Source organism: Erigeron canadensis, chromosome 4 (genome assembly GCF_010389155.1).
Source record: "Erigeron canadensis isolate Cc75 chromosome 4, C_canadensis_v1, whole genome shotgun sequence".
NCBI classification, from domain to species: Eukaryota; Viridiplantae; Streptophyta; class Magnoliopsida; order Asterales; family Asteraceae; genus Erigeron; species Erigeron canadensis.
The window spans coordinates 19,998,846-20,052,013 of record NC_057764.1 but is presented as its reverse complement, the minus strand read 5'-3'; the positions used below and the strand labels follow the sequence as shown (position 1 = coordinate 20,052,013).

The following is a 53,168-nucleotide window of genomic DNA, read 5'->3' as shown; positions in this document are numbered from 1 at the left end:
CCAATAGTAACAAGGTAATTAACTAATTAAGGATTATAAGAAACTTAGTGGTGACTTAACACTTATAATTTTAGTGGATAGCAAACCCTAGAGGCTAATAGTTATATTAAGATTCTAGTTTCTACTAAAATGTCTAAATTTGTACAACAATGACTAGTTTTCAGATTAAAAAAACCCTATGACTCACAGATTTTTCATCAAGAATGAAATAAATGGATTCTACTTTTATATCCCGTTATAATAAAATCGAAAGGTAGACCTAACTTGAGCTTGTTGTTACCAATGTAACAAACTTTAGATATTGAGGCAGTTTTTTTACCCCGGTTAAAATGGTTCATATCTCATTTTTAATATATCCTTTTCATTATGGGATTTAATATCATTATTTTAAATTTCTTGTCCAAAACTATAGGAAGTAATTAACTTAAGGTGTTGGCATCACCACCACCCACCACTCACTTACTAATCACTTTCAACCAATCACATTTTGTCGCCTCAAATCTACTACTTACTCACCACTCACCCAAATTTTGTTGGCATTGCCATCACTCATCCACCACTCCCTACAATTTTAATTTTAATTTTTAAAACTAAAAATTCCATTAAACATAAAACCATTACAGAATACTAAAAAAATATAAAAAAACATTACACAATACTAAAAAAACATAATAAAACATCACATTATACTAGATAAGACATAATAAAACATTACATAATAAAATACGTAAACCTAACACTCTAAATAGTCTGAGTCCACAGTACAATCACTGTTGTTGCGGTGAATGTAGCGGTAGACCTCAGGAGCCCGGGCAGCGTCACCAGATTTCAGAGATACGTACTCCTCCCCCGGGTCAGAGTAGTAAGCTACATCCTGACTACTATCGACACTGCCTTGCTAGAACAGCCCGTGGTCTAGCGTGGATGTCAAAATCCTAGAGGTGGCAGTAAGCTGGAAAAAAACTTGATCCAGCCAATCCATCTTCTGACGAAGATGCACGACATACTCACTTTCATTGAGGTTACGAACCCGATTTGGACCTTCAAGTCGGTCGATCTCGGCTTGGTAAGCGGCCTTGTTGTCAGGCACGCTCTGAATGACGTTGTTGACAACAGATCGATGTCTATCGTCGTTATTCATGTGGGTTTGCATCGCCATTTTAACATCCCGCGGAGTCATATTTTGATTGTTGTTTGCCATGTTTGAAGTTAAAAGTTTGGATGAATGAATGGGTAAATGTGGGTAAATATGAATGTGTGAATATGAATGTGTATGTATGAATAAATGGGTAAAATAGTGTTTAAATAGAAAAACCAGGATAAAGAAAGAAAGAAAGTAAGTAAGTTTGAAACGGTCAAAGAGGGCTCCAACGGTCAAAAAGGACTCAAGCACCACGCGAGTGGAAGTTCCACCCATTTTGCACCACCTACGCGTGGACACTACCCATCGGTGGCAGTGTTCTACGCATGGTAACCACCAACCACGCACCTTTAATCCATACGATGCCAATGGCCTAATGTTCATGAGAAACCAAGATTACAGAGCTGAACATATAAATCAGCAACAACAGACTTGTGGCCCAAACCAGGAAATAACAGATGTCCCTAAAACTTGTATAGTTGTATGCATGCTGCGAATTAAAGAGAAGTCCATTCATCATGTGACTACGAAAGTACGAATATCTTTTACCTGTACGCTTTCAACAAATTTTTCCATTTTGGTGTTGTGTTAGACTTTGGCATCGGATGTTTTGCAAGAAAAAAGAAAGAACTGGTCACCTCAGTCCTCAACCCATGCTCATGTTAACCTTCATTAAGACATCACTATCCCGTTGGTCATCACCTCTACTCCATTATTACCTACCATTCCGAAATTGAATTAGTATTTCAATTTTACTATTTAAAGAAGTTAGAAGACCCTTAAGTTAAAATTAAAAGTCATGGTTCAAAATCAAAAGTCATGGTTCAAATATTAAGGCCCTTACTTTAAGCTAATGGTCTACAACTTTGTTAGTAATGTCAAGTTGTTAACTTCAACTTCAAAAGATCTCAATGCCTCAAAATTAATCAACCATCTTATCAATGTACGAATATTCCTATTTTAACAAAATGTGAGTAACTATTAACCACTCATGCAATTAAACCGAAAAGGGTGAAAAAATAATTTGATGTACTCCTTTAAACATGCAATTTGTTTCCAGAAGGGTAAACATAGTTTGTTTACCCATTTTCTGAATTATACATATATAATATCTTTTAAATTTTGTATGAATTATATTCTTGAATCAGCCAAATCGTTTATGTAACTTTGGTTTTGCATCATGGCATCATGCTAAAATTTAATTGTTGTTTCGATTATTCAACTTTGGTTTTGCTTTTGCATCATGCTTAAATTTAATTTTTGTTTTGCTAAGTTGCTAAACTAACAACGCAAAAAGCCGTTTCAAAACCATCAATCATCAAACAGAAATGATGCAAATGCATCAAATACTATAAAAGAAAATGCAAAACGAGTTAATTTAAATTGAATTTCTATTCATCAACTATAAGTCTATAACAAACTAAATCAATACCTGAACAGGTTAAAAAAAAACTCACATTACAAACCCGTATCAATATCCTGATATAGTCAGAGTGAAAAGATAAAGAACACATATAAACAATAAAAGAAATTGTCACAAATCGTTCATGTGGTTTGCTCGATTCGCATTTTGATCCCATGCTTTTTTTTTTTTATCATTAGGTGTCCATGTACTTTTCATTTTCATTGCTAGTCGTCTCTGCCACTAACAACTGTTAGTTTTCATCCGTTAAACTCCTCATGTGTAATGCACATGAGGACATTTTCGTCTAGTTTGTAACCATATGAACTATTGTGATAAAACATCTTTGAGAGACTATTTGTAATAAAAGACAAAAACTCATCATCTTCATCCCTCTCTCACTCCCACCACCAGCCAAACATCCGGTCACCCTCACAGCCTCCTGGCCCCACTCTTTTTCACCATAAAAAACTCCAGCCATCATCCCGAACAAGATAGGGTTTCATCTTTAACCCTAAGACTTAATTTCTTAATCAGAACCATAGGACCATCGCCGTTGCTGCTGCTCCGCCACTCTACCATCGCTGTTGTTGCTGTTTGTAGTCCGGCGAACTTTTCCAGTGGTGGCGGTTCTCGACTTCCGGGGAACTTCTCCAGCGGTGGCGGGTGGTGGTTCTTGGCTTCCGGGGAACTTCTCCGGCGGTGGCGGGTGGTGGTTCTCGGTTTCCGGCGAACTTCTCCGGCGTTGGCGGGCGGTGGTTCTCTGTTTTCGGTGAACTTTTCTGACGGTGGCAGGTGGTGGGAGGGCGGTCAACAATGGTGGTCAGAGTTGTGTGAGAAAGGGGATACAAATTTTTTCTTAATTCAATGTTTTTATTACAGATAGTCCTTGTGGTTATGAACTTGACGATTATACCCTTATGTGCATTGCACACGAAGGGTTTAACGGGGCAAAACTAATGGCTGTTAGTGTTAACGACGGTTGGCAATGAAAATGAAAAGTACAGGAACACCTAATGATAAAAAAAAACAGCGGATGAAAATACGAATTGAGCAAACCACAAGGACGATTTGTGATAATTTCTCAAACAATAATGTTCATAACAATCTACGCGATCAAATTATGTTTCACATTGGCTTGGATTTTCTTTTCTTGTAGTAAAGAATGTCAAATATAAACATACATTATATAGTATATTACTGAAAACCAAAGTGGATTTATGAGAGAAAAAGACCGTATCTAAGACTACTACAGTTTGTGCCTAATGTATAACTTTTGAAGCAGGGTTTTTAAACAGAACAATAACTGATATAAAAAATCTGAATTGCATTGTCATTGTGTTCATCTAATACTTTTATAAAAATAAAGGGAAGAAAGATAAAAGAAGATTTGGAAGGTGTCATATTAGCATATTATAAGTGTCATGTCATACGTATCTTCCTAAAACTAACAGAATCATCGTAACAACATCACAAAAAAAAGAAAAAAAAAACAACCTTACTAAGGCCGCTCCTTATAGGACGTCAGCCACGCTTTTGGCGTGCGTCCGACGCAGGTTTCGGCCCAGACGCTAGTAGCACCGGCGGCGTCAGGGAGTTTACTTCCGATTTCAGACGCGAGAAAGAGGCTCCAGGTGGGGTCCGAAATTAAAAAAAACATTAATTTATTCTAATTTAAAATTAACGGCTACCTTTTTTTTTCAAACCTCTATTTATTCTCAACTTCACATAACATTTCAAATCACAACTTATTTTATCTACTTCTTTTCATCTTTCATAAACCATTTCATATACCATTTTTCATAAACCATTCTATTCACAATGTCTAGAAGTGTGTGGATTCAATCAGAAGATCTTTGTTTGTCGAGGTGTTGGGTGATGAGGAGCCCGGACCCTGTTACGAGTAGGTGTGAAATGAATAATCCCGGCATATTCTTTTGGGACGACGTTACTGAAATGTTCAACACGGAGACCACTGGAGGACCACGATTCGGAAGGAATGCAAACAGTTTGAGGCAATTTGCTCGCAGTTGAATGCACAGGAGATGGCCGACAATGATGACGAGCAATATTATGTAACGGCGCATCAGATATATGGGGAGAAGCATGGCAGGGGCTTCAGATACGAGCACTGCTTCAGCCTTCAGGCAGCTTATCTTTGTTTCTTTTTAGTTGTTCTGGATTTTGAAGTAGACTTTCTACTTTGATTAAGTGTGCTTTAGTTTTTTTTAAGTGTGTTTTAGCAGTTTGAATTGTGTGTTTTCTTTTATAATTGTAATGTTTTTAAGTATTTTAATAAAATAAGTCTACTTTAAGAACATAAGTTTATTCATAATTTTAAAAACATCACAGACTTACGGTAGAAAAACATACACCATAATATTAAAAGAGGCTACTTATTTCTTTTGGGCATAAACTGCTTTGGCAGTGTTGATGAACTCATTCAAGGTGATGACCGCACAAGCAATTTCTTCCACAGTTTCTTGAATCTTGTCAAATTTTCCCTGCAAATAAGTAAAGTATTGACACTCAAGCTCAGTACAATGCTCCGTTTATATATAATTGATTTGATCTTGACACCATTTCTTTTTCGCTTGAAGTTTTAGACCAATTTCAACAAGTTGGTCTTTGAACATTTGGTGGTTGAGGATATCAGCCATGATATTGTCATTCACTTGATCGACAGTCATTGGTCGTTTTCGGTAAGGGGCATTTGATGAAGAAGCCATTGCAGATGTATAAAAGTTTGAGTTTTGAAATGAAATATCTGGTAAGGAGGCAGTATTTATAGCTGAAGTCAAAGATGCTCATCCAATGTTCAGAATTCAAAATATTTACAATTACAGTCCCTCCAACGTTCACTTCAAAATATTTACAATTACAGTCCTTCAAACGGCCAAAAACTCAAAAAAATTTACATTTACAGTCCCTTAACGGCTAGCTACATTATCAATCTATAAATACCAACCCAAAGCATTTACCAGTTTCATCACCATTCCACTTGTGTTTAATCTTCAAACTTGTTTCATCTGCTGACTCACTCACTATTCCAAATGGCTGCATCATCATCAAAGAAGAACGTTCATCGCCCTCGTCTCATCGAAGATGAGATGAAAACACGAATCATGGCCGATGTCAAAGAGGACACCCTCCTTCAAAATGAACTCTCCGGGGTTCTAGGTTTCCTACGAAAGAAGAGACACCAATGAGACCAACACGTTCAGGAAATAGAAGCACCAGGTCGCAGGGTCTAGAAACACGAAGAGACATATTCTTATTTTCTGCAGGATGAGAGAAAAAAGGTCAAGAGGGTGATTGATAATGTTTTTAAGGCCGGTCACACGTTGACCAACTAATGCACTTGGGCCTAATCGTACCACGATAACTGCGGAGAAGACAAATCAACATGGGAAGTCAAATGCCCACAACACGACAAGTGGTGAGCCAATGAAACGGCTTACCGTGGATTAGGAAAAATGTCAATCAAAGACAATGACGATGAAGAGTAATCGTATCATTATTATGTATTTCATGTTTTTTCCGAGTACTGTCTTTTTTATTATTGTAGTATCTTTTATTTTTAAGTAATGTTATGTGTTTTACTTATAATAAAATGTGTTTGTTTAGTTTTGTGAAAAATAAAAATGAAATAATATAATAATGGATGAAGAGTGTTAGAATTGGGTTAGAAGTGGGGTTATAAGGAGGGGTGTCTTGGTGTGTCTAGAAGTGATGAATAGTGTTAGAAGTGGGTAGAAGTAGTTCCTTATAAGGAGAGACCTAAAACACAAAGTCAGTTTGTGGGGGGCTTTTACTGTAACCAAAAGTACCATCTCGCTATCATGGTGTACAATACCGATTTCTTTTCTTACCGAAGACGGATATATACAAAGCTACCAACTAAGAGACTTCCGAACAACACCGTTGGTTACCAATCGCTAGTCATCCACTACTAGAGCTTCACCACCACTACTCCACCACTGCAGCCGATAGCCACCAATCGCCGGTCATCCTACATCATAGCTCCACCAACGCTACCACTCCATCATCACAACTCTTATGATTTTGATTGTAATATATATATATATATATAAAATATATTATTGTACTAAAATAGGAGTATTTGTTTGTTGTGATTTGATGAGTTATTGAAATCGTGTTTTATTTTGTATGTGAAATAAGATGGAAATTTTAAAGATTAAGAGAAGAACTATGTGGACATAAAAATAGGTTTTGTCTGCACGCTAGGTAAACCCACCAACCGTTTCTTTCATAAAGCCATATAGAATACATACAATGTACTTTTTTAACATATATCAGCAGCATGATTGGATCAATGATGAACACTCTAACTTTTGAAAATAGAGGTTATGGGTCGATCTTCATCCAGTTTCGTAGCGTGACATACTTAGTGGTGGATCCTCGTTTAGCATCTTGCATTTTGCAACATGTTCTCTTATTGTCTGAATGTCCGATGGACTAAAATAGAAAAAGGATGTATCTTTCATTTGCATATCGAAAAAAGCAAGGTAACAGTTTTGTTGAAAGACTGTTGTTTTTTGCTGTATAAATTGTGTGAGATTATTCTTCTTTTTTTTTTTGAAAAAGTGCAAAAACGGTGATTTGTACATTTTTTGTTTGTTTGTAGTTTTGGATGGACAATGATGGCTTGCAAAAACTCGGCTACTACTATGAACATGTGGACTGATTGTAAGCAATGCATTTGCTTTTTTCTTTCGGTATCTATACCTTCCTTATTGGAGTGTGTTCATGTTAAATAATAAACACATGTTCGGAAATAATTTAAACTTACGGGGTCACACGAAATGACACGGTAACTCTATACTATTGATTATTGTATTAATGTAATATAATAATTAATTAATCACGAAATAATTAATTTAAATAGATTAAAGAGTTAATTTTATTTAATTAATTAAAAAAAAGTTAAATGTGAAATAAGAAAATTAGAGTTGGGCTCTAATTCGTTATGGAGGGGGCCGAAATTTTTCAAGGTTTTAAGCCTTGAGATGACTTGATCACTAAGTCTAAAACCTTAAGAATTAACCCTAATCAAGGGTTTTATTCGTTCTTTGACACAAGAAATTCTCCACTTTTCTCCTCCCTTGTATATTGACGGAAACCCTCTAAGGGTTGTTCGGTTTTGAGCTATTCGTAAACATCATAAGGATTCTTTCATATAATTAATGCATGGCATTGGCATTAATTATAGATATGGCTTTGGTTGTCGACATCAAAGGGTTTACGGCTCATGGGGTTTTCGATTTAATAGAGTTACACAACGAGTTTGTGAGATCGTGATTCGGGTACTAGAATACGGTATAGGGATGTCTAGTGTGCGATCGTAGAGGGGTTTTACTTTAAACCCTAAATAATATTAATAATATTATTGGAAGCTTTGCGCAAAGGTACACGTTTCAATTCTCTTTTTGTTAATTAATAGTATTGTATATGCATTTCTTTCCACTGCGTACTCGTGAATTGTTATATGTTTATGTGCTCATATTCTAACAGTGGTATCACGAGCCACATATGTGATCTATTAGTTACAAAGATCAAAACTTATTTTTTTTTAATTAAAAATTGATTTAAATAAATAAAAATTAGGGTTTTTTATTTAATTAATTTAACTTAATTCAATGGAAGATTTAAACCCTCATGGAAAGTTTTGAGTTATGTGAATTGACATAATTTATGTGTTATAAATTGCATGTTTCAGTATTTTTTTATTTAAGGTTGTTAAATAAAAGGTAAAATTCCAAGTGATTCATGCAAGATTAATTGTGATTTTTACCATTAAATAGAGATATAAATTGCAAAGCATAATAGTCCAATAATTAGGGTTTATTGTGTGACTATGTGAATTTTTCATGTGATTTTCCTGGTTAGCAACAGTTCACTAAAAAATTCATATCTTTTAATCTGTAATGAGTTAGAGGCTAATTTTCGGACTGTAGATAGGCAACTCATAGGGCTACAACTTTATAGTTTTGGTTGAAAGCTGAATCGGACCAGAAAAATGGGTAAACAGGTCGTGAAGCTGCTGGAAATTTCCAATCAACATGTTTATGTTTTTATGTGTTTTACTTGGTAGTTAAGTTGTTTAAAGGCTTACACAATCAAGGTAACTTGATGTATGTGGTCCTTTTCTTCGGAAGGGGGAGCCGGCTTTAAACATATGCATGAACCATAATGACCATGTTGAGGTGGCTCATCTTAACTTGTTACATGATTAAGTAGTTCGGTAATTAGTAAGTTTATTAATTTTTGTTTGTTTGTAAGTTGTATAAAGATGATGCAAAAATTGTTTTCTTGGAAAAATATAAACTTGACTAAGAACTATCAAAATAGAGATTTCATTAATAAAATTGGAGTCTTACAACCTTGAGATACACCGACTCACCCATTTGAACAAACTCTAAGAGAGGTATAAGTCGGAGTGCGTTAGCCTTCTAAAAGGGCGGGTTTTTAACTGCGTCCATCGCAAACCTTTGCCGTTGCGCTTCTTTGTGTGTTCAAATGGAGCTACTGAGCTCTTTTATGTTGTTAAGACTATACAAAAGATTTTATTAAAATATATTATGTTATGAAGATTATGCATGAGTCTTCGTACATAAGCTTTTGATTCATATCAAATGCATTACCCATTTAAAGTTAAGTCAATGCCACCCACTTTGCTTAGAACACTTGCCAGTGCTTTTCTCTCCTATGTGAGACTGATGTGACCAATTTATACCTATCGCCCACATCATTATTGGCCATTTTATTATGTGTTTTGAGTCGATTTTATGTGCATTTGGCGCGTTTTTGGTGTTTGTTAGTGTTTTCAGGCTTTTGGCAGGTAACGCGTTTATTTGACACATTTTCAGATGATTTTTGGTCAAGATGTTGATTTACAAGATTGAGAGTTGTTTAAAGTAGAGAAAATAGAAGGTCATGGCAAGTTACTATTTGAAAAGAGATTGGCGCAGGTCAGAAAAATGAGACTGCGCCGTAGTGGGAGCATTACCAACCCACTGCGCCGCAGTCAGGCTGGTGAAAAAAAAAAGAAGAATTTGATCGTGGATATTGACTGCGCCGCAGTCAGATGAATGGTGCTTCACTGCGCCGCAGTCACCTGAAGAACAAGTTAGGACGTGGATCCTCACTGCGCCGCAGTGAGGGTATGCATGGCTCACTGTGCCGCCGTGGGTGCACGGGGCTGAAGGGTTTTGGGTGCGTTTTGCATCAGATTTTAGAAGAGGTATAAATATAAACAAAAACCTAATTTTTCGAGGGATCAAAGTTTCTCTCTAGGAGCTGTTCTACAAGGGATTATTTCGAGGATCAAAAGCAAGAAAATTCTTCCATTGATTCATTGAAGATTCACGAGCACTCATCTAGATCGTATCTAATTTTATTGTCTTGCAATTTCAATTTTTCTCAAACAATTGGTACATCATGTTCTTCTTTTATTTTAATTATTATTATTTCGAATTGATCATGAGTGGCTAAACGTTTAATCATCTTAATGAAAGGAATATTTTGTCAACGTGTTTCATAACGGTTGGTAGTACCGCATTATCTTCACATAGGCGCAATTGTTAATTCGATAGTCCAACAAACTAATAGTTGGTAAGGTTGTCTAGGCATTGGTGGTACCATGTGAGCACCTTAATCCTTTTATGATTATCTTTTCAACTCAAATGAATTTGGTCTTAATTAAATGCAATCATATTTGAAGTCTAGTGAACTCAAGGTGGATGATCTTTATTAATATTGTCTAAAGTTTTTCTCTACTTTTATGCGAATTGTCTTTTAAATTTCTTTTAATTTATTTGTCAAGAGAGAATTGAAGCAACACCCCTTTTTCCAAACCATTTTACCAAACAACTAGTTTAAACCAATCCCCGAGAACGAACACGGTCTTACCTTTTAACTATATTGCAAACGGTCGGGTCCACTGCCCGATAGTGTGTAGTAGAGAGTTTTTAGGTGATTCTAATTAATAAAATTTGAACTCAATTTAGCACATCAAGTTTTTGGCGCCGCTGCCGGGGATTGTGTGCCAATTTAGTTGTTAATTTAGTGGTTTGATCCTTCCTCACGCGTGAGGAAGTTATTTGCTTTATTAGCTTAGTTTTTCTTTGTTTATCACATGTGCATTTGACGTGTGGTGTTAGTTGTGTTTGCAGGTTTATTTCTTAGTTGATGAACTTGCGTTCCTCGGGTCGACCTCTGAATAGTCCTTTGAAGACTCCGACAAGACGTAAGATCAACTTCACAGCACCAACACCATTCTCACCTGTAGCTAAGCCTACTCCTGATTCAGACGAAGAAGGGTTTTACTTAGAGGAATTCTTCAATTTAGTAGTTGAGAAAGAGGAGATGGGTGACGAACAACCAAGGGATCCAAATGACATTCACTATGGCGATAGGGTCCGAACTATTCCTGCGACCTGTGGCTCAGCCATTAGACCTCCGGGTATTGATCATACTTTCAATTTAAAAGGGGGTCATCTCAAGAGCATCGAAGAGGAGAAATTTGATGGAAAACGGAAATGGGACCCTTATCAACACTTGGATAGGTTTGAAAAATTGGCTCGGCTTTATCAATATGGTCAAAATCAAATGAATGCCGTGAAGCTTGAGACATTTCCCATTTCGATCATTGGAGATGCACTTGATTGGTTTAATGATCTTCCAGAGAATTCAATCACTACTTGGGACCAACCAAAGGAAGCTTTAATAGGTGAGTTTTACTCGATTAGAACTCAAATAAGGTTGGAAAACTTGATTAGGTCCTTTGAGCAAGATCATGGAGAGGATGTTGTGGATGCATGGATCTGTTTCAAGGAAATGTTAAGGAATTGCCCGGGCCATAATTTGACCAAAGAGCAATATGTTGAGTTGTTCTTTGATGGTTTGGATAAGAAGTCTAAAAGAGAGTTGAGTTATGCCTTCGGTGGAAGTTTCAATAAAATTACACCCAATGAAGGTTTTGAAATTTTGGAAGCCATGGCAAAGGACAATGCAACTATGGATGATGAAAGGTTCTTGAAGAATGAGAAGAGGATGAATAGAGGAATTAAGGAAGGTAGAGTTGCAAGAGCTGAGACTAGAGATGATTATGGGGTTATTGGAGAGATTCAGGCGCTATCTTCTCGCATTGATAAAGGGTTATTGGAGAGATTCTGTGTGTGTGTGTGTGTGTGTAAATATACATATATATGGTTATATGTAGACATATATCAAAACTCGGTCCGGTTCGGTTAACCGCGGTAATGAATATTGCAAACCGTAACCGAACCGTTATACATCGGTTTTTTTTGTTTTCGGTTTTTTCGGGTTTCGGTTTTTTCGGTTTCGGATCACACGGTTCAGATTGGTTTTCCAGTTCATTTCTTACACTCCTAAACATGTGGACACGACATGGAAGTTTTTTTTTTATTCTATATGGAACTATTTTTTTTTTTTAAGCATCAGTGTATCGTGCAATGATCGATATTCACTCCACGCAATATCAGGCTGTAACAGACATAAGGGGAAAAAAAACCAATTTGGGTAATTTGACCGGTTACACCATCAAAACGATGATAATGGCAGCTAATGTACTGATAACTCTGACCATGCTGACCTTTTAAAGCTTGATATCCAAAACCTGGCTATTGTTGTAAGATTAATTAAGTTAAGTTTGTCGAGATTTGAGCTCGCAAACAAAGTATGTATTTGTAGATCGTTACCTACTTATCTTTGTATGCAATAACTCCTCACAAGAATAATTATGATATTTTCATAACAATCTAAAGTAATCTTTAGAATAAAAAAGATTTGAGAGGCAATGCTTTGAAAACCGGATCGGACACTGAACCGGTCATATATTATTTTATTGGTCGGATCGGTTGGACTGGAGTTGGACCGGGTTTTTGACGAAATATACATTTTCAAATTAATAACTTATAAAGAGTTCTAATTTAAACATAACATAGGTTCAATAATCTTAAGTTCTTAACATCAAATATCCAAAATAAAACTAAATTACTGCACAAAAGCCACAATCTAAACAAGTTGTAACACCACCGATTCAAAAAATTTAAACACATTCAAATATTACGCAAAATGGTGTGATATATTAACGTCATATTAACATCACGCAAAAAACCATATCATATAGATAGCCATATCATCACAAGAGATATAAACAAAACTTTCATTTTACGAGATATATATTAATATATTTTCTGTTAATGTAATTTAAAGACCTTATTTTAAAGTAAATACTTTTCTAGAGCAAGCATTATAATATCTTCAAAAATAAAACAAAGAAACTTGTATGTTGTACTGTTGGGTTATATAACTATTATCAAATCAAATCACAAAGCACGCAGCGAAATATAAAATCCATGTAGTTAATTAATTAACCAAGATAGAAAACGTGTACCTTAAATTGGAGAGATTAAAGCAAAAAACCTTTATAAGAAGGTTTAAATTAAACCTCTCTACGATTGCACACACAACGCTGGAATGTATGTTTGCTAGTACTTGATCACGAACCGAACAACCCTTTGTTACTACCTCCTTAATTCGAACCAAACAAAAACCCCGAAACCCTTTTGTTTTGTTGAAGTCGATCGAACCAAGAGAGAGAGAAGAAGAAGAGATTTTTAGGGTTTTAGAAAACCTAATGAATTGTGTGTAGAAAACAATTAGATTAGGTCTCTATTTATAGTGTTTAGAAAACTTGATGACCAAGTTTAGGTTTTGGAACCCCATGATTGACCGGGCCCCCTAGAACATTCTAGAGGGCCTCCTAATTGTTTCCTAATTGCAACTCTCCTTCGTTAAGTCCGTAGTTAAGTACCGTTAACTATTAACTCTTTTAACGGACCATCATTAGTTTTTCGTGATCAAATTAATCAATAAATTACATTTAATATATTAATGAATTATAGTTACATTCACGTTGAGGTGTGACTCCGTAGGCATAAATACTTTCCGGACATACGTTCATTTTTTTTATTAGAACGGCAGAATAGTTATATTAATAAAGGGATCTACTAGCAAGGTACTAGAGATCAAACCAAACATAGTCATGATATATAGGAATACAAAAGATACAGACCAACTGCGCTACGATCATAACTCGCAAAATAATAATAATAATAAATAACTTAGACTAGAAGTGATGTCCTCACATAATAGGATTCACCAACCAGTTTGACCAGTCCAAAGTCAAGTTCCTGCTCCGACTATGAAACCAGAGGAATGAGGTCGACACCAGCGAGTTGAAAACGTCAACACTATCTTCACGAATATTGTTATGAACACAGTTGTTTCTAGCCTTCCAAAGGAGCCACCACCAAACGAAAAATATACCTTCCACAATGTCGCGTGACTTTGAACTCAGCTGCAATCCATCCAACCATACAATAAGCTCCTTGGGAGATCTGCTTGGAATGTTCATGCTGATCCATTTACTCACCATACGCCTTGTTTCGGTTACCATACGACAATTTTTGAATATATGACTAGAAGTTTCAATACCACTTTGACATTGAAGACATCTAAATGTATGTACATCGACACCTCTATACCACAAATTCGGAAAAACGGGGATACCATCACGCATCATCCTCCAAACGAACAAGTTTACCTTCTTAGGAACCAAGGAACTCCATCTCGTTTTTTCATACACACGAACCATAGATGAACTGTGATCGATGAGCAATCGAAGTTGAGCAACTATAAAATTTGATTTGCTATTTAATTTCCATGACCAAGTGTCATTGGTGTCATCCAAAGAGTAAGGGAGCAGCTTGCACATGTTATCAAATTGATCTTGTTCACACCCCGATCTTATTTCCCTTCTCCATACCCATTTACAGTTCCCATTTTCCAATCTATCACTCACTTTGCAATTTTTATCCATCTCTAAAGCAAAAAATCTAGGACATACGTTCATTTTACGTGATCATATTCTAACAGCTCTCACTTGAGCTCGTAATGAATGAAGGTAATAACATTGGTTAGTGTCTAGCAACACGCCAATGCTCCCAAAAAAATTTAAGTTTCTTAAAGTATGTTTAAATGGTTAAGGCATTTATTATCCCTTTGTTCAGATACCTTGTTAAATATGAATATGGATCAAGGTCATTTCATAATTTAACGATTATGTTTCTCATTCAATAACTAATTAATGATTACCAAATATAATCGAGAACCATCTGGATTTATTTGGGCACGGCCATGCAAACATCTTAATTAGTCAAATGAGGGCGCCAATGGTATCATGCTTCAACTTTTAAATTGAAGGAACAAATCCTATATTCACTACACGTATCAGTCATCATACTTCACGACACTTTCTGAAAATAGCTCTTTATGTACCCCCTTATTCAGGTGAGTTAGAACTACATCTAGTAAGTGCGATTCATACATGCTGACCTACTTGCATCTCAAGTCAAAGGATCAATAAAAGTAACCATTTAAGAATTTCACTTAATGACGTCGATCCATAAAGTGATAATTTGTTAGTGGGGTGGTCTGATATGCATCAACTATGGATATCATGTGAGTTTGGTAGGAACCATCCATTATATATTCTAAGAATATAACCAATCACTCAGATTTGTCTTAGTTTAATTATATTCCCATATAATTAATCGACAATGGACAATTTAGAATATTTAGTAAAATATTTAATATTTAATAAAATATTCAAGGATTAAACATGCAAATATAGGACACAATTTAATATTAAATGAAATCAAACATATCAAGTACTCTATTTCATTATGGAAATATAAATTGTTTAACATCCCTTATCCAAATACCGAAACAACAGATTTATATGAAATAACTAGCTAATTTAAGTCCTATGCTCTCGGCATGCCTTTCAAGCTTGGGCCTAGACAAAGCTTTTGTGAAAGGATCAGCTAAGTTAAAATCTGTGTGAACTTTGAATAAATTGATCTCCCCTAGTTCGATCTGCTCACGAACATAGTGATATCATCTAGCATAATGTTTGGCACCTTTCTGAACTCCGGGTTCGTTGGCAATGATTAATGCACCAATATTGTCACAGTACAAATCAGTGGGTAAATCATTTGAGGGGATCACGTATAGTCCGCTAATGAACTTCCTTATCCAGACTGCTTCCATCGCGGCTTCTGAGGCGGCAATGTACTCAGACTCTGTTGTAGACACGACAACTGTGGTTTTTAGCTCATAGCATTCCACCGTACCTTCATTTAAATAAAGAAGACGTATCCTGACTGATATTTTGAATCATATTTATCAGTCTGAAATCCAACATCAAAAATTCTATTACCATTGGAATTTTTGATCTGGATTTCAACCATACACCAAGAATAATTCTTTAGTAGCACACATGTACTTAAGAATATTCTTTACAGCAATTCAATGATCCACTACAAGATTTTGCTGATAGTGGCTAGCTATATTTTGCGCGAACGCAATATCAGGTCTAGTGCATCTGACCGCATACATAATAGATCCCATAGCCAAAGCATAAGGGATTTTTCGCATACGCTTCACCTCATTAGGTGTAGAAGCACTGTTCTTGCTAGATGAGTTAAGTCTTTCTTGCATGAGAATGAAACCACGCTCAGAATTCTCAATCTTGAAATGCTTCAAGATCTTATCAATATAAGCACTTTGACTTAAAATAAACAACCGCTTTGATCTATCTCGGTAGATCTTGATTCCACGAATAAACGTCGCTTCTCCTAAATCTTTCATGGCAAAACACTTTCTAAGATGGGATTTAACATCTTGCAACATAGGAATGTGTTTTCCTATGATCAATATGTTATCAACATACAAGACAAGGAAAGTAACATTACTCCCACTAGCTTTGCGATATACACATGGCTCATCGGGATTTTGAATGAAACCAAACTTTTTGATTTCTTCATTAAATCGCTTGTTCCAACTTTTTGTCGGACAATTCGAACGGTTCGTTGATGATTGTGGTGGAACCAATACGTTTTTCCTTTTTTTTAGTGTGTATATGTATGAGTTATAGTGTGTTTTTTGAAAGAAAAAGTGAATATGCTGTGAGTTGTAGTGTGTGTGTTTTGTAGTTGTATGCATATATAAGTAAATGAAGTATTAAAAGAAAAAAAAAAGGAAAATGTTGTTAACTAGTCAAAGTAGCCGTTGTGACCACTCGTTTTCATACCACGACGCGTGATGGAGCATTGGCGGCGGTGTTAAGTGGTGGTGCTACATCCACCACGCATCCATATTCCATCCGTTGCCAACCCCGTATAGCTTAAAAACTAAAACAGCAAAATGCAAATAAAATGTTTATTTGTGCTAAGGATTACTGTATTAGAAACCTAGTTGTGACTCAACAGTTATCATATTTGTGAATATCAAACCAATTACAATCTAATAGTTATATTAATGATGGATAGTAAGATTCCGGTTTCCACTAAAATGTCTAAATTCTATAACAATAACTAGTTTTAAGAAATTAAAAAAAAAAAAAAAAAAAAAAGAGAGATATCCTTTAACTCACATATATTTCATCAGTAATGATATAAAATGGATTCGATTCTTACATTCTGAAAAAAAGAAAAAGAAAAAAAAAAAAAACACTGAAAGGCAATGTAAGAAACGTTAGAATATCAAATTGTTGAAACACTTATCAAAAATCAAAAATAGAGTAAAACTGTCCATATCTCATTTTTCACATCCCGAGCTCGTTTACTCTTTAGTATTTTCATCTTTGTAATTTGAATACTCTTGCTGTACTGTTATTTGTTTTGCTAGCTACTTGCTAGTGCTTTTGAGGTTAATGAAATTGGAATGTTCAAAATAAAAATTAAGCTTTTGCTGACCAATCTTCTGGAAATAACTTGTGTTCACGAGATATCCAAGATCAAATAACATCAAAACTTGTATGGCTGAATATATCTAGAGTGCTCCTGCATGATCAACCGATCAATTAAGTGGCATTTAGAGATCAGCTGTTATGATAGATTACAGTCATTTTACATCTCACGTAGGGGACGGCGTCACTTTAGGGGAAGGGGTCAGGTTAGCAGTCCTCACTTCAATTTTGGTATAACGTAACCTTTAAAAATTTAAATGATATATTTGTAATATTTTTAAAAAAATAAGAATAAATAAATAAGAAATACATAAAAATGTTACCTTTGTTATCATATGCTTATTCTTTTAAAAACATTGGTTACCGAAGCATTAATTTTGAGATAGATCTCTCCATTGAAACATTAAAAACCTTTTGTTAGTTTTGATTTTTAATAGAAAGAATGAAAAAAGGGTTGCAGGAAAAAGTTTTTCTTTTGTTTGGGTATATATTTCTAGTACATAAATAATGTAGTTTGCGGAAAAACAATTTTCGTTAAAACTATTATATATTTTTATCACAAACAACAATTTATAATAATCATAATCGTTATGTAGGAAGTATATAATACAAGCTAATTATTTCATAAATATATATATATATATATATATATATTGTTTATTGCATTATAATTGGATACGTTTCATTTAATAAGACTTAGGCGTCATGTGATTTTTATTTATTAAAAAAACTGATACTTTTAATTATGAACGTTACACTTGGTATGGGGTACAAAATTCTTTTGAAGGTCCATTCTCTATTTTCGAGTTAGGGTCCATTTTTTTAAAAATTATCGAATACGACTCTTATAAGTATGACAAACGACTTTTAAAATTGCTCCCTCTTAGAAAAATTTATGGCTCCGTATCTGATCTCACGTACTCTTTCTATAAACATCTAGTCTAAAGATGTATATTGTTATAATTATAAAAATATATAATTACGCAAATTATTGTAGTAAAAAGATAGGATTTTTTACTATTTTATGTAACATATAGTGGTAGAACTAGATATTAGACTCGTATCAAATACACGAGTTTACAACATTATCATTATAAAAAATAGTATTTATCTATTTACTCGATTTAAGTTAGCATTGCTCATAACAAAAATAGTATTTATCTATTCATGACAAATGAACTTAAAACTATTACAACTATTAATAAAAAGATTATTTTCCTTCCAAAGATAATCCTAATATAATAACTATTATAATTAAATAGAAAGTTTACACACATTTTGATTGCATACATACATGCGTATGAAACTATTTCCATTGTACTATGGTATGATGGCAGAATAGGGAAGCAAAGGAAACAGGTTTTAACTTGAATTGTCATTTGTATTTTTTGTGAGCCTGTTGTATGTGAAAACGATTCCCCATGTAATAGTAAAAAATCGTTTTTTAAGAAAAAAAGATCTTCAAAGATAAGTTTACATGTTGGGCTATCTCGAATCACTTAAATTTGAAAGCTATATTTACTAAATAATGTTAGCGTGGAAAAATTTGGTGTTACAAAATAATTATGAAAGTTCACACTAAAAAGTGTGAACTTTTAATTCTACACACTTTTTAGTGTGAATAAATTTCTACACACTTTTCTATATATTTTTACACATATAAAAATGTGACAATATTTTTAGTTTGTCCACGTTAATTAAAAGTGTGAATAAATGCAACATTATTTGTAGTGTTTATATTAAAAAAAATTGAAAACTTTGAAATTATAGATAATAAGATAACTCAGCATAATACCCTATAAACTCAATATAGATTTTATTATATATTGGCATTAGTTAAAAAAGAAAATATAACATATGTTTCCCAACTACTAAATCAGTATATGTATATAAGGATTATTTATTTATATGTATAAATGCAAAACATAAATTCGATCAAGATACACAAAAGTTATAATCTATTTAATAGTTGTATTTATCTATTGAGTTTTTTTTGTTGATCGACATTTCTATTTTATGTAACATATAGTGTTAGAATTGAATTTGGTAACTTCTAGTCAAGGATGGAGTCGACTGATTTAGAATCGGTTATTTTGGTTTGTGGTATTTACTAATGTAATTACATGTATAATATGTCATACATAAGGTGCAAACTTTGTTTCTTTTTCTTCTTTCTTTTTTTTTTTTTTCCTTTTTCTCACATAATACAAATTATATATAAAAGTGGAAATAAGTAGGTCGAGAGCTAGCTAGTGATGAATTAATTAAAGATGTACGTAGTATATGAGATTATAGTGGTAAATTCATAGTGAAAGATTTTTCTGATACTGATGATGAAGACATGTAGTGGTGTGTGCTTGACCGCCATTTATGAGGAAGTGAGTGAAAAATGAAAATTGAAAAATCCCCAATCCTATTGCTTGTTAACTTGTAGAAAATTAAAACCGACTCTTTCTTGGTTAAACACCAAAATTGAAGTATGGTTCACATTGAATTTGAAGAAGGTGAGTTGAGGGATAATAGCAATAAACATTGATTTAAAACAGCAATAAAGAGAAGCCCAATATTCATCATGTGACTACAAATATCTTTTACCTGTACGCTTTCAATTACTTTTTTTTCCATTTTGGTGTTGTGTTAAACTTTGGCATCGGATGTTGTGAAAGAAAATTGGTCACACCTCAACGGCTCAACCCATGCTCGATCATGTTAACCTTTATTGAGACATTACTATTCCCTTACTCATCACCTCTACTCCATTATTACCCACCACATCCCAAATTTAACCATCTTTCTATCTATACTACCGATGTAATTATTATTTTTGAAAAGAAAATGAATTGAATTTGGGACTTTAGGAGCCGAAATCATGATTCTACTAAAGACTATCCGCATCAGTTCAAGATATCCTTCTAACAAACATCCTAATCAACATGATACGTCAGCTTTTTATCTATCCTTCCCACAAACACTTTTTACCAACAACAATAATATATTCATCATTCTTACAAACAACCATATAAATTTCAAAATAACTTTTGTCTTTTACCTTTATCTCTCTTCATCCTTCACAATCCTTCTCTACAAACAACCATGGATGGACATCCTCCATGTCACCACCCACATCAATAGTCTTCCTACAAATACCCTTCATGTCACCACAAATTTCTTATGGACATTCTTGTTGTGGATGGTCTAAGGCATTTGTGCTGCAACGGATTTTTATTACTGATGTTATTATACTTTACTAATTTGACTTGTTTAAAACAATCTGACACCTTAAAACAATGATACTTTTTAACGTATACTATATATCTATCTAATCTAATTCATTACTACATACTAGATGGGTATTCGCTCCTTACGACAATATCTCTAAAAAGCCAACCGTAGCCGTGAGATACCTTGATGTTTAGGGTTGTAACAGGGATAGTCTTGGTATATCCAGATTGAGATTCTCTAAAGTTATGGGTAAAGTTATTTATAACTTTAGAGTAAAGTTGTTAATCTCAACCCTTGAATTAAAATCAAGGGTCAAGATTCAAAGATAATCTTTGAATCTTAACTTTTGATTTCAATCCAAAGGCCAAGATTTCTTTCAACTTTACCCCTAAAGTTATAACTTTAGGGAATCTCCATCCGGTATATCCATAAGAAAACAACATATATACAGTAGAGGTTTTTTTTTTTGGACGGCCAATATTAGAGGTGTTTTTTATGGATAGAGATTCCCTAAAGTTGATAAATAACTTTAAGTAAAGTTTAATCAATCTTGACCTTTGGATCAAAATCAAAAGTCAAGATTCAAAGATGATCTTTGAATCTTGACAATTGATTTAAATTCAAAAGTCAAGATTAACAACTTTACCCCTAAAGTGTTTAGGAAATAACAACTTTACCCCTAAAGTGTTTAGGAAATCCTCATCCGTTTTTGATGCATTGGATAATCTGAAAAATGACTAAATGAGGACTCCTCCATTTAGTGAACATTTTAATTAACTTAAATATTTACAAATATTTCGTATTGTCGAACCTACTATATATACACCATTAGATGTATTTCGAAATATTTATCTTAAATTTCAGCAAATTTGACTAATACAAACTACAATACCATCCCTCGTAACAATAACATGACCATCTTCATTCTTAAGTTCTAAAAACAGAATCCAAAGGACACACTTCATTACAATTGGTCCATAAAACCAAATAGCTAGGAATATAAATTTTATAAACTAAAAATCATAAAAGTCCAAACACAACCCCTCAACTAACCCCCAATATTCAAATCACACCCCCATACTTTTATTTAATGGGCACATGGGGTTTTGGAAGAAGGTTCAAATGCAAACGGACCCACATTGAAGACCTCATAAGGAAGTGGTTTAGCATCAGGGGTAGACAATGGTGGGTTCTTTCCAGGGACCAACAATGAACCCTTGACTCCAGCATGAAGATTAGTTGGTGCATTGCATGTAGCCATGGGTGAGGTTAACAGGCTAACCCTGCATGTATGGGACCCATATGTGGTCAAAGTCTTGACTGGCTTGATGAAGAAGTACCCATTTTTGTCAGTTGTACCTTTTACCCTCAGTGGGTACTTTGTATTGTTGCATGTTAGCATCACCTCAGCTCCTGTTTCAAATTTCAAACAAAAAAAAAAACTCAATTGCATTAGTGACTTGTACCTTGGTTATGCTAATTACTAAAGTTTGTATTTGGAGTTACCAATAAAGAGCCTGGTTTGTTAGTTGTGCATTAATCACTTGTACTATATGTAAGTGTATGGGGTTTTTTTGGTCTTTTTGGTTTTTGGACACAAGTTTGTATGGTATTTAAATTTTAAAATGTGCACTAATTTATACATTAAAATTGTACCATCATATACTATGCTGTGCTTTGTTAAATTGTACCAAGGACAAGTTTGTCTATACTTGCAAGTTGCAACCCAACAATCCATAGGTAGTGAGTCTTACACAAAGTTCTTAACAGCTTAATTACACTAATAGAATTTCACTTTAAAAGTTTACAAGCTTAATTCCCTCATTTCTTTTAAAATGAAAAAAAAAAAAAAAACAAATTAAATGGTTTAAAAGGTTAGTGGGTCACAAAAATATGGAATTAAAACTTTCTAGCTTCATCCAAAAATTAAATTAGCAAAGGACCATTTTATGCATGTATGAGTTCTAATTTATCATAGTTTCTATGCATAGTTAAGTTGTACGGTACAACTCAACAATGCAGTAATTTTACACATGCATGCAAATTAAGTTTTTAAAAAAAGTAAAACAAAAAGAGAGTATAGATATATATACCTTGAAGAGGAGTGGCACCCAAGAGTGTATCAACTCCCTTATACTTGCAAGCCTTACAATAAACAACACCCTGAACAGCCACAAGCTTCCTCGCCGGAATCGGAGAAGCCACCGGCGCCGGCAAGCTACTAGGAGGATGAACCGGTGCTTTAGTTGGTGAGTGAACCGGTGCATGAACCGGAGCTTTAGCTGGTGCATGAGCCATAGGTGGTGAGGCCACCTTGCTGTGGTGGTGATGGTGGTGGTGTGGTGCCGGAGCTGCTACCGGCTGGTACGACGGCGCGTGGTGAGGGGATTGTGTCCAGCTGACATTATCATTAATGTCATTGCTAAACACATTTTTTATCATTAAGCATGAAATTAGTACAAGGATTGAGAGCAAAAGACTAGAAGAAGCCATTTTAGTTGGTGTGTATGTGTGTGTTTTTTTGGGTGGAAATGCGTGTGTAAAAAGGGTGAGAAACAGTGAAGATGGGATGGTGGTATTTATATAAAATTTGAGACATTTGTGTGTTTAAACTTTAAAGCAGAGGTGAATGGGCCCTACTTGATAGATAGATTAATAAATTTGAATTTTTTTAGGTAGATTTATCTTTGTAGTGATTCTAATATATTGGTATTTATATTGTTAAACATGTTTCTAAGATATCAGTAGGACGCATGATTGATAAACGTTTGACCCGTATAGTAGCCGGACCCAGTGGACATGTATTTCTGCTTTTCATATTCTCGGCAGACAGGTATGATTTTTTAAACATTTCTCATTTTTCGTCTTGCACTCCTTTGTGGCTGGAAGTCTCTATGGAAGCAGTCTCTCTACCTTTGTGTAGAGGTAACACTGTCTACAGCTTACCTTCCCCATACCCCGCGCAAGGATTGGGTCATGTGGTTGTTGTTGTTGTATCTTTGTAGTGTTTATATGTTAGGGGTTGGCAACGGATGGAATATAGGTGCGTGATGGATGCGACACCACCACTTAACACAACCGCCAACGCTCCACCACATGTCGTGGTGTCAAATGGCGTGGTCACACCACGCACTCGACCACTCACTTTTGCCTCTTGATTTGCGTGCCAACGTCTCTTTTGACCATATAAACGGCTCTTTCTTTTCTTTTTTTTAATACTTTATTTACTTTATATATACATACAACTAACAACATAAAACACACACACTACAACTACAAAACACACACACCACATTCATTTTCTCTTTCAAAAACACACTACAACTAAAACATATACACACTAAAAAAATGGAAAAACGTATTGGTTCCACCCCAATCATCGACGAGTCGTTCAAATGGTCCAACGATAGTAGTTTAGAGGTGTTTGCGAACGCCATTGAGTCCGAAGAAGTCGAAATTTTCACGGCGCGGTCACGGGCGAAGCGTAAAATACGTGAACCGCAACCGTTGGACCGCTGCACAAAGGTTGCCCCGCGACTACTTTTGTGAAGAACCGAAATACGACGATGATTTTTTTGAAGATAGGTATCGTAAGTCTAAAAGACTATTTTTAAAGATCGTGCATGATCTTGAGTCGAGATACGCATATTTTCAGGACTCGTATGATGCCCGGTTGGCCAAGAGTTTTACACCGATACAAAAGTGCACATCTGCCATCCGGAAACTTGCAACCGGTAATCCGCCAGATGAGTACGACGAGTATTTAGAGATGGCCAGGAGAACATCACGTGAATGTCTTCAATTTTTTTGTGACGCTATAAGTTGGCACTTATAGCACCGAATATCAGCGTAAACCAACAACACAAGATATCCAACGTTTGTTTGAAGCACACGAAGAGAGGCATCATTTGCCTAGAATGATCGGTAGTCTAGACTGTACACATCTTGTCTGGAAGATGTGTCTAATGGAATGGAGGGGTCAATACAAAAGGGGTGATCACGAGTACCCCAATATTATGATGGAAGCAACGGCGTCTCTGGATTTATGGATATGACACACCTTTTTTGGTCCTCCGGGTGCTCTAAACAACATCAATGTGCTACAACAATCTCCCTTTTTCCTCCCCGAGCGTATGGGCACTGCACCTTACTGCCCATTCTCTGTAAATGGGCGTACGTATATGTTTGATCAAAAAACCGCATGGTCCTCCGATCAAAATAAGGAAGGGGTTTTGACCAATTCGTTGGCGATTCCCTATCGGTGTAAAGCTTTGTGAAGCTTAATGCCACAAGATCGGGTGTGTTTGTGTTGGCAGTGGAGACGACTTCGTAGAGAAGACGACCACGTTAGGTGTTCGGGTGAATGAGGCTTAGTATCTCGTAGAAAAAACTTGATGCCTTTATTCGTGAGGTGAGTTCCGTAATTCTAGCAGAAACATCCTTAAGCAGCCTTCGTAATAGCAGATTTACTTACGGAGGTAGAGCTCCTGAGGGGTATATCCTTAGTATAGACGTGGGTACTATCTAGTCGATGGCATATATCTTACATGGTCTACATTTGTTAAAACGTATAAATACCCGACCGACCTGAAAGAAAAAATGTTCAAAACAACACAAGAGGCGGCTCGCAATGATATTGAACGGGTATTTGGTGTTCTCAAAGGAAAATGGCATATCGTTGATCGACCGTTTTGACAACGGTCAATAGAAACAATAAGGAACTTGGTGTATGCGTGTGCGATTCTACACAACATGATCATTCAGGATAGTGGTCGTGCGATCTGCCCAGTTCATATAGGAGATCCAGTTGTCCAGCCAAGTAGTCATCGGGACGCCTTACCGTAGATACAGGACGAGGAGATACATTTCTGTCTCCGATATGATCTGACAGAGCATCTAGCGGGTCTAAACTTACTACACCTCGAGTCGGACGATGAGTAGTAGTCGTATTTCTATTCTAGTATGTTATTTTTTTAAAATTTGTTTTATGGTTTTCAAGAATTATTATGTAATGTTTATGTATTTTAATATTTTTAGTTTAATGAAATTTAATGTTTAAATAAAATAAAAATTGTAAGATGGGTGGTGAAGTGAGTGGTTAGATGTCAATGAAATTTGGATGAGTGGTGGGTGAATGGTGGAGTTGAGGTGACATGCTGTGATTGGTTAGAAGTGAGTGGTGAGAAAAGGGATGGAAGATGGGTTGCCAACCCTCTAACTTTTTACGGTAGTAAATTTAAACTTTTCACCACCATCAATGTAAGAATGTTACAGAGGTAAATTTTGTTTGATAAAATTTCAATACCTTCTATTCCCGATAATGTGGTCAAAACAAGGATGCAAATCAAATACTGCAAATTATTCACACAGCAGTTTGAATTTACAACCTCCAATATAACTAATTAACTTATTTATGTTCGGTCGCTACCATAAAACACTCAATGACTAGATATTTTCCAAAAACCTGCAACTTTGTTTTTTTTAAAAACACGGTGTGAATTACTCGTGAATATCAAGAGGTCTAAAGGGATGGTGAATATATATTAAAAGATAAGAGTCTAATAGTTCATATTTATTAATTAAATGTAGGATTGTTAGTTCGCATCTTTCTTTTTTTTTTTTTAATTTTTCAATCAAGATATATAACATTTATATGGTAGTATAGATAATAACACCAGGTCAATTAACCACAAGGTAATCCCCTAAGTAGTTGTTGGATTAAGATCCTCTAAAGTTATTATCTATAATTTCCTATAAAGAGGATTGAGTTTAAGAAATTCAGCATAATTTTTGTTCCCAAAATACCCAACTTTATTTCTAAAGTTTCAAACTTACACTTCCACTCACACAAAAAAAAACTCACACATCCTAGAAACACATATCCTCACAAACAAAAAACTCATTGGTGTCTTTCTTTATTTTTCTTCTGATGCTGTTGGCGCCGTAATCAAATCCTCACCGGTGTCTTTTTTTTTTTTGTTTTTCTTGCATGTTTCGTATTTGATCACCGTAAAGCCGCCGCAACGCGCGGGCACCGGGCTAGTTAACTTCATTGGTGAAGTTGAAAGAATCTTGACTTTTGGATTAAAATCAAAGGTTAAGATTCAAAGTTGATATTTGAATCTTGACCCATAATTTTAATCCAAAGGTCAAAATTATCAACTTTACCTATAAAATTAATAATAACATTAGAAGATCTCAATCCGTAGTAATTAGCCTAATGTTTCATTTAGTCAGCATAACTTGGTTATAAATAGTTAGATTGGGATAATATTGATGACCAAGTTTGCCAACCATTGTATTAGCATTTGGTTACCATAATCGACATGGCCGCTTCTATCAATAAAAACATGATAGAGAATAACAACATTCTAAGACTAGGAGGAGTGGTGGTGGTGGGAAGGAGAGGCGATTTGCGCCATGTGATATGTGGGGTACATTGAGTTGCCCCTCAAAAAAAGTGAAAATGAATGTGTTTTAAAAGTGAGATGACTTGCGTCATGTGACACTTTTAATGATTTTTTTAGCCTTGTTATTAATTAGAACTATTATATTCATATAATTAAAACATAAACATATATTATAGATAACTACATATTTGTATTCAATTTATTTAATAATTATATAATCCAATTCCATCAAAAATTATATAATCTAATTTCATCAAAAACTTTTAAAAAAAATAAAAAGTAAAAGAAAAAACTAAAGAGGTGTAAAATGTCTTTTTTCTCTTATTTTCATGAAAACTAAAGGGGTATTAAATGAATAATATAAAATAATAAAATAAAAATTCCAAAACTTCGATCTTCTTCTTTCAATTGAAGTATCATTGCCAGACTATACACCAGGAGATCGGATTTTTTGCTTATTTCCACACACACACCTATACACCACACATACGCAAACATATGTATTTATATATATATATATATATATATACATATATATATATAGTACATAAAAAACAAATAAAAAAGAAAAGATATCCACTTTTCTTACTGAAGTTCGTGCGAGTCAAAGAAGCGAGGACGAGCTGTGTGGTTCGCTCAAGCCCAGGATCACCCTAGGGGGGCGGTGTTCTGGGCGACTTTGAGAGGAAAAAGGCTTGATTTGCCCTATTCCTCGCCCACTCCGCTCAGTCTAATTATGATAACTTTTATGCACAATTCATTCGACTATCCAAGCATTAATTACTTGGAAAGTCCTTCAACTTGTCACTAAAACCTTTTTTGGGGCTCGAACAAAAAAAATTTCTATTCGGGGGAAGAAAAACGGTTAAAATCTCTTTTATGGGGTTCCGTACAAGTAGCCAGTTAAAAATAGGGCTAATTACTTGAAAAATCCTTCAACTTGTCACTGAAACCTTTTATGGGGTTCTGACAAAAAAAAAGTTCTATTTGAGGATATGAAAACGGCTAACATTACTATTGTGGGGGTCTCGTGTAAGTAGCCGGTCAAAAAGTATTTTAAATGTAATTTCTCTTTTATTTTATTTCATTTATGGATTACATGGAAATTTCAAGTCGTATATATATTTCTGGGTTCCTTCTCCATTCCATCTTCATAACCTCCGACCAACTTACCGCCGACACCACCTAAATCCGACTACCCTTTTGCCATTACAGATTTGGGATGCCATAATCACATATTCCATATGGTAACGTCAGCTCATCATCAACATCACTAGTATATAATCACATCATCGGAAAGTCAAAAACAACATACATTTTTCCGGCCACCCCACCACCACCACCACAAAGATCAGGCCACAAAACTCATAAAACAGTTTTAATAATATTGATTGTATCTTTGTCCCCATTTAACCATTCTCATGTTCAACTCTTATTAAACAACTCAAGTTAAAGATTTGAACCTTTTACATAACACCACCGCAAATCTTCATAGCCGCCACCATAAAGTTTATGACGCCGACAGCAGTGGTTTTGAAATGGAAGTGGCTACATGTGATATGGTACAAGGGAATATAAAAAAGTGGCTAATTTGAAAAAAATTTGTTGGAGCCTCAAAAAAGATTTTAGTGACAGGTTGAAAAACTTTTCAAGTAATTAGCCCTTAAAAATAAGGATAAAACCGGTTAGCTACTATACACGTCAGCAACAAGTCGTCACGGTCCTACTATAGTAATTTTAGCCGTTTTCATACCCTCAAATAGAACTTTTTTTTGTTAGAGCCCCAAAAAAAGTTTCAGTGACAAGTTGAAGGACTTTTCAAGTAATCATCTCAAATTTTTTTTTGTGCAAAAAATTTCAATTTAGTACAACTTGTTCAATTAGACTTTAGATGGTTTTTGACATGTTATTTTCGGCAGCAGACTAGCAGGTACCATATTTTCTTTTCTCTAGCATGTGACATAGTTTTATAATATTCAGATGGCATTTTAAAATTATACTATAACTATATATTAAATTAAATAAATAAATAACCAGGTCATCACAAAAAGCCTAAAACATTTCTCTTTTATTGGGGCATTAGAAATATGCTACTATAAACTATTAAATTATATATATACTGTTGATTCAAACCTGTATAACATGTTAATGATGATAATTAAGTATTTTATCAGTTCATTATGGTACTAGAGAGAAACTCACAAACAACAACAGTGGTGACGACAACAGTGATAGTGAATTAGTGATGGTGGCGAAGACCAAAGATGGTGATAGCAACGGTGATGGGTGATGGCGGTGACGGTTAATGGCAGCGGCTCTAAAGACGGTAGTGACAGTAACGACAAGTAGTTTTAGGTATTGATGTAAAAATATTGATGCAAAAAAGATACTATAGTTATTTTATAATCGAGGATATATTTTTCGAGAATCACTTAAGGAGATAAGTGGAGTAATACTAAGTTAAAAGGTATATATGTTATTTGTGTCATTTGTGTTTAAAATATGGGGATGGGAATATGAGGCTGTTAGATACCTAAGTTTGGTGAAAAACCTCTCACATACCTTTTTTTAAAAGGTAAAAATCATGGGGGGCCATGTATTTATTTAAAATATTAAAATATTAGTATGTGAAGGGTTTTCACCCAAGTTGGGTGCATAACAACCTCATACTCACTTTTCCCATATCTATAACTCTTATAAACAATAGTTAACCAAGCATTTTAAAGTCCTCTTGCAATCTAAAACTAATTTGAAAAATTGCCATATAAGATTTTATCCTATGTGTCAACTCCATATTTTTCTTTAAATAAACTATATATTTAGAAAACAAATGAACCTACATATGTTAAAATAAATAAATATATATATTGTAAGAATCTAAGATCTTCTCAATAGATAAAATGATAAATTCTCTTTAGTTTAAAAAATCACGTCTATACCTAATGATATTTCATTATCTTTTTTATTCAACATTTATATGAGGTTCCTTTCGTTTTTTTTATGGTGATTATATAAAAGTTTGCTCAGGCCGTTGATTAGTTGGAACTTTCATCACATTAATCATTAGTGGCAATATTTAAAGTTTATAAGCTTTTTTATCACCACTAAATTATATTCATCTTATATGAATTAAGAGCTTTGTATAATATCATAACTTTCTAAAAGAGTTATGTTAAATCTTTCGTTCATATCACCATGAAAATTATGTACAGTTTTTGGCTTAATTCTTTTTTCTTTTTTTGAATTTTATGATAATGGTTAATATAATCTCTTTTTTTTTTTGTTTTTTAACAATACAATTTTTCATTGTGATGATGAGAAAAATATTATGATGGTAGACGAAGAGTTAGTTCAAAACAAGTGTATATAACAATTAGTTTAATGATTGGATAATGAATACGTTATTGCTAATTTAATTAAATGAAACTAAATAGATTGTTCGTCCATATGTTTTTTTACGATCATTATTGATCAATTCCATTAACTCATTTGTTCACATATTAAGTGTTTCATTAAATGTTTTTTTAAGCAAGTTTAACTCAAATCTCACTTTATTCAACACCTTTTTAAAGCAGTCGCACATCGTGCGGGTAAAAAAATCCTAGTTAATATATATAATTGTCTTTCAATTTTGGAAGTTTTCATCGTATCTTATTGAATCAAAAGAATTGATATTAATAACATCGTCTTTATTATTCTACCATATTATATTAGCATTATAGTATACCGTATAAGTTTATGATGCATGAATGTAATAAATGAATAAAAACTTATAGTATTAATATCATGGCGTATAGAATCAACTACATGGGGTGAATTCGTAAAAAAAAAAAAAGCAGTGAGAGTAAAAAGTAAAAACCGTAAACAATTGATTGGAATGTGGGTTTTTAGTTTTCTACGTAAAATCATTTTATTTACTGTATGTTGAAACCTTTTTATCGAGTAGTGTGCAAGTTTTATAGTGGTCAGGAAAAACATAAATATGCAATAGGTGAAAAATCCAAGGAGGAGCAGATTTTGGAGTTTTGTTAACTTTTTTGTAGGCAGGTTAGCCCTACATTATCAGCATGGGTGCTTTTTATAGGATTTTTACAGCATTCTCATTTCCCAACGGTAAAAAATTATTTTAAAATTGCAATTTGAATTCACATTGGTTATTTGGGTGGATGACGTCAGCTCTTTCTGTAACTAGCCGTTGAATCGTTATGTTAAAATGTTTTGGTTATAGTCATTAGTGTTTGGGGAAATGATAAACCCCTAAGAGGGGAGGGAGTAGTTGCGGTAAAGGGCTTCCCCGATAGCGGCTCCGCGTGGGCACACCACCGCCGGTGGTTTGCCGAGGGAGAGAGAAAGTGAAAATCAGGGTTGTTCACCGATGGGGGAAGAAGGAGAGAGAAGAGAGAGAGGAGCGTGTAATTGGTTGAGTGAGGACCTACAATGATCAAAATCTGTTTTTTTTTTTTTTTGTTATTTTTTTCGAAGTTGATTGATTTTCACATTGAAGAAGAGAAGCAGCATATGTATGAAGAAGATGAAAATGAATATTTAGATCTGTTTTTATTTTTTTAAATATTTTTACTTATTGTTAATTGCATTTCAGTCCATGCAGTTTATATATAAAAATGTTTTTACTTATTACTAATTGCAATTTAGTCCCTGTAGTTAAAGTATTTATGTTTTTACTTTTTTTTTTAATTGTATTTATATATAAAGATGTTTAGGTCTATATAATTTTTAAAAAAAGTATAGTATTAAAAATAAATTAAAAAGTAATAATGAGGTGGAAATTGGGGAAAGATGGGGGAAAGTGCCGTCAGTGATTTAGGGAAGATGGGGAAAGATTGGGAAAAATTGAGGTGTAAAGTTTTAATTGATTAGTGTTGGGGGAGGATGGGTGACCACTCCCTCCCCCCTAATAATATTTTTATAGAAAATGACTAATCATCGTACAAAATAGCCTAAAAATCCTCCTAACACTCTAAGAAAGTGACATGTGGTATCCACTAATTATCTCTCATAATCTTGCCCCCTGATTTTTCTACATTTCATCATCCAATAATTATGAGAATTTTTAGGCTATTTTATTAGAAGGATTAATTATTTCCCTATTTTTAAACATCTAATATAAAAAAAAAGTGTAATTTACTCATTTTTTCTTTTAATCTCTATCATTTGAATCCACCAAGTATCATGATCACATAATAAAAAGAATTTTTAAGAGGATTGATTAAGATAATTAATCATTAGCCTAGCATTTAACTAGTGATCCTCTCAACTAACCTTAAAAGGTTAACCAAAAACATGTCAAATTTTTTAAACTAAATTAAAAGGTTGAGACAAAAATTATTTTAAAATTATTACTTTTGATTTTTTAGCGTTAATTTTCTCAAGTATTTTTGAATGTGAGTCTATAAAAGTCCATTTAGTTAAAAGTTAAAATTTATAAGATAAATAATCTAATAAAGATAATTCATTGAGACTTTTTTCATGATAAATTACTCTCCTAGTATTCAAATATCAAACGACTTGGTCTCGATCAAGTGTAGAGGCTTCATAACTTTCTACTCGAAGTACATTCTCTGTTCACAAAGCTATCATACTTCAATTTATTGTGCTAATGTTAGTGCCATCTATCTAGAAATCGTGTCCAAGCTCAATGCATCATGCGTATTGTCATATTGAAGTAGATAATACATTTTGTGTGTGAGATGTAGCCCATGGATTTATGCGCATTCTCCTTTTTCACTTTTGCTATCAAACATCCTTCAATGTTACTAAGAATTTGACAGGTACCTTATTTGATAATTTTTGGGTTCTCCTCCAACCTAAATTGTGGGAGTTTGATCCCGGTTTGCCTTGTACCGAAAAGAAGCCAGTAAAAGGCAATGTGTTCCGATGGTAAATGTCGACGGTATGAAAAAGGTAAGATCATGGACTATAGTTGAAGAAGTGACCCAATTGCGGAATTTGGGCTTGAGGGGAGGATTATTGGGTGTAAACCCATATATTACATTGGAAAAAAAAAAACTTTAAGCATATATATAAGGTTGTGGGCTATTCTCTTTATTACCATATGGTTTTAGAATGGAACTGCGTTGAACTTATATTGCGCTTGATGAGTTGAAAATATAATTCCTACATTATAATATAGATCAAGGATTCATATTCAATTCCTATAGTAGCATGGGTTGAATGATATGCCAACGGAGTTGCCCCTTACAAACAGAACGACTTTTCTTTTAGAAAATATAAAGAAATTTATTAAAGGAGACTTTTCAAGAAAATTGCAAAAAGCTCAAATATGAAATGCAAACAAAATTAACATCCGATTATCAACGGTTCTTCTCAAATCATGTGCTTGGAAGTTGGAACCTTGTGTCAGCGTAAATGTATAATCATATGATATAAACGGGCTGTGGAATGTAGAGTGGGCTATGGCCCAAAAGATGCCATAGTAATATCAAATACTACTTTCAAGATTGGGCCCATTATAACCAATAAAAGCATCTTAATCCAATAAGGAATTAGTTGGCCACCCATGACCCATTTAAGAAAGAAATACATACTTCCATAAGTTTTTGAAAAATCAGGTGAAAATCGAAAATTGAGAATAATTTTTCTTATATTATTATTCCTAAGTTTTTATTTATTTTTTGGGTGGGTGGGTGGGGGAGTGTTGGGGGGGTGGGGTTTCAAAAGATGTTTTGGACTGTTTCTAACGTTTAGGAGGTGTATATATGTAAATGTTTATAATTTTAGCCACCGAGGTTGACGGTCCATAGGTAAGGTTATTAACTTTTAAGGTATACTAATCGGATTCGAATCTCAATCTTTACATTGTGAGATGGATTTAAAGAGAGTTTTTCGGAAGACCTAGACTACATACTAAGTATCATGTGATTTAAAAATGAAATAGTTTATCATTCTAACAATATTGCAAATACCCTCAGCGTGGAGTCCATAATGTGTTATAATATAGTGGATGCATGCACGTACGATGCGACAGTGATGAGTGGTGACGTTGGTGGTGATAGGTAGTGGCGGCGGCTAATGGTGGTGGCGGTATTGACGACGAGTAGTGTATACAATTAATGTAAATGTAATTGATAAAAAGGGTAAGTGTAAAAGTTTATTAAGATACATTTGACCAACTATTTGTAGCTTTGAAAAAGAGGAAGGAGACGCGGAGAGAGAGGGGTTTAGCTGTTGATTAGTATAAACTAATGAATAAAATCATTTATAAGATGTGTTTCATGGTTATAACCACTTATTAAAATCATATATATATATATATATATATATATACTCTCTATATAACTAAGAAAGAATAATTTTTTGCTTAGTTGGCATTAGTCTTTACTTACCACATCATACTTTTTCCTAGTTGGCAACTGGTACTTGAGGCGGTGACCGTGGTGACGGCGTCGAATAGTGTAGGTTGATGTAAATGTAATTAAGATAAAGATGGTAGTGAAGAGAGTTTAGAACACAAGAGTTTAATGTGTAAAGTTAGTTAATTATGAACAAATAGGTAATTTTTTTATAAATAGTAAAGAAAGAACGTTAATTAAGGATATCAGTCATTTCTAAACTTCTCTTTTTCTAATTTTTCAATATAATGATAGTATATTTTTTCATAATGTAGTAAGGATGATTTAATATGATAAGATTATACATATGAAATATTCAAAAAAAATTACCATTGTTTTAGTTTTTTTTTTTAATTTTTTAAAGGTGCGAATCGGATATCACATGGATGGTTTAAACTATATTGTCTTAACCGGGTCCACGTTAAATAGTTCATGGGTTTTAGGCATTACAAACCAACTTAAACTTTTAAGGGAGCATGCAACCTAAAACAGGATCTATGTTCTCACTATTGAACCTATAACTATAAACATAAAATAAAATTCTAATACTCTAGTAAATAATCAAAAACTTACTAAAGAAAAATAAATAAATAAATAAATAAGATTACATACCTTTTAGTTGTTATAGTAAACAACTAAAATTATCCCTTTGGATCTCTTAGAAGCAAACACCACAAAACTCGTGCCTCTAATGGAATCACACCCGACAACTCAAAAAAATAACTAAGTGTGGATGAACTATAGAAGAATTCTTCCAAGAGAAAAAAGAAGGAGGCGAATACTCAAGCTAAGAATGTGCAAAAAGAATGAATCCTAAGGCCCTATATATAGCGTTGGATAACCTTCATGGTTTTTCTATCCTACCGATGTGGGACAAATTTCCCAACAGAAAACTTTCTTTTCCTTCATCACATCTACTAATTTTGAGTCTCGAGGGCAACCCAAAAAGACTGTGTTTCTAGCAATCATAGTTATGACTTAGATACCTAATCCAACAGTCTCCCACTTGGATAAGTCTAATAACTATTATTGCCAATATAACTTCCTAAATGATCAACAAATTGTAGCCTCCAAAAGCTGTTGTCGAACTCTAACCTAGTCAGTTACGTGTCCTTAGATAAGAGATCATATAATCCTTCGTTCTACAAGATATCATTTGAGCATGAGACATGAAACATAATCAATCTCATTGTCCAGTACGTTGTTTCCCGATTTCTGATTTGTAATGACATAGAACTTCTAATTGAACACATCAATTTAGTCCTGGTCAGGCCTGACACTATATGTCAACATCAAATCATCGAGGGCCCAAAAGATATCGTTTTCCTGTTAGGGCAAAAGGAACGAATAAACTTTGACTTATATGCTTACACCATTTACTCATCAAATCATGCACAACAATTCGTTTTATAACATCAAGTTACTAATGCGTTTACATATTATCAATGCACAACTAACTTGTAAACCACAACTCATATATCTCCATTTAAAGATTATAAGATATTATCGTCTCAGAATTACTCGTAATAAATTCCATGAAGTAATTCTCTGAGCGTGGGTTAATCCAATACTTAAATCTCCATTTCAAAGTACTCACGAACATTGCAGCAATACCATTGCTATGCCTAAAGAACTCTTTAGACAATCTACAAATCCATTAATGAAAGTCTTTATTCAATACTTACTCCCAAAATTATGATCGACTGTGGAATTCGAATGATCAAATTATTCGGGAAGTAAAAACATGAAAAGTGAAACACAATAATAAACAATTGACAAAAGGTAGTAAACAAACTCATAAATAATTCTCTATTATTTAATCATCAAAAGTCAATCACATTTATTTTGTTATAAGTTTCAAACTAACTATCTAACTATTAAAACTAACATGATCTCTCAGCCCAATGCTCCTAGCATGCTGATTGTGTTTAACCATACTCAGGATTCTCTTCAGATGAAACCCTCTTCACTACGAGGTGACCTTCTTCTATCTTGTGTCTGATAAAATGGTATTTTTTGTCGATATGTCTAGATCTGCCATGATCTCTTGGTTCCTATGTGAATGCAACCGCTCCTTCATTATCACAGAAAATTTTCATTGGCTCCTTGATGGTTGGCACAACTCCAAGATATCCGATGAAGTTCTTCAACCAATTTGCCTTCTTTGATGCTTTGCTCACCGCTATGTACTTTGATTCACAAGTAGAATCAGCCACCGTATCTTGCTTGGAACTTTTCCAAGTAATTGCTCCTCCATTTAAGGTAAAGACCCAGGCAGATTGGGAACGAAAGTTGTCTCTATCTGTTTGAAAGCTGGCGTCACTATACCTAGTTACTCTTCATTATCACAGAAAATTTTCATTGGCTCCTTGATGGTTGGCACAACTCCAAGATATCTGATGAAGTTCTTCAACCAATTTGCCTCCTTTGATGCTTTGCTCACCGCTATGCACTCTGATTCACAAGTAGAATCAGCCACCGTATCTTGCTTGGAACTTTTCCAAGTAATTGCTCCCCCATTTAAGGTAAAGACCCAGCCAGATTGGGAATGAAAGTTGTCACTGTCTGTTTGAAAGCTGGCGTCACTATACCTAGTTACTCTCAATGTATCACAGCCACGAAGTACTAGAACCCAGTCCTTAGTCCTTCGCAGATACTTGAGAATATTCTTAACCGCTATCCAATGAGCTTTACCTGGATTTCCTTGATAACAACTGACCATGCTCAAAGCAAAGGACACATCATGACGAGTACATGTCATAGCATACATGATAGAATCAACGGCAGAAGCGTACAATTGTCTACTCATTTCCGCTATCTCTTTATCTGTACTTGGACAATGAGTCTTACTCATTTTGGTATTACTCTGGATGGGCAAATCTCCTTTCTTGGAATTCTCCATACGGAAACGTTTCAGTACTTTATCCAAGTAGGTACTCTGATTAAGTCTAATTAGCCTTTTACTCCTGTCTCTTAAATATCTTGTTCCCATAATATAGGCAGCCTCTCCTAGATCCTTCATAGCGAAACACTTTCCAAGCCAAGACTTAACATCTTGCAAAGTTGGAATATCATTTCCTATAAGAAGTATGTCATCAACATATAATACTAAAAAGGTGACTATGCTCCCACTAGCTTTGACATATACACACGACTCATCCTCACTTGTAACGAAGCCAAAATCTTAGACTTTCTCATCGAAGCAAAGATTCCAACTGCGAGACGCTTGTTTTAACCAATAGATGGATTTCTCAAGCTTGCACAAATCATTAGGAAACTTTGCATCCACAAAACCTTCTGGCTGACTCATGTAAACATCCTCAGCCAACTTTCCATTAAGGAAAGCGGTTTTGACATCCATCTGCCAAATTTCATAGTCATGAAACGCAGATTTGGCTAGCATTATCCTAATAGATTTTATCTTAGCCACCGGTGAGAAGGTCTTTTCATAGTCAATCCCTGGGGTTTGAGTAAAGCCCTTCGCCACTAGTCGTGCTTTGAATGTGCTTACATTACCATACATGTCGATCTTCTTCTTGAAGATCCATTTAAAACCAACTGTTTTCCGACCAGGTTGTTAACTTGGTTGTCATACATGGACTTGATCTTGCTGTACATTGCCTCTTTCCATTTGACTGCCTCAGGTTTCGCCATGGCTTCCTTGTAGTTGGTCGGCTCATCTAAATTTACCAGTGTATTGTCACTGATAAACGTGTCTTCATCTGTAGTTATATGGAAACCATAGAACTCAGTTGGCTTGCTAACTCTACTAAAACGTCTAAGAGGTAATGAAGTGTCAATGGATTCAACTGGAATCTTTTTCTTTGGTTGAACCCTAGCGGTTTCAGAGGTTCCTTCATCGGCTGACTCTTGAATTTCTACAAGTTTAATGTTGCTCCCACTGTCCTCTTTGCATATGAGCTCTCTCTCGCGAAAGACTCTTCTCCGTGCTACAAAGACCTCGTTCTTACTAGGTTTGTAGAACAGATATACAAATGACTTCCATGGATAGCCGATGAAAACACATCGCTCACTACGAGGTTCAAGCTTATCATGAGTTTCTCGTTCTACAAAAACTTCACAACCCCAAACCTTAATATGTGCAAACGAGGGAACTTTCCCTGTCCACATTTCATGAGGTGTTTTGGCAACCTTCTTTGTAGGAACAAGATTAAGAATGTGGGCGGCAGTTTCTAAGGCATACCCCCAGAATGAGATTGGAAGTGAAGCTCGACTCATCATGGAACGTACCATGTCTAACAAGGTTCGATTGCGTCTCTCAGCCACACCATTAAGTTGTGGTGTCCTAGGAGGTGTCAATTGTGAAACTATTCCACACTCCTTGAGATAGTCATGGAACTCGATACTAAGATACTCTCTGCCTCTATCTGATCGGAGCATCTTTATCTTCCTTTCTAACTAATTATCGACTGCTTGCTTAAACTCTTTGAACTTTTCAAAGGTTTCCGACTTATGCTTTATTAAGTAGATATAACCATATCTGCTATAATCACAGTAAAAGTCACATAGAATCGATTAGCATCCATTGTGGTTGATCTAAAGGGTCCACACACATCTGTGTGTATGAGATCCAACAAACCTTCACCTCTTTCACAAAATCCAGTGAAAGGTGATTTTGTCATTTTACCCGAAAGACAAGATTCACATGTATCATCTGACCTTAGGTCAAATGATTCCAACACACCATCCTTTTGGAGTTGAGCTATGCGTTTCTCGTTAATGTGTCCAAGACGGCAATGCCACAAGCACGCTTTGTCTATACCATTAGACGAATCAATTTGAAGTACACTATTGCCTAAATTGTCTACACACATCACAGTTTCATACACACCATCACAAGGTAGAGCTTCGAAATAGAAAATGTCATTCTTATAAGCAGAAATAGAACCATTCTCATCATTAAAAGAAAATCTAAAACCTTGTTTGAACAATGCATGAAAAGATATAATGTTTCGTGTCATTTCTGACGAGTAGCGAGAATTCAATAATTCTAAATTAACACCATTACTAAGCACTAGACTATAAACTCCAATCTTGGTGACAGGTGAAGATCGCCTATTCCCCATGATCAAGTTCATTTTACTATGCTCCACTTCCTCACTTTTTCTTAGTCCCTGCAAAACAGAGCAAATGTGGAAACCACATCCTGTATCAAGGACCCAAGAATTAGAAGATGATGGGTTAATAGATGAAATAGTGTATATACATGCAGTAGATGGCTTCACTTTGCCATCCTTTAAATCTTGCAGATACATTAGGCAGCTTCGTTTCCAATGTCCTTTGTTGTTGCAATAGAAGCAAGTGGCCTCTTTGGGATCAGAGACAGGGGTAACATCCGAACTGGTTTTTACTTGAGACTTTCTCTTCCAGTTTTGCTTGGGAGGACCTTTCCTCTAATTTCCCTTTCCTTGACCAATGGCTAGAAGGGTAGTAATAGCAAGGGCTGGGGCATCACTTTTTCCCTTCATCCCTGTTTCAGTTGTTCTTAGGAGGTTGTGCAATTGAGACAATGTGGTCTCATTGTTGTTCAAATGATAGGTCAAGATGAACTGATCATAACAACTTGGTAAGGAGTTCAAGACTATGTTAATGGGCAACTCCTCATCAATATGCACATTTAGCCTCACAAGGTGATCCACGTATCGTTGCATCCTTTGCACGTGGCTGCTGACAGACTATCCGTCCTTCATCTTGCTTGATATGAGGGACTTTACTATCTCGCTTATGGTACTTTTCCAGAAGGTCCTTGTTCATCTCGTACGGCCAGTCATCCTCATAGAATCTGTTGCATCAGCGTAGTGTTTCTTATAAGCGGCTAATTCTTCAAGGGTGGCTTTCTCTTCGTCAATTTCTCCAAGTTCCTTGTCAAGGACATACTCCTTGTCCTCGAAACGAAGAGCCACTTTGATGTTGCGCATCCAATCATTGTAGTTAGGGGTGATCATGGGCTCAACTTGGCCTGACCCAGCCTCAACCCGGCCCGACCCGTGACCCAAAAAATACAAAATATGTGGACCGAGGACCGGCCCATGTTTCATTGGGTCGGTACGGTCCGGGTTAGCATGCGAGCTCGGGATTTTTACGGGCCAACTCGTAACCCGGAGAACAATAATATATTTCATGGTATTTTAAGTGTTCTTATGGTTTTTGTAATAATGGTTGAACTACAATACAATATCTCATTATGGTTCTCGTTTTAGCTGTACTTTAACTATCAACAACATTAAGAAATTATGTGAGAAATTCCGAATTACATTATTAACATGATTTTACATAAAAAAAAAAGTTTGTTGGATGGAATTGAAAACCAAATCAAATACTGAAATACATATATAAATATATTAAAATACTAGTAAAAATATTATTATAATATATAAAATATATTTACGTGAGTCTACATGAGTCCTATAACAATGTAATGTCAATGTTGCTCGGGTTGGTGGGTTCTCGGGTTTTTCCCCGGGTTACCCGGCCCGACCCGTAACCCGAGATTTCATAAAATATAGGCCCGTGGACCGGACCATATAATTAACGGGTTGGGTCGGGCTCGGTTTTTTCCGGGCCAGTTAAACGGGTTTGACGGGTTGGCCTGTATCTGGATCACCCCTTAATTGTAGTTGGTGCCATCTAATGTCACCTTTGAGCAGATGTTCAACAAAGAAAAGTTGTGGTTGGAGGAGGAGGAACCAGAAGCATCGTTAGGGGTATACAGTTTTAAAAGAAAGTAGTTTGAGTTAGCTAAAAATAACCCTTAATATAACAACTCAAAATTGAAATGTTGAGGCAAGGTACCAACCATGAACTTCACAACTTAGAAAAGAGATGTCGTAATCTAATTGCAAATTTTATACATGTAGGTCTTTTGAGACCCATTGAAACTATTCAATGGCATGTTTAATCTCAGATTATGCTCTTCTATTTGTGACTGAGATACCGAGAATCACAAACAAGATGTGAATAACCATGCAAATGTGTTTGGTAACCTCAATGTCATTTATCATCTCAATTGATGTGCTGGTAAACCACACACGCTCCATCAACAATGACAATTTATGAGATACCTATTACAAGTCTTTATTAGTCTCTATTAGTGTGCTTGTTAACCACACACACTCCACTAATGGCTTATAAAGTGTAATGTGCAATTTTATGGGTTAACATACAATTTCACATTTTTCCTAAAGTAACTAAGATTGGGATTTAAATAAAAGGTTTAGTTACTTTTATTATCATTATACTTTTAATGAGAATTAATACAGTCCTATCAACTACCATTTTATAGGCAGTTTCCTTATACTCTCTTATTGACTAGCTTCGTGAATGAGGCCTACTATTGATTTGACTGACTTTATTCTTATACATATAGTAATAATTAAGATTTTAATTTTACATATAGTATAAGGTGTATTTTATAACTTTTTAAAATACGATGATCATTAAATCATAGCTTAATCAATTCAACAATTATAGCAAATTCAATTGAAAACAAGGCTTACGCTCTGATACCACTGATGGGTTTTAGGCATTACAAACCAACTTAAACTTTTAAGAGAGCATACAACCTAAAACAGGATCTATGTTCTCAATATTGAACCTATAACTATAAATATAAAATAAAATTGTAATACTCTAGTAAATAAATAAAAACTTACTAAAAATAAATAAATAAATAAATAAGATTACATACCTTTTAGTTGTTATAGTAAACAACTAAAATTATCCCTTTGGATATCTTAGAAGCAAACATCACAAATGTCATGCCTCTAATTGAATCACACCCGGCGACTCAAAAAATTAACAAAGTGTGGATGAACCATAGAAGAGTTCTTCCAAGAGGAGAAAGAAGGAGGCGAATACTCAAGTTAAGAATGTGCAAAAAGAATGAATCCCTAAGGCCCTATATATAGCCTTGGATAACCTCCATGGTTTTTCTATCCCACCGATGTGGGACAAATTTCCTAAAAGAAAATTTTCTTCTGCTTTATCACTTCTACTAATTTTGAGTCTCAATGACAACCCAAAAGGACTGTGTTTCTATCAATTATAATTATGGCTTAAACACCTAATCCAACAATAGTTTCCTCACCTAATACCTAATAGAAGAAAAAAAAAACCTAATAGTCCGTCTAAAGACACGACAACATATATACTCCCTCCGTTCCAATTTAAATGTCATAGTTTGACATTTTGAGTCTTTATTGTTTAACTTTGATCGTCCAGATTTTCATTTGTGTTATGTAATACTTGTCTTAAGATATATAAATTGATTGAGTTTTAAATGTATTTTACAATAATATAACTTTTATCAAGTATTACAAAACATAAAAACTAATATTTATTGTCAAAGTTTCGATAGAAAGACTTCAGTAGTCAAACTTGGACATTAAAATTGGAATGAAGAGAGTATTAATAAAAAACCTTGCCGTTTAAGAGTTAAACTTGAGTCTCACCAAATCCAAGCTGTCGTGAAGTGATTATGCATGCAATCGGAGTTAAATAGAACTTTTGTAAGAAAAAGTATAGAGGTTTTGCTTTTGAACATTTCCTTTTATCCGGTATTATAATTATTATAATTTGGGAAGTGATTTGGTGTCAATCGGTGAACCATATATAGGGAACCTTTATGTTCCTCAAAAGCTGCAGAGACTTTTTTACGGCCCACTTTCATAACCTTAATTTTTTGCAAAAAGACCTCTTAGCTAAAATATTATTGCCCAAAGTGTTGAGAATAAGAAATTGGAAAATGATTTACACTCATAAAATATTGGCGTAATAATTCTTTTAATATATACCATTAAATTTTGACATGTGTAATTTACTCATTATCTTACTTTATCACCCCATTGAGTTTTACATGTAGCTTGATATTATAATTAAGAGGATAATTAAGATCATATATTAGGAGGATCCATCATTACTCAAAGAAATTAACTTATTTTATATTTTTACACATCTATTTTTCAAACCTCAAATTTTATGTTTCAAAAGTCTGTACTCTATTTCAATACAAATGTAGCAATGTAGCATGAGCATGTTTTCTGATGTATTATTGCATTAAACAAATTAAATGCTTATATAATTGTATACCCGTTTTGAAACATATTATTGCCCAAAGTTTCGACAAGTAACAAAATGTTTAGAGTTAATTACTTAAATGGTACCTAATTTTGCGCGATATTGCTGATTTGATATCATTTCTTTCAAAATTACGCGGATTATACCTAACGTTTCCAAAACTCCACTCGGACCATACTGGAATCAAACGCTGTTTGATGGCCGTCAAAAACCCCCAACGTGACTTGCACATGAGGGGTAAAGATGTAATATCGCGTTTCTTAATTACTTAAATGATACCTAACGTTTAGTTATTAATTTTTTTTTAATTTCTTTTATTTTGAAAGGTGAATTTTGCTTTAAGGCAATATTTTAAAAACCGGTATTTTAGTCATACTAATGTGAAAAAATTTCCGGTATTACCGGAAATATTGGCCGGTACGACTAATTTTAATATTTGCTTTATTTTTTTTTTTATAAAAATCTCCAAAACTTATTACAATTTAAAGAAAATAGTCAAAATGCACTTACAATGCACTAAAAATTAATACCAAGTAGATATTTTATAACAAAATATAAGTTTTAAAGTTTACAAATAACCTAAAATAACAATAAAGTATCATAAAAATAATTTTAAAAAAATCTCAAATTTTCTTTTTTGAAAATATCGGAAATAAATATATGTCACACACAATAAATAATAAAACTAATATAATTAAGTTTCCAAATAATTAAATACAATGTATCCATAAATGAAAACTAACCAAATATATATATATGTTGGTTAATTTACAAACAATTCTAGAAAAGCAAAACATCAAATAAATTGATAGCGGATAACGATATTCCCACATCAGTGTCGATATGATGGTCTTGAATCTTAACCACACATGGTTCATCTATAACTCTTCTTAACAATTGTAGTCATATATAGCAACACGCATTAATTATTTATATGCCATTCACTATGTTCTGAAGTCTCTCCATGATCCTTGCAACACCATTTTCTTGAGCATAACCTTCTCTAATCTGCAAATTCATACGATTTACGGCATTAACTCAGAAACGCGATATAATTTGATGTGTAACAGTAGAAGAATATATTAAACTGAGCATCGTTAATTTCAACAAAGTGACAAAAATAATTTTTTTTCTGTACTTTCAATCACATGTATATAGGCATGCTCATGTACATATTGTATTCGAAAATAACTTTTTCCAAATAAGATGCGTGCATGCAAACAAAACGCATGCATATCACGAAAACATGTAAAATTTCAAGTTTTAAGCTTCTAAAAGTAAAATGTACATATAAATAAGGGAAAATGAAATATGCGGTCAACTACAGCGGAGGAAATTTTAAAAAAAATTTATACTTTTAACCCTTTAAGTTTATGAATAATACAAAATCCTTCCTGATTTTCACATTACTGAAGCCAATTAACATCCCTGCAGTCAACAGCAGGGATGTTTAGCCCTATAAATAAACTTATTTGCCAATTGAGCATATAGATCAAGTGGTACTTGCATCTACAAAACCGTGGATTCATTGGAGAGACTTTTAGGACATGAGGAAATTTTGGGTTCAAGCTCTAATTCCTATCCCATTGTGCTAGAGAAGTTGTTCGTGACTACTATTTGTGGGTGAACAATGACTTATGCCGAAAAGAAACCAAGAGCATGACGCTGTATTTGGAGAGTTGTCTGAAGCTATTCTATGTGAGCTGGACTATGGTTGGCTTCAAAAAGTCACCTCGAGCATGTCCCACTGTGCTAAAGGAGTTCGTATAATTAAAGGTATTTCTTAGGGGATGGACAATGGCTGGTGCCAAAAATGCAATTAGGGTCAAAGGTGTTCCCGTCAATCTACACCTTTCTTGAAGATAAATTAACTTATTTGATTTTTAGGGAAAAAAAAAACAGACTAAATAGACATACCTGAGCATGTATAGTATGAAACACAGTATCGTTAAGGATGGAATACCCAGCATTGACGACATCAAAGCCTTCTTCATGAAGCACACGAATCGTTGCACTAAACAAAAACTGAAAATCAACTCCAGTGATTAGAATTGCTTCAAGATATGAGCCGGTTTCACGAACATCAATCTGCGGTGTTCTTTGTTGCCCTACCAACATATTGTAGTTATTGATTTTCTTGCCATCCGCGTGATTGATTATTTCTGGCCCTTTTATTCCCATCAATTGATTCTTTTCTTCATTCATTTTCTCTAATTTTATTTGCAGTTTCTTTATGTAACTTGCAGCTTCGTGTAGTTGATCTGGCAGTGATATCATTTCCTGCAGGATGTAACTAATTAAGCATTATAAAAAGAAATTCAGCCATAAACTATTGATAGCCATTAAAAAACTTAAATTGCAAGATATAGCCCTACTAGAATTTTAAACATGTAGTAATATTCCTAGAAGAAATATTGGCTACATAATGGCTTAACTTTTTTATGCAATATTTGCTAAATATGGCTTAATTACTTGCATTAATGCTTAAATATTGGTAAGGTTAGTTATCTGATCTGGACATATCAATGGGGTATCGATGTCTTGAGAAAAGTTGCACACGAAAAGGACACATTATATATATCGAAACAAGAAATTATAGAGGTCCCTTTGTTCAATTCTAAGGAAACAAACTTATATATATAAGGTTTTTTAGTATATAAGGTTTAAAGGCTAAAGTTAATCTAAACATATAGTAGTTAAGCTTAATTCTATATCATCTATTAAACAATCAAAGACAGTTTAAATAAACATCATTTATGACTCGTCAAGCTAGCTAGACAAGAAAAGATACACTCTTGGATTGAGTTTGGTTATCGATAAAACATATTTTTTTTTTCATGAATGGCAAATTTATTCTACTCCTATACTACTCGGATAAACACCAAGAAGTATACCAATGTCAAGGATTGAACCCCGTTCTTCTCCCAAACAGGTAAGAACATCTACTAAGTGGGCTAACTCCACATTGGCAGCAGTTAATAATTTAGTGATCAGTTTGTGAAGTTGTGTTGTGCTTATACTTGTAGAACATACATTTAATCATAGCTAAAGATCAAGAATTAGAGATGAGAGAGTAAAAACAAAACCCTAGAAGAATCATGAGGAACAAGAGAATGAAGCGTGGAGTAGAGTCCCTTCATTTGAATTCTTCTATTTTTCTCAATGGTTCTTCTGTCAACCTTATTAGAAGTTGATGAACTAGGGTTGCATTCCATTTCTGTCACACTTTATTATAAAAGATATATTTTTTTTCTTTCCTATTTTGTTGGCTCAACTAGCATTTATGCTCAGTACTTTCAATTAATGGGTCTTCTTATAATGGTTGTAGACAACTAATTAGATTGAATGAAGAAAATGATTTATTAAAGCAAGATAACTGCTCATCCTATTACTTTTCTTCAATAATGTGCCTTTTGTGGGATCCACATGCGTCAAAAAGACTTTGCTATCATTTTTTTTTAAGGAAATGCTAAATACAGTTCTAAGGGTTGTATTTAACGTGCATAAAAAAACTTGTACCTTTCATATTAAAAGTCCGCCCCCTGATTTTCATGATAAATGTACAAACAATTTATGCACCTTAAACACAGCCCTAAAGGCTGTATTTAGCAAACCCTCTTTTTTATATTTGAGATTTACGATATATATGTGGTTCTTGAATCTTGATATACAAATTAATCTTAACCAGGTATTTCTTAAAGAAAAATACAAACATCATAGGTACCAAACATTTAATCAAAATATCAAAATATTTTAATATTTAAAAATATTAAAATATTTCTTAAATATTTATTCAAAATACAATAAAAAACAATTTTCATGTAAAGAACAATCATCGGTTGACCTTGATTCGAAAAGTTCTCAAAGGTTTTTGCAAAAAAAGAGTTTTCAAAATAACTTTACCCTTATATTATATATATATATATATATATATATCATGGGGACCAAACATTTATTCAAAATATTAAAATATTAGTATATGAGAGGTTTTTCACCCAAATTGGGTGCATAACAGCCCTAAACTCACTTTTCTCTATATATATGATATATATATATATATATATATATTAAAAAGTGAAGTTAACTACTCATTTTAAGTGATGATATTATATTATAATTAATAGAGTACTAGTTTGTCAAATCGTAATCAAAATGATGGGTCCTATCATCTTAAAAAGTATTGTGAGAGGGAAAGATTGAAACATTGTATTTTGGTTAGTTAGTGTGCAAATTTTCATTTAACACTTTATGATCAGTTAAAATTAGTACATTACATATCATAATGCTGCTGTTGCTTTGAGATGATCTTGATTCTATTTCTTTTAAATTGTTTATTGGTTAATCCAAACCAAATTACTTGGTTCTCCTATCCCACGAGCATCATGCTTATTCCTTTCACTTAAAATAAGAAAGATTAAAGAGAACACTTTTCTTTTAGTTGGATATATGAGAGATTAGCTATTCTTAAATAAATATTAAAACCAAAACAAATACAGTAACATAGATCTTGATTATGATTATTAGATCATAGTAAAGATAAATAAAATTGATATACTTATATTTACAGAACACAAGTATGTGAAACTGATACACGAATATATATATATATATATATATATATATATATATAAAAGAAGATATCATACTATTGTGGCTTTGGAGGAGAATTTTGAATTGGTGTAAAGGTAACTAGCTAATTAACTAGAGAAGTGATGTTTGTATCACAACCAATGATACATTTAATTACCACATATAAATTAGTAAATTGTGATGATCAATTAGTAATTAGTGGTACAATTATCATTTCCCAGTTAACTGGAATATATTACTCTTTTCCTAAGTGGGAACAATCTTAACAAGTTTCCATCTTAAAATCATTTCATTTCTCATGTTAATAACTAAAGTTTCCATCCTGAAGATTAACATGACTCGAAGACTTTTCACTTACACTAGCTTCTTGGCACTTTCTTCAATTTGAGTGTGAAAAGAAAGCAATTAACGAGAAGATATATGATTTTAAGACCATGTGTTAACCGATTCGTACTACTATACTAGAGTCCACACTACCAACTAAATGTTAACGTCTTCCAAAACGTGTTAATTTATTTTATCGAAAAGGATCTTTATATTTGTTATGTTTCACATACAAAGGTTCGGTCAGCCTTGTAACTAGCATATTGTGTTTATACGGGCATGAATCATGCAGTGTCAACCTTATTTCTTTTCAATAAATTTGGGAACTCTTATAAGTTATATATGAGATCACACGTTAATGATTTCATTTCACTATGTAAAACATAATAAAAATTCGTATAAGAACAAACATAATTATTAAAAACATGTAAAATTACATATAACTTGATATGTTTATGGGAAAATGATCTGTACTGCAGACTTTACCAAGCTTAAGTACTGCCACATTAAAAAAAGTTACAAAGTAAACCTTTGAATTTGATAAACATACATAACCCCCCTTGAATTTTACATAAACCCCCTTTGAATTTTACATAATCTCCCCTTGTTTTACCTAAGATAGGTACTGCATGCTTTATTTAACATTTCGACAATGTTTCTATATAATAAAAGGCTATTTTTAAAGTTTTGTTTAAAAAAGATTTTAATTAAGCTATAAACTTTTATAACATATCATAGAAAATGAATTTTAAGAATATGTGATCTAAGATGGTTGTAAAAAGAACTTGCGTGTATATATATATATATATATATATACACGTACACAAGGCGTACGGGTACCCGCAATGTGGTAGTAGTGTGGTGCCGGCGATGACTGTTGGTGATAATGGCAACATCAAATGTTATAGAAAAATAATGGAAAAAAAAGTATTTGTTTCAAAATAGCATATCGTGTGGATATAACGTGGTTTAAAAAAACATTCACATTACTGTCGGAAAAGCAAAAATATAAAAAAGTAACTGCTCAGTGTTGCCTTCCGCGGGTTTTTGAGCCCCTATATCGATCTCAACGGTGTATGGGGAGGTTAAGATGTGTTATTTTTTTGATATGTTATTTTTTTTTATAATATTTGATATGTTATTTTCTTTTTATAATATCCTACTTCGATACTAAAACACCATCCCGTGTTAACATAGGGGCCTCTAAATTTTATTTTTTTAAAAAACAATTTTGAACTAATTATTAAGTAAATTTACCTTGATATGCATATATGTTAAATATTATTTTATAAATTAAGCATTATAAACTAACATTAAGAAAATAAAACATCTTTTGCTATTATGATTGACATTTTTATCCTTTAACGAAAAACTTTGACAGTCCACAATTTACACACTTATATTTAATTATCTAGACAAAAAAATAAAGAACATAAAGTAAAGAACAATAACAAGTATGAAGTTTTAATACAAGAATCTAAGCAAGTCTAATCATATGTATCATTGAATAAACAGTGAATAAATGGTCGATATTACAACTTGACTTACACGAATAAAAGAACATACAATTGCTAAGTTTTTGACCCACTAAAACTTATACAATGACAAGAAAGAAATAGACACACATGTGGTGAAAAAATACAGTGTTTTTGGTGCGGCTGTTTTGCTTTATATAAGGGAGGAATTAGGGCAACACAACCTTACATTGAAAGCGATTGATGGTGGTTGTCGAGATCGCATTGGCTCAAAGTACTTGAATCCAGGAGCCTTTGTCTTATTTACTAAAACGGGTGTGAAAGAGAAAACTCTTCTTTTGGCTCAACCGTACCTTTTCCATAGAAGGTAAATTACAGTTGGAGGAACCACCATGTGACTTCTTGTCTTTTTTTTTTTATTATTTGAATTCTTCCCGTCTTGACTTACAATTTGGAAAAGAAACCGTCCGCTGACAAGAGTCACTAGACTCGCTGAAGATCACTGACATCACATGTCAGTGACCAAGTCTGGTAAGTGAATCCCTAATTCAAACAAACTCTTTCCCATTTATCACCACAATTTACTACACATTCTTTTACAAAACGTTGTAAAAATATACCATTTTCATTAATATAGATGAATTCAATTTGACAGTGCTACTAACTCGACACATTAGCTTTGAATTCCACATCTCATTCGTATAGTAGATTACTAAATTATAACCCGCATAAAACGTGGGAGAAATACATTTAAAAAAAATACATTTTACGTTTATAAAGCTGACAAAATAATTGTCAAAATATAATCAAAAATACAAAAATAACTGCAAAAATACAATAAAAAATATAAAAATATTAGCATAAGGACTAAAATAAAAACAATCACACAAGTTAGCAAATGAAATAATAATAAACTTTATACGGCTGTAAAAATTCTAATTGGACAACTTTTTCCCCGGATTACTGTAACACCCGTCGTTTAAAAATATGGATTTCCAAAAACTTTCACCTAACGGCATTAAAAGAAAGCGGAATTAAACTTTAAAAGTCCAAACTAAGAAATCTGTTTGGTTCATTTATTAATTGGTGTTACTACCATATCAGCAAAACAAGTTTAAATGGAAATCTTTCGGTTGCTCAACATTAATCAACCGACAACATAATAAATGCAAACCATAAAGGTCTAATCTTAAATCAAAGTCTAATGCGAGTAGCCACTATGGGTATACTACTGCCAGCTTCAAGATCATTTACTCATGCCTCACATTTTCTCACATCTACCTGCTCACTATTGTTGGACCAAAGGCCACAACACATTTTAAAAGAGCGAGTGTAAGCTAACGAATTAACTAAGTAAGATAACACATAGTTTATAAAGCATTTGTCCATTTAAAACATTATAGAAAAATCATTGAGATCGTTAAGACACATATCATCAATCATATCATCTCACATACATATCATAGCATCAATATCTTTCATACTAGGATGAACCACCCTAAATGTGCCTAGTCATCTTTCATATCTTTTTCACTTATCATCTTTGCAAGTGTGACATAAGTCACGCATATCATATAACATATACATCTCATTAAGTGTGACATAAGTCAGACCCGACTGGATGGACAAACCTTACGGCTGTACATCAATGTTGTTAAAGAATGGCAAGCCAATCCAGGAGTAGTCCATGTGCTCAATTACATTGGTGGTCAATTACGCCACCCGAAGATACTCAAACCACGTAATTATGTTGCAATGAGCCACCCAAGCAATCACATATACGCACCCGCCGGGCAAGGGCAAGTACGGGTTAATGTAACGCCCAAACCATTTTAAGCCAAAATATAAAACAAATCAAAAAATCTTTATACTTCAAAAAAATACAACCAATTTTCGCTAAAATCAAAATGTTTCAAATCAAGAAAAGACACTTGAAAATTTCTTAGAATGATATAAGTAGACCAGCATACAAGTTTCAGGACCCAAAAAGTTCAAATGAAAACTTGACAAAAAAAAAGTAGGCATCAAAGTCAGTAGAGCGCGTGCGATGCTGATTTTCATCGAACGCGCTTTGTGTCTCAGCAAACGCGCTAATGATACATAGAACGCGCTTTGAGCTGAACACCAAAAAACGCCCTTTTTGTCATTTTTCGACTAAATTCCAAGCTTTTAAAAACGCTTCAACATGTCAAATAAGTTATAAACACATACTAAAACATTCCAAAGGTTTACAATTGTTCAAAAAGACAATTCACTACGAAATGGGTCATCTTACCCATTTTGCCAAACATCTAGTTTAAGAACTTGACTCCATACATACAATACCATTTGACCAAACTGAGATTTTACAGAAAGATACACTACAATGACCATAAAACATCATTCATCAATTATCTTGTACAAAACACCAACTTGAAGGCACTTGGGAGCACATGGTTAAAAGGGACTACTGACCATCCAATTCATTATACATAATGGTAAGAAGTTCTTACCCAAAAGCTTCACTCAAGACACTTTTACTTGCTCAAATCTTTGCCACGACTACTACCAACTAATATAAAAAGGTTAAACAACTAAAATGTAAACAATGCTTAGTGAATGCATATATATATATGATCATAATCAAGTTACCAAAACATTAAAGCAAAATATATAGCCTATCTTTTGATAGCCATTTCATTCATGCTTATCATAAACACAAAATCATCACAAATCATTTTCAACATGGCCATGGACAATGCTAGTAGGACTTTACCCACCTACTAGTCTTAATCATACAATTGGCTAGTGGGAATTTACCCACCTACTAGCTCACATAATCAAATTGGCTAGTAGGAATTTACCCACCTACTAGCTCACATAAATACATTGGCTAGTAGGAATTTATCCACCTACTAGCTCTCATAATCAATATCATAATATGCTAGTAAGAATTTACCCACCTACTGGTTTTAATTTCATAATCAAATATCAAATATGCTAGTAGGAATTTACCCACCTACTAGCTTTCATAATCATCGATCAAACTTTGCTAAGTAGGTATTTACCCATCTACTAGCTTTTATTCAATAAACATATGGGTCATAGGAATTTACTCACCTATGACCTCTATTAACAAGAACATGATCATATGCATATACACTCACCTTAACTTGGCTATTTGGCACTATATGGCTACTAGGTTCAACAAAATGATCTTCATCACCTACACATTATGTAATATATATCTATGAATTCTATAAACTCTACTTTTTCACTATCAACTAATTTAACTCACC

The 53,168-nt window shown here is 33.9% G+C and overlaps 2 protein-coding genes across 2 annotated transcripts; both read right to left on the bottom strand.

Moving 5' to 3' along the window:
* Positions 1–21,460: 21,460 nt before the first annotated feature.
* On the bottom strand, positions 21,461–23,159 carry LOC122596503 (non-classical arabinogalactan protein 31-like). Its single transcript, XM_043769092.1, has 2 exons — positions 22,719–23,159; positions 21,461–22,038 (listed from the first exon to the last, which is right to left on the bottom strand). The coding sequence occupies exons 1-2, from the start codon at positions 23,116–23,118 to the stop codon at positions 21,713–21,715; spliced, it is 726 nt and encodes a 241-aa protein (XP_043625027.1). The 5' UTR covers positions 23,119–23,159; the 3' UTR covers positions 21,461–21,712.
* A 21,070-nt stretch (positions 23,160–44,229) lies between these two features.
* Positions 44,230–46,797, bottom strand: LOC122598153 (transcription factor bHLH162). The gene is made up of 3 exons (XM_043770753.1): positions 46,588–46,797; positions 45,419–45,781; positions 44,230–44,509 (listed from the first exon to the last, which is right to left on the bottom strand). Exons 1-3 carry the CDS (start codon positions 46,714–46,716, stop codon positions 44,432–44,434), a joined length of 570 nt encoding a protein of 189 aa, XP_043626688.1. The 5' UTR covers positions 46,717–46,797; the 3' UTR covers positions 44,230–44,431.
* Positions 46,798–53,168: the final 6,371 nt, after the last annotated feature.

Bases quoted from the DNA above. Each gene is read 5' to 3' on its own strand.
- LOC122596503 (XM_043769092.1), bottom strand. From the start codon at position 23,118: ATGGCTTCTTCTAGTCTTTTGCTCTCAATCCTTGTACTAATTTCATGC. The intron at 22,039-22,718 runs GTATATATATCT...AATTTGAAACAG, and splicing joins GGGTGCCACTCCTCTTCAAG to GAGCTGAGGTGATGCTAACA.
- LOC122598153 (XM_043770753.1), bottom strand. From the start codon at position 46,716: ATGGAATGCAACCCTAGTTCATCAACTTCTAATAAGGTTGACAGAAGA. The intron at 45,782-46,587 runs GTTTTGTTTTTA...TACATCCTGCAG, and splicing joins TTCCTCATGATTCTTCTAGG to GAAATGATATCACTGCCAGA. The intron at 44,510-45,418 runs GTATGTCTATTT...ATGAATTTGCAG, and splicing joins TTCATACTATACATGCTCAG to ATTAGAGAAGGTTATGCTCA.